The 72089-nt window shown below is 29.0% G+C and overlaps 5 protein-coding genes and 1 long non-coding RNA gene across 7 annotated transcripts; 5 read left to right on the top strand and 1 right to left on the bottom strand.

The window, feature by feature from the left end:
* The first annotated feature begins 4738 nt into the window (after positions 1-4738).
* Positions 4739-16224, top strand: LOC105258592 (proto-oncogene tyrosine-protein kinase ROS). The gene is made up of 11 exons (XM_025407639.1): positions 4739-5084; positions 6859-7115; positions 8706-8847; positions 10329-10422; positions 10563-10895; positions 11102-11407; positions 11642-13083; positions 14311-14415; positions 14614-14831; positions 15095-15568; positions 15821-16224. Exons 3-11 carry the CDS (start codon positions 8715-8717, stop codon positions 16166-16168), a joined length of 3453 nt encoding a protein of 1150 aa, XP_025263424.1. The 5' UTR covers positions 4739-5084; positions 6859-7115; positions 8706-8714; the 3' UTR covers positions 16169-16224.
* A 14126-nt stretch (positions 16225-30350) lies between these two features.
* LOC105258503 (protein sevenless) lies at positions 30351-36181 on the top strand. Of its 2 annotated transcripts, XM_025407643.1 has the most exons (5): positions 30351-31730; positions 33370-33453; positions 34578-34792; positions 35063-35536; positions 35758-36181. In XM_025407643.1, exons 1-5 carry the CDS (start codon positions 30416-30418, stop codon positions 36103-36105), a joined length of 2436 nt encoding a protein of 811 aa, XP_025263428.1. In that variant the 5' UTR covers positions 30351-30415; the 3' UTR covers positions 36106-36181. The 2 variants fall into 2 exon arrangements, with proteins under 2 accessions (XP_025263428.1, XP_025263429.1); XM_025407644.1 differs by lacking the exon at positions 33370-33453.
* Positions 36182-41510: 5329 nt separating this feature from the next.
* On the top strand, positions 41511-45015 carry LOC112637595. The gene is made up of 5 exons (XR_003122620.1): positions 41511-43046; positions 43356-43646; positions 43847-44024; positions 44089-44464; positions 44933-45015. It is a non-coding gene; the product is annotated as an uncharacterized LOC112637595 (long non-coding RNA).
* Positions 45016-50458: 5443 nt separating this feature from the next.
* Positions 50459-51019, top strand: LOC112637598. The gene has a single exon (XM_025407648.1). It carries the CDS (start codon positions 50459-50461, stop codon positions 51017-51019), a length of 561 nt encoding a protein of 186 aa, XP_025263433.1.
* Positions 51020-51049: 30 nt separating this feature from the next.
* On the top strand, positions 51050-51611 carry LOC112637597 (WAS/WASL-interacting protein family member 3-like). Its single transcript, XM_025407647.1, has 2 exons — positions 51050-51439; positions 51498-51611. Exons 1-2 carry the CDS (start codon positions 51050-51052, stop codon positions 51609-51611), a joined length of 504 nt encoding a protein of 167 aa, XP_025263432.1.
* Positions 51612-58340: 6729 nt separating this feature from the next.
* LOC112637594 (proto-oncogene tyrosine-protein kinase ROS-like) lies at positions 58341-60175 on the bottom strand. The gene is made up of 4 exons (XM_025407638.1): positions 60080-60175; positions 59735-59946; positions 58998-59468; positions 58341-58763 (listed from the first exon to the last, which is right to left on the bottom strand). Exons 1-4 carry the CDS (start codon positions 60126-60128, stop codon positions 58416-58418), a joined length of 1080 nt encoding a protein of 359 aa, XP_025263423.1. The 5' UTR covers positions 60129-60175; the 3' UTR covers positions 58341-58415.
* Positions 60176-72089: the final 11914 nt, after the last annotated feature.

The following is a 72089-nucleotide window of genomic DNA, read 5'->3' as shown; positions in this document are numbered from 1 at the left end:
GTAAAGCCACCGGCGTTAGAAGTTGACGCAAAAAAAGGAAAATGAATTGTAAACACGTGTTAAATTACTATCATGTTACTAATCACGAAATACATTAATTAAATAATATTTATTACGATACGCAACAAACTTGTATTAAACTTTTATGATAATTATATTATTATTATTTACTTATTACGTATTTTATATATATATATATATATATATATATATATATATATATATAAGTAATATAAGTAAAAGTTTAATATAAGTTTGTTGCGTATCGATATATATATATATATATATATATACATATATATATATATATATATATATATATATATATATCTGTTTAAGTTTTCGAATTTTTAACTTCTTTTTTTTTCTCTTTAAACCTAGTAATGGCTAAATTTCACTTTAAATTTCATTTTATTTAAGATAGAAATCTAATACAATGACAGAATTGCAGCATGTTTTATTTTAATTAAATCTGAACTTCTAAAATTTTCTTTGATTCTTTATACGTGAAACAAAATTTTATTTTATAATAAATAATGCAATAATAATGAAATCTATAATAGTAAATATGTAATGATAAAAACTTAATTAAATCAATAATTTTGACGTATAATATATAGTAATATACCGGATGACAATTAATAAATGATTTAGTAGTACAAAAGTGTAGTTGGCCTAGAAGTGCTAAAAATGCATATATTTTTTTTGCAGAAATATAAATAAATTTTACAAAAAGATGTGAAATCCTTCCAAAAAACCTTACAAAGGTAAAAAAAATACGCCAAGTACATAAAAAATATTCCACCTTGTATGCAACAAAACGTTTAATAAAAAAATACCCTTATAATAAATAATTTATAAAAATTTTCCCTCAAAAAATATATACAATAATTTTCCTAAATATATAATTTTCCTAAAAAAAATCAAAACTAAATATCAAATCAATGATTAATTAGCCAATTACATTGAAGCAATTGATAGGGATTTGTAATTTGAAATATTTGTCACAAATTTAATCTTGCATTTATATATTAGATTCTCGACAAAATAAAAATGATTTTCAAAATAAGTTCCAAGTAAATTTGAAACTAAAAAAATTAACACCAAAACAACTTACAAAAACTTGGCGTGCTCGGGTCGTAATTCACATATTTCTATAATTGAAATTAATTACAGGTATATAATTCACAAACTTTGTAAAATTATATGTATTATAATGTGACCCGAGCACGCCAAGTTTTTGTAAGTTGTTTTGGTGTTAATTTTTTTAGTTCCAAATTTACATGGAACTTACTTATTTTGAAAATTATTTTTATTTTGTCGAGAATCTAATATATAAATACAAGATTGAATTTGTGACAAATATTTCAAATTACAAATCCCTATCAATTGCTTCAATGTACTTAGCTAATTAATCATTGATTTCATATTTAGTTTTGATTTTTTTTAGGAAAATTATATATTTAGGGAAATTATTGTATATATTTTTTGAGGGAAAATTTTTATAAATTATTTATTATAAGGGTATTTTTTTTATTAAACGTTTTGTTGCATACAAGGTGGAATATTTTTTATGTACTTGGCGTATTTTTTTACCTTTGTAAGGTTTTTTTGTATAATATATATAATATAATATATTATATAATTCGGAATTTATTTTGTAATAAAGTATATAAATTTAAATTTACAAAACAAGATCGTAAAACAAAATTATTAGCTCACTGTTTATATTGCCAAGGTAGGATACTATGTTATTGTTAATTCATTATGGAAATATTTTAACATATGAATATATCTTATATATCCAATATATTAACGTATCGTAAGATTAAAAGATTAAATTAATGATATATCGTGATATATAACTATTGTATAATTAACAAGGATTGCCGGTTAAGAAAATTTAAAGCATTGATCGAAATATGTTTAATTATAATATTTTTAAAGAAATATTATTATAATAAGCATCAATGATCAAAAAATCGTAACATAATTAATTCTCTTATCCCCTTTTATGTACTCTCTGTTTCCATTTTTATTCGTAGTAATGAATGATGCGATTCGATAAAGATTTATCGTTGTGGAACATGTTTATGTTGTTTATCAAAAGATAATTAATTTTTAATTATTAATAATTATAGCAAATTATGTTTTGATACTAATCGTAGTCGTGTTTAAATTACAATATACGAGGCGTTTCGCACCACTACTTTATTATTCGAGTGTCACCATGCGAATAATGACAAAGCCCTAACAGAGCGCGCTACTGTTATTTTATATTGCCTAAGTCGAACATCGTATTATCGATAATTCGTTGCCGAGATATTTTTTATATTATAAAATATACACTAACGCGGAATATTAAATTATTAAAATGTTTTAATTTATTAATTAAAATTGATTATTTATTAAATAATTCATCATGGAGCTTTATGCATAAAATATCTAAATAATATATTATTGTAAAGCAGTTTATAAAATATTATTATCTATATAAAAGTATTAATTAATACTAGAATATTTATAGATATTTTAAGTATATTAAAATAAATTCCAGAATATTTTATATGTTATACTAATATAATTTGAAAATTTAAATAATTTAGATAATTTAGAATGAGAGAGAGAGAGAAAGAAAGAGATTCGCAATATAAATAAATGAAATTATTAAATAAATAAAATAAATAATTGCAGACCCGAGATAACGTCACATAAACAGAATCATTGAAACTGAAATTGAAATAGGTGTCACAGTACATCATAAAGTAATTATTGACGACAGCTGTGTTTCATAAAATGTCTCGCCGTCTATTGACGACAACAATTGATGGTAGTTAAAGAATTAACTATCCATTGATTTTAATAATCTGTTGTTGCAATACAGCGAAAATTAAATCAAACTTTAAATCTTTTCTCCAAAATATTTTATTAGAAGTGACATTGATTTATTGAATCCAATAGTTATCAAACTGATATAAATAAATTATAGAGGAATAAATTGTAAACAGATATTAATATTGGAACGTTTGTTCTTTACAATATTTCATTAAACATTCGACATGCATATTTTTGTATCTTATGTAAGATTTGCGCTTTAATGTATTAACTAGTATTAACTATTCTGTAAATTTATAAATATTAACACATACAATTGTAATTTTCTTTCAAGTCTTTTTTACATTATGTTTTGCAGCTTTTCCTATTTCAAATTATATATATAAATTTGTATACGTACTGATATTATTTCTAAAGAGAATAAATTTTTATAAATTTAATTTTTATAAATTTAAATTTATAAATATTTGTGAAAATATATATATTATTGTACATCCATTTAAAGAAAACATTATATAAACACTTGTTGAAATTATTAAAAATATTCTTATGCAGAATGTCTCTTTAATAATACAAAAACATTCTTGGAAATAAAAATGTTATATATTATTTAATATATGAATGAGTCACAAGAAGAGTTCACTGGTTAATATCATATAATTATTTTCAATATTATTTAACAAAATGTGATTAACGTGTTTATCTCAATTTTTTAGAAATAAAGTAATTGATTTATAGCGAGAGAAAGAGAAAATTTAGTTTTAGGTACACTAGTGCATATTATAAATGTTGCCACATATAAAATTACAGTAGTTAATTTAAATAATAAAGTAATTAATATTATAAGTTATTATAATATATTATATTATTTTAATTATAAAGTTGTATAAGTTATTATATAAGATTATTCAGTACAAATAACGATAATAATAGCTCGTAGAATTAATTATTTATTTTATTTTATTTATACAGTTATTTATACAGTTTACGTGCTATAGTACATTTATTGTATATTTATTTATATTAGTGTAAAAACGCTGCCGCGTTACAAATTGCTTGATTCAAAATGCATTATGTGAATGTACAGAAAACGTGTAAATCACTTTTTTTGAGTCCATTATTACTTTTCTTATAATCAGAATATTTTTTTATATAATAAATGTTCTTCTTATGCCAAAAAGAAAGTTACACAAAAATAAATTAATATAAGAAGCTAATAAGATATAAAGTTTAATAAAATTTATTAAATAGTTATATGTATATAACTATATTTATTTATATATAGAATTACTTTTGTTGTTGAAATTTCTTATTTCTTGTGAAATAACGAGTATCTCCGCGGAGAAAAATAAATTAAAACAGATTGGAGTTAATAAGACGTCATGGTAACTGATCGGATTGACCATTCAGTTACTACTGTGATTGCTAGTCAAACGCTACCATGTTATTTATCGCTCGATTCAAACAGCATTATATGAAGATTAGGGAAAATGTGTAATTGTGTATGAATAGTGGATTTTAAAAAGCATAGCACATAATAACATAATCGTACGAACGAATTGTCATAATATTTAATAACAGATATAGCAAATATTGAAGTGAATTCGATTATACGCTATGTGTGTTTGAATATGGCTCAAAATGTTACAAGATCTATAATTCTATAACTTCTTTGATCGTTTGTAATTTGATTGTGGTTATCTTTTTATAGACTGTTTTCTACTATAATATTAATAAAAAAGGAAAGCTAATAATAATTATATTCCTGTATAATATTAATAAAAAAGGAAAGCTAATAATAATTATATTCGCAATACAATCCAATGAATATGTACCACAGAAATTATTTACTTATTAAGAATTCTCTAATTTAATCTTAAGAAATATACTGTGATCGCGACCATAAAGCGAAATCTAAAAACATAATATTAGAAGATAATAACTTGCGATTTGTTAAAACTGAGTTTTAAAGAATTTATCGAAAAAATATGTATATATGTGAATTAATATCAATTCGATTAACACATCAGAATTAGTAGAGTGAGAAAAACAAGTAATTGAGGATTGAACGGAAACTGATTGAGTGCAAACGTTGATCAAAAATGCAAATTATGTTTGGAACAATTTTATGTGTTTTATTGAAAGGTTTAATATTGACAAAGGCAACTATCACGCCGAAGGATGATAACAGTTCAAACATCCTTCAGGAAGAAAGTATTTCCATGTATTCGGATTTAAATTTTACGCAGGTAGGAGATATTTTTTGCTTGATTAAGAAACAATTGAATGTTATTGCAGCTAGTAGTGTGACTAAAAATGAATGAATAAATTATATATTCTATCTATATAATAAAATAAGATAAAATATAACAATTCAATATAAAAGTAAAAAATATATATGATGTTGTAAAAAACAGATGGATAAAATTTCGAAATTTTGTTTACAAATGGATGTTATATAGTATATTAAAATTAATTAGAACGATATTTTAAAATTTGACTATATATTTTCTCTCTCTCTCTCTCTCTCTCTCTCTCTATATATATATATATATATATATATATATATATATATATATATATACAGGGTGCTAAAAAAGTATCGCATACGCTCAGTGCCATCCGATAGAGAATGAGAATTTAAGAAAAAATGTCTAATACTATTTTTCGATCCCATGAATAATTTCGCCGCATTGATTATTGTAAGTCAGTTAATCAGCACGGAGCTACAAGAGGAAGCCAGGGGCGAAGCGCGCAAAGTCTGCGGCGCGACGACTAGCGCGGTAGCCGTCGCGCCAGACTTCGCGCGCTTCGCCCCTGGCTTCCTCTTGTAGCTCCGCGCTGATTAATTGATTACAATAATTAATTGCGGCGAAATTATTCATGGGATCGAAAAATACTATTAGACATTTTTTCTTAAATTCTCCTTCTCTATCGGATGGTACTAAGCGTATGCGATACTTTTTTAACACCCTGTATATATAATTATATATATGATTATTATTTCTAAAAATAACAATTTTTTAATTTAATGAAGTTTTCTGTCTACTATCCGCTACATTAATATATACATACGATGACACTTCAATAAATTTTTATGTTATTTTTCTTCAATTTCTAAAATTTTATTATATTTCTAGATATTTGTGATATTTATAATATTTATTGATATATAATAAGATTTTAGTAGATTTTATTTTAAGAAATTAATTTAAAAAGTTAGCATTACTTCTTTGTGTTAAGATTAATTATATAACAGAACAGAGCTAAAGATCGAGATAGAAAATCTGTCTAATAAAAAAATTGTTTATCAAACATTCTTCAAAATGTATCTATTAACGTTAATATTTCGATCGATAATACATTCAATAACAATTGCTAGAATTTATATTAATTTTCATTGTACATATATCAATTCATATACAATTATATGCACATATTCTTATCAATTTATACTATCGGTTTATATTATCATTTTCAGGATTTGATTGTTAAAAATATAAATATAGGACACTTGAGAAAAAACTTGACAAGGATAAATGAAAGAATATATATAATTTCTACGATTAATATTTAATAATTGTATTTAATAATTGTAAAGAAACAACATTTTTAACCTTTTTATGCTTGAAATACAAACATTGATAGAACTTTAGTAATATCGGCAAATTTTTGAAAAAAATTTAAGTTACGTAAAATTGAGAAGAGTTAACTAACCTATCATGAAAAAGAATCAAATCGTTAGACAAAATTGTTTTAATAATTGCAAAGAGCTACACTTTCGCTTCTACTACTTACTAAAAGCTGTTATGAATCCTCATGATTGACTCTTGTTAACTGTTCGCGAATAAATACGCACTGTGCGGGAGGCGCGATACGAAGACTACAGTTTAAAGATATCACAAGATTGAGAATGATCACAAGCCACGACACGTATATTTTTTTGTATTTTTCATAGAATTTTTATTTTAAACACCACACAAGTAAATAAAAGAGTTTTACACAAAATTACATATATTTCAGATACCGAAATAATAAAGAAGAATCCGAGTGAACAAGCGGTCGTATATTAAGAGCGGTTGAACAAAGCGATTTGAGCGAAGCGGTTTTTTACGGAGAAAGCGGTTTTGTGAAAAGTGCGAGACTGCGACTGTGTGGGATCCACGCGCTGGGCCCATTATATATCGAACTCGATTTTGGGCCCCGTTGCGACGTGGACCAATTAATTTCAGAATTTGGCAGTGATCTCAGGGCGCCGCTCGTAATTGGCCGCCGATGAGGTCAGGAGTTAGATTTTTAAGAGTTGCCATGCGCATGATCCTTTTCGATCAGCTGATTGGCGATCAGCTGATCGTGACGTATGGGCGCGCATGTCCGTCTGTCGCTTAGATTCCGGCAACGGTTGACAATGTTATTATCAACTGTTTATAGTAAACATTTCTTATGTGTCGAAAAAAAACGAGAGAGAACTCGAACGGTCGAGTTTTTGTCGAAAATAGATTTTATGAGAAGTTTCTCGACGCCCGTTAATTTCGAATTTTCGGGTTTTACTATAGAAAATGCGGATTTTATTTTACGCGAATTTTTACATTGAGAAAATGATTATGAATTTCGAACATTAACCTACATTGATTGATTTTCTTTTTAATATGAGTTATGTTTGATATACAAGATGTAAAAAAAAATAAAAAATAGATTATATAAAATAGATTATATAAATTATAAAATTAAACGAAAAGTTACCATTCGTTTTTTATTGGCTTAATAAAATAGATTTTATAATATGAATAAAACTATATTGCATTTAATATACAGGGTGGGGCATTTATCTTGAGACAAGATAATATCTCGATTGGAGTCGATTATTTTGAAAAAAGTTTTAGACAAAAGTTGTATGGTTTCAAGGGGGACATAAGATGGTGTCATTAGTTTGATCTTGAAGAGCCACCTGAAGGACACGCGAAGGACAGCTCCAACTTTTTAAATGGGATACCCTATATGCTTTTGCATATTCTTATAGCCCATCTCAAGAGCTTTCCAAAACACTATAATTAAGTTAGTTTTCATTAAGTACTTTCCAAGTTATGAGGCTTGAATTCATTTTTTAATTTTACATAAACCGTAAAATATCTTGTAAAATATTCATTTTTCGATTATTTTACCTTAATACTTTTATGTACAAAATAATGAGAGGAATCAATTGGTGTAAAGAAAAGACATAGTTATTTTTAAGAAAAAATATGTAATTGTTAATTGCAAATTACATATTTTTTTTCAAAACAACTATGAGTTTTTTTTACACCAATTGATTCTTCTCATTATTTTGTACATAAAAGTATTAAGATAAAATAATCGAAAAATGAATATTTTACAAGATATTTTACGGTTTATGTAAAATTAAAAAATGAATTCAAGCCTCATAACTTGGAAAGTACTTAATGAAAACTAACTTAATTATAGTGTTTTGGAAAGCTCTTGAGATGATCTACAAGAATATGCAAAAGCATATAGGGTATCCCATTTAAAAAGTTGGAGCTGACCTTCGCGTGTCCTTCAGGTGGCTCTTCAAGATCAAACTAATGACACCATCTTATGTCCCCCTTGAAACCATACAACTTTTGTCTAAAACTTTTTTCAAAATAATCGACTTCAATCGAGATATTATCTTGTCTCAAGATAAATGCCCCACCCTGTATATACCATTTAGGAATGATTTATGTCAAACCGGCATTATTAAGCCAATAAAAAACGAATGATAATTTTTCGTTTAATTTTATAATTTATATAATTTATCATTAAAAGCACCACAAACAACCGCTTCAACGATATTCACATTTTATAATTCTTTTCGTATGTTATACTTCATGAAGGATATTTCAATGTTCGAGAAAAATAATCATCATATACTAAATTTCAAATCTGACCGGAGTCATTCTGATAGTATTGTGAGAAATGAGCGAGAAGTCGATGAAGTTACATTTGCAAATATTTCTATCATCCCAGAATCTATCGGTAAGTTACAAAAAAATGCATCAAACATTAATAACATAATCTATGACGAAAAAGTGTAAATATAATTTAAATTTAAGAGAGAGTGGAAATCAACTCTAAAAATATCTTCCAACAGTGAAAAAAATATAAATTCTATTTTGTCCAAAAAAGAAATAAAAAGACATAATACAAACATAACATTGTACATAAAAATTGTCATGATTTAAGGTAAAATCAATTTTAATAATTTGCTATTTGGTTTTAAAGCAATCGCAAATATTATACTTTTGATTTCTTAAGTTACAGGAATTTTTCGAAAAGTACTTCTTATTTTATTGAAAGTTATTTATTCGTTTTTGCCATGAATAACGATTACTTTTCCAAATCTTAAATGAAAAAAATTCTTATATTATTTTTTTAAAGGTCAATATTATGTTAATTTCCATATTTTGTAGTTTGTTTTTTTATTTATTTTTTCTCTTTCCTTTACCCTGGTAGAAATTTTGATCGAGCGTTTGTATGGCACTGGTCAGCGTGCCACACTGCCACTTAAGGAGCTTGTATAACACGCTGGTAAGAGCCATCCTCGAAATCATCATGTTTTGTCCGCTGGCGCCACGTTGAAATGAATTTTATGTGGTACTAACATGGCATTAACATAGTCCTAGTAAGATATTGTCATAGGGCAGATGCGAAATTACTGTAATATAGCATAATATTGCTTTACGAAAAAATACTACTGAACTATTTGACTACTGATAAAAAACAACTTCCTATACAGCACCAAGTCGCCTAAAAATATTACTAAAACTGGAAAAAAAATTCTAAAATCCAACAAGGAAAAAAATTTGGAATCCCACAAAAAATCCATATTATTAAATATTTTTTTAAATTCAGTTTGTCAGAAATTAAACTAAATTAAATTGATAAAGTGATGTTAAGAAGAAAACGTGGTTTACTCGCACACAATCAGAGAGCCATGGTTCTCTAATCGTGTACGTGAGAGCAGCGTCCTTTTTTTGGAGATACTACTCACAAAAGAAAAAAAATATACTTTAGATCTCATGTGTGTACCAGTCCTTTATATACACTTCATAAAAAATTGAATACGAGTTTAGTTAAGTCTGGTGTCGCCGTATTGCGGCAAGTAAAGAAACACGTGTCGTATATTGTATTCCTTTAATGTTATCTTTTTTGATAAAGCGAAAAGATGTCTAAGCATCTGACGTGGCGCAAGTATGGACCGCATCAGAAGCCCAGTCAAATTCCAATCTGCGCCCGTTTAATTTTATAATAATATTACGCCATTTATATATCAGCCGCGACTATAGATCTGGTGTGGATTTTTTCAGTTTTTGAAAATAAGGCTATGACGTTATGGCGCCGGCAAAGCAATTTCTACCAGGGTATTTTCACATTAAATTGTTCTTTCTGATTTACTGAGATAGTCCATTTAATCTTACATATAATTATGTTAACATGTACGATCTTAAAATCTTTAGAAAGCAGTTTAAACAAGCCAACATCTCTCAGAGCATTTGTACAATTCGACAGTCAATTCACAGGAAAAGTAAATGACATTTTTGTGACATTGAGGTAAAGAATCTAAATTTTCAGTTTGTATTCTTTTATTTTTCTCTCTTTTTTTTAAAATTTAACCACATAAATATATCAAAATGTTAATCCTATTATAATTTTACTAAATATAAAAAGACTGAAATGTTATTTTTTCATAGATGGAACCAACCTAAGTTTAGCGGTGAAATAATACAAGGGTATACAGTGCAATGTTTGATTATGGAGGACTTAAAAGAGATTCAAATCTGTGAGGATAAAAATATCACAACTACAGAATTGGAGCACACGATTCATAATCTAACATTTAACACGACATATTATTTTCGAGTACGTGCGCATACTAAAATTGTTGCTGGACCTTATACGGATTTAATCAATGTGTCGACTACACATGAAAATCCAATACCTAAATTATTATTAACAACGTATCTAGGTATCCAAATATGGGACGTGGATTTAAACACTATTACTAATTTTGAAATGTCGCCACAGTACGTATACTGATAAAAAAATAGTTTGAATTATGAAATTGCTTTTGACACTATAAAGTTAATGTTAATATTATTACTACGCACAAGTTTATCATTAACATTATAGCACAAGTTTATTATCATCATTATAGTAATAATAACTATAAAATTAAAAATCTCAACTATAATTTTTTTAATATACTATTATAGTTGGCTCCTTTTTTCAGACCAGAATTAATAGATGTCGTTTATTCGATATCAGAATATAGAATTTATTGGATAACCCGAAGAGACCTAATGACATTGAAGATTAATGAAAATATTATCACAAAAATATATAGCTTTGATCATGATTTACATGATCTCTGCATTGACTGGGTAGCAAGAAATCTATATTTGACCTATCAAGAGTCAGACTACTCTTACATTGTAAAGTTCGACTTAACAATATGGGAAAATGGCATAATTAAATTTGATAAGATTTTCAAAACAAAAATTGTGTTTGTCTATTTAACTGTATTACCGTCTATGGGGTACGTTTACCTAAAAACCGTTCGCCTAAAAAAATAATTTTGCATTAAAGATTTATGCAAATTTGTAATTTTTTTATAATTTTACGTGGTTTTATAATTAAAATCATAAGTAAAAGATAATAATAAGTTATTATATAATTATAAGAATTTCGAGTTTTTACTACATATAAGTTTCTGTTTTTGTTAAAATAATGTTTTATAATGAGTAAAATAATTATAATAATTATTTTTTAGAATTTCATATTTCATATCATACAATTGGATGGCTAAAAGATATGGTATAATAAAATATCATCTCGATAGTAAAAACGAGCAAATTGTTGAGATAAATACTTCCGCTTATCACTTATTTTATTATACAAATGATGATAATAATATGATAATTGATAACATGAATAATGAAGAGCCATTAATTTACTGGTTAAGTGATTGGAGTATAATTATATCAGACATTGATCTTTCTATGTTCACTATAATTTTACGGAGAGACAGTAATAACATCAAATTCCAATCTATGACGATTGACAAAACAAACATTTACATTTTAGCACATGATAATTCAGCATATTATTATTCTCAGTCTGAATATACACTCTACGTTGTGAAAAAGAAATATGCAAGTCTCAAGAGCTTCTCAACAGCAAAATATGTTAAAAAGATACCAATAAGCTCAGATAAAAATATGTTTTATAAAAAAATTTATGCTTTTGATAAATCTTCACAACCATATCCTCCAATGAGATGCCTGACACCTGACGAAAAAGTTTATAATTTTGAGAATGTGACTGCAACGACAGACAGCATCATTGTATATCTTCCAGAGCCAGTTGTAAAGAGTGGATGCAAAAAATATAATTTACCAACTACTATATATACTATCTCCGTAAGCTGTTTAAACAACAATCTTAACAAGTCTGAAAAATTCACTGTGCTGACAGGCGAGCGAAATTACAAGATTCAGAACTTAGCACCATTTACAGAGTACAAGTTGAAGTTTACTTTAAGCAATTTTTACTTTGATCAATTATCAATAAATCCATTCGATTCGAATGTGATACCAATAAAAACTTTGGGTAAACTTAATGCACCAGAAGACATAAGTGTTCTAGCTTTGACGCCTACTATAGCAGTAGTTCATTGGATGCCACCCAAAAAATTGAACTTCATGGTTGTGACCTACGAAGTGCATTGGATGTTAGTGAACGACACGCAACAAGAGAATAAACAATTTATCAATGTGCCGAAACGTATGGCAGACGGCAGATTTTTCACAAAGATTAACTTGTCGCTACCAGTACAAGATTACTTGATATACGTGCGTGTGTATCCAATTAATTTCAGCGATTTTTACAACGAGAGTAAAAGAAAGATCGATTTCATATACTCAGAACCAAACAATATTACTATGAGCGAGGCCAACATAAATAGCATGGACATTTCATGGATCTCAAACATTAATCTGACGATCTTTTTTACACTACAGTACAAAGATATTGCAGCAGAAGAGTGGCAAGCAATTAATTGTATTAAAATAAATTATAACGAAGAAATAATATATCATATCAAAAATTTACAATCGGGAACTTTATACCAGTTTCGCTTGATATTGAGATATCCTGAATATGACGAAACTTTTACATGGCCGGCTGATGAAAGATTTATTTTTTCAACACATGGTAAGCAAATGAAATTACCCATACAGCACAATAAGATTGTAGATGTATTGAAAAATAATTTCATTGAAACATTGCAAATTGATTGCAAAACTTTGCTGAGTCATTGTTATAAAATGTGATAAAGTTAGGATATCCGCATTTTTCAATGAAACATTGTAGCAATATTACAGTTTAATATATTGAAAAGAATGCAATGTTATTACAATCATTTAATAATATTACGTATAAAATATTTTTGTTTTTGATGGATAAATATCTTGAAAACATATAATTAAATTAAAAAGCTCGATATAAATAGAAGTTTGCAATATCTAAGATAATCATATCTAAGATAATATATTGCAAAATTATATTTAAACGTAATCATATAAAATATGTTTTTATATAAAATTATTTGAAACTCTTACTTACGAATCATTTTTTTTTATTTTAAATGTTCTATATACTCTTATAATGGGTACTTTGTATATATATCTCTTTCTCTAATGGTTAATTAATGTTTATACATATAAACATTAGTTATAAAATTAATTAAACATTATTAATCATATTTTTATTTAAAAATTTTAAAAATCCATTATATTTATATTTATTTATATGAGAAAAACATAAAAATACATTGAAAAATAAAATGATAGATATAAAAATATCTATTCTTAATATAATAAAAAGATATCGTATTCGTACATAAAGTAAAAATATATCATAAAATATATTTTAACATTGATATAAAATGTTATCTATTTTAATAAAAAAATAGAAATGCTTATCTTTAGCTTAAAATTGTATTTACTCGACTGATATTATTTCTGTGTCATTAATTCGTTTGACTTCTGCAAAAAAATAAAATTCATCGCATATATATAAATATAAAAATATATATTATTACATTATTTTTATAAATAAATTAAAGAGTGTTATAGTTTCCCAATGGTTTCAAAATATCAATATTACATTGCTAATACCCAATTCATATTTTGTTAATTTATATTTCTACAATGTTTGTGTAATGTTGCATTGCAATTTGTGATATTGTAATATTGTTGCAAAGTAGTTGTAACATTCTGTGCTGCATAGATATTATAATATGATAAACTAATATTTTTAAATGTGAATAGGCCTAAAATTTAAAAAAAATAAATTTTTCTAATAAAGTTACAAGTAAAAATAAATTTTTAAAAACATACACATAGGAAGATATTAAAATTATATTTTTGCTTAATACAGATATTTCGGACACTTCTGGAATAATAACGGAAAATTATTACTTATTATTGATGTTAGGTTATATCGTTATAGTTATTATAATCTGTTTCTGCTACATTTATCGTTGTAAGTATATTTGATATACGTATCGTATACTTGAATTGTAGATTAGAGATGAATTGTAGATGATACATATATATCTGATATAATATCTAAAAATTTACTAAAAATAGTAATTTACTTATATAAACGAATAAATTTACTAACAATCAAAAAATTTTATAATACATATTATTACATAATTAAGTTGAAATTTTATAACAGTGTGTCGTCAACACAGAGGTAATAATGAACAATTTCTGTCTTCAACAATGATCGATACAGAAATGGAGATTCTATATAAAGAATCCTGCCGAAATACTAAATTCGATATGATTTACAGTCCTATGTTACATTATAATCCGGATGAATGTGCGATAACTAAAATCGCACGTAAACAAATTACATTTACAAAACTTATTGGTAGTGGCGCATTCGGACCGGTAAGAATTAATTTTTTCAAGCAATGTTTCAAATTAATTTCTGGATCAACAAAACAGATATGTATTTTCTAATACAGATATATATTACATAAATTTTTACAATAGATTATAAGTAATATAAAATATAGAGACAACAAACATGCACTTTACTATATATTTTTCGTTGAATTATTCAATATAATGTAAAATATAATATTACTTGAATTTACACTATACATATTCCAATAAAGTACGTATGTAAATTTGTGTGAAATATTTCGCAGGTGTTTCAAGGAAAGGTGAAGAACTTAGAAGGATCGGGCACAGAGATATCCGTTGCAATAAAAACGCTTCGGAAAAATGCTTCTTCCCATGAGAAAAAAAAATTGTTAAAGGAAGCCAAGCTTATGAATCATTTTCGACACAAACATATATTAAGATTATTGGCCGTTTGTTTAGATGAAGATTCTCCATTACTAGTGTTCGAATTGATGGAAACTGATGATCTGTTAAAATATTTGAGAGATTGTCGAAATTTAGAAGCGTCAGATTCGCATGCTCTGCGTTTGCAGGATTTGCTCGCCATGTGCGAAGATGTTGCGCGAGGTTGTTGCTACTTGGAAGAGTTGCGCTTCGTGCATAGAGATCTAGCGTGTCGCAATTGTTTAGTATCTTCGAGAAATCGCGAGAATCGTGTCATCAAAATTGGAGATTTTCGACTAGCTAGAGATATTTACAAGGATTGTTATTATAGCATGGTAAATAATTATAATTATAAGTATTTAAAAAAATTAATTATTAATAAAATCAATTCTTTTTTAATGCTTTCCATTTTTTAAATCATAATATGCATTTTTTCTTTGAATAGTAACAAATATAATAAATAAATTGTTATTATTTATATAAAACAAAATATAAATGTTTTTTATTTTGCACATATTGAAAATGGACAACTTCAAAATGAACAACTTCATTCAGAAAATTAAATTTTTGTTAAAATCATGTTTTAGAGAGGAGAAGATTTGTTTCCTGTTCGCTGGATGGCACCCGAATCTTTGATCTTCGAAATATTTTCTTCTCAAAGTGATGTTTGGTCATTTGGTGTTTTAATGTGGGAAATTACATCATTGGGTGAGCAACCTTATATTGCCAAGACTAATGAAGAAGTGATAAATTATGTACGTGCTGGAGGCAGGTTGCCGATAACTCTTAACTGTCCGTCAATATTGTACCAGTTGATGCTACGTTGCTGGAATACAGCGGATACTAGACCAAATTTCGAATTTTGTCTGAACAATATTATAGCATTAAGAGAGAACATTGAAGATGCTTTACTGAAACCAGTCGATACTATTTAGCCGATATTATAATTAAATTAATGTTTATTTTCCAAATGATCTAATAAATCTTACTGAAGGAAAAATATTTCTAGATAATGTGTTTTAAATTTAAATTTTATTAGAAAATCATATTAAAAGATAAAGAAATAATATAAGATAAGAATATAATATATAAGATTAATAATATAAGATTTTAAGATGAAGAAATAATATGATAAATTTTAAATCTATATTTAACATCTGTACATCATATAAAATTTGTATAAAAACTTTTTTTAAAGTTTATATTTTTAATTTGAATAGGATTATAAGAAAACATAATTGAATTTTTTTAGCTATATATATATATATATATATATATATATATATATATATTTTTTTTTTAATATTATATTTGCTGAAATCATGTTACATATTAGAAAAGAGGAAGTCTTTTTCTTATTAAAATATTTATGGAACATTTAATTATATATTTTGAGATTTATAACTTTATATTTATTCCAACATAATTTTGTTTAAATGGCTTGATAACTGTTTCAAAAAGTTAAAAATTAAAAAATTAAAAATTAGAAGGAAAAATTGGAAAGTTAAAAATCTCTCTTATATCTAAAATCGATAGAGATAGTGAAAAATCGATAGAGACGTGATAGAGATAACAATTTTAAATTTACAACTATCATTTACTTGCAACTTTTCTTCACTTTCTTTTTAGATTTTTTGTTTGTATATTATTATAAAAAATTTTTCTGTTTGTAGAGATGTTTTGAAAGATAATATTTATAGGAATATTATATTATATATCTTAAAATATTTTAATCTAATATAATAGAATATATTTTAATTTGTAATATTATAATCTATTTAAATATTTTGCAGAACAGTGTCATTCTTTTTAATAATAATATATGATTCTTTTAATAATAACGTATCTCTTACCTTTGTAATTTGTTCGTAGTAATCCTTAATCCATAAATGGTAGAATATATTTTAATTTGTAATATTATAATCTATTTAAATATTTTGCAGAACAGTGTCATTCTTTTTAATAATAATATATGATTCTTTTAATAATAACGTATCTCTTACCTTTGTAATTTGTTCGTAGTAATCCTTAATCTATAAATGATTTTACAATGTCCATTCAATATCTTTATCAGATAAATGCAACAGAAAGCGGGATATCGTATTAAATTTTCATTTATAATGTATACATTTATTACGTTCTAGTTTACGATTGAAACATATTATCATGCTGTATGTTATCTAAAAAAAACATAAACTAAATTGCAAACAAGAAAATAAAAATAACGTTTGTTATTTTTATTTATTGATTATAAAATATATTATTCTTTATTAATTTAATATATTATTAAGACTTATAATTACGTATTATTTTTGACTTATAATTAAGTGTTATTTATTGATATAAAATGTAATATAAAATATTACTTGGAATTGCCAATAATCGTCATCAAATTTATACGGTGAATGATATTTGTGATATTTTTCTGTGAAAATATTTAACGGATAATTTAGCACGCGCGATACCTTTCTTATATAAAAGTACTTTGCATTATTCCAGTCTTTGTATTACTTAAAATAATAAAAAGATATCCATTATATATATACAGGTATACATAGTTATTTAGATAATTTTTTGATTTTCGAACGTTTTGTATATTCTATTACAGTTTTTGTACAATATTAATTAATTTTTTCATGATTTAATAATCACTCGGTTGGAAGCAGATTGAAAGCATCATCACATTTTTTAACGCATCTTTTCGAAACGTTGCGCGATTTTCAAAAACGAGATCTATATTACAGATTTCCTATTAATTAACAATGTTAATTAAAACTCTGTTAATGATTAAAACTTATAAAATGAAAGAATGCAACTCGGACTATGAAAACTGTAATAGGATATACAAAATGTTCAAAAATCAATAATTAAGTATCTAAATAATTATCACTGTGAAACATTTTGTAAAATATTAAGATATTTACATAAAAATATAAATTAATCTAAAGTCTGAAATAGTCTTTCATTTTACAAAGAGTTTCAATCATTAGCAGCACACATTAAATAATTTTCCTATGATTTTATTTTATTTTTTTATTATCGTTCGGAGGCTGAAAACGCATAATAAAACGAATCGAATAACAAAATCAAATAATTAACGTAACTAAAAGCCTTTTGTTTTTTTATGGAATTAATAAAATAATGCATTCATATGCACTCTCTCTAAAAATGAATCAGTACATTATCATTGAAAACAGTAAACAGAGTTACTGATACAGCAGTTATAAGTTATTATAGCACTGTAAATCAATAATATTTCATTGGAAGAATTAGTAATGTTGGCTGTTTTAATCAGTAATATTAATTTATCTACCTCGTATAAAATTAAAAATTTTATTTATATTTACATGCGTATTAGAACAAGAATGTTAAATAGATGATAGTTATTTTACATCTTTAACATATAATGAACAGTTCATTTTCGTTTATTCACAGGACATTTACTTGTCCGACTTATAAAATCGATTTAATATCTGAAGTTCTTCTATTGAAATTGTATCAGAAATTAAATCGAAGTAATACTTTTAATTTTATCTGTCGCCCTTTGCAAACTTTATATAATTCTCATGACTAAAACTTAAGTACGAGAAAAATAGCGCATCGAAGCGGTATAAACGAACGAACTAGCGATTACTAATTTTACAGTGAAATTTTACTTCTACTGATTATAATTAGTGAGATATAAGATAAAGTAATAAAAAAGAAGCGTTAGAGATCTACTAGAGATTAATGAAATACTGATTCTTGGTGATTTTATTCATATAATTGTAAATAGAAATTAATAATTTTTTCGTAATAATTATATGTATATGTATACATATATATACAGGGTGACCCATTTTAATTTAGGCAGCCAAATAACTCGAAAAATAAGCACACTACGAAAAAATGGTTAGAATCAAAATTTCGTCATTTCGAGGGGGACGTACAATGACGTTAAAATCAGCCCCCCCACCCCTCCCCCTGGGCGGTGAGGGGGGGCAAGTTTGAAATCTTAAATGGGAACCCCTATTTTTTATTGCATATTCCTGTAGCTTATCTCGAGAGCTTTCCAAAACACTATAATTAAGTACCTTTTTATTAAGTACTTTTTGAGTTATAAGGCTTGAAATAATTTCTTAATTTTACATAAACCATAAAATATCTAGTAAACCATTCATTTTTCGATTATCTTACCTTCATACTTTTATGTACAAAATAATGAGAGGAATCAATTGGTGTAAAGAAAACACATAGTTGTTTCTAAGAAAAAATATGTAATTTGCAATTAACAATTCCATATTTTTTCTTAAAAACAACTGTATGTTTTCTTTACACCAATTGATTCCTCTCATTATTTTGTACATAAAAGTATGAAGGTAAGATAATCGAAAAATGAATGGTTTACTAGATATTTTATGGTTTATGTAAAATTAAGAAATTATTTCAAGCCTTATAACTCAAAAAGTACTTAATAAAAAGGTACTTAATTATAGTGTTTTGGAAAGCTCTCGAGATAAGCTACAGGAATATGCAATAAAAAATAGGGGTTCCCATTTAAGATTTCAAACTTGCCCCGCCTCACCGCCCAGGGGGAGGGGTGGGGGGGCTGATTTTAACGTCATTGTACGTCCCCCTCGAAATGACGAAATTTTGATTCTAACCATTTTTTCGTAGTGTGCTTATTTTTCGAGTTATTTGGCTGCCTAAGTTAAAATTAGTCACCCTGTATATATATATGTGTGTGTGTGTGTGTGTGTGTGTGTGTGTGTGTGTGTGTGTGTGTGTGTGTGTGTATGTATATGTATATATGTATATATATTATAATTTGAAATTAATAAAAATTATTTTATTTTGTCTATATATTAAAAACGTGAAAAATATGTTTCTTTAACTATGGTTTTAAATACGTTTTTATAGAAACGTTTCTCATTAATGTTTTATGGTTAAAAAATATTTTAACAATGTTTTATAACACATTGTTGTCATCAACAAATAACTTTAAGATTTTCGTCATCTATTGACAATGCGAAATTAAAGGTTAACTGTCGTTTGATAAAAAGGTTAACTGTCGTTTAATGCTATCTTGTTGCAACGCAGCGGGAATTAAATCAAACTTCAACTTTTGTCTGGAAAATATTATAGTTCTAAAAAGTGACATAGAAGAGATGATATATTGAATCCAATAAATATTGTTATATGTATTATTTAACTGATATAAATAACTTAATTAATGAAGTAAAAATTGTAGATGGATATGCATGTATTAATACTTGAATGTTTATTTTCTTACAATACTTATTAGATATTAAACATGTGTATTTTTGTATTTTATATATTATATAAGATCTGCACTTTTTAATGTAATATTTACTATTTTGTAAATTCATAAATGTTAACACATAATTATAATTTTCTTTTCAAGCTTTTTTTATATTATGTTTTGAAGCTTTTTCCTATTTCAAACTGTATTTATAAATCTTTGTACATACAGATATCATTGCTGTGGAAGGAATAAATTTTGATAAATTTATAAAATATTTGAAAATACGTCTATTATTATGTATGAATTTAAAAAAAGATTATTATATAAATACTTGTTTAATTATTCTTATAATAGAGGTATAAGACTCGAAATATAAAATTAACAAATTAGTTTCAATAGCAATACGAGTTAACGTCAATGTCTGACACATTTATTTATTTATTATACAAAAAAAGACATGAAACAAATAAAAAATAAAAATAAAATTAAACGAAGGAATAGCGAACGTTTCGATCCTATTTTTGGGTCATCTTCAGCGCAAATGTGATGATGTGGTAAAAATATAACAAAGGTGTTACATATCTGAATCGATGAGATAGGATGCGGTCCAAAGTAATACTAAATGTCTCGGTATCTTATTATCTTGACGATGGCTATGTAAAATAAAGGTGAAACAAGATAAATGGATAATATAAACTAATATATAATGAAACGACTAGTCTTTAACAGATAGATGTGACTAATTTATAAACGGTAAAGTGAGTCAAAGGATATATAAAAATGTATACATAAGCAAAGTCGCAGACCTATTTGTTATGATAGAAAATATTTGTTATGATAGAAAACTAAGTTAAATCTTTGACAAGTCGTTCTTTGTCTTTGGAGATGTTGACTTGTTTCCATTTGTCTCCTCGACTCGCCATTATCTTCGATGCCTGGAAGTATGTTTCAATTTCATGGTTTTAACTTCTGATTTCTTTAATTTTTATTTCTTTTTGACTCTATGTTCAGTTTATATTTATTTAAAAAAATTTTTTTAAAAATGGACATTTAACTCTTTGTATCTTTTTAATCTTTTTACGTTAAATTTTAATATTTTTTCCATTATATATTAGTTTACATTATCCATTTATTTGAGCTGAAAATGACCCAAAAATAGGGTCAAAACGTTCGCTATTCCTTCGTTTAATTTTATTTTTATTTTTTATTTTTTATTTGTTTCATGCCTTTTTTTGTATAATAAATAAATAAATGTGTCATAACATCGACGCTCGACTCGTATTGCTATTGAAACTAATTTGTTAATTATTCTTAGATATTCTTAACAGAATTATTCTTAATTATTCTTAGCAGAAGCTTCTTTAACGATATAAAATCGTTTAATATATAAATGGACTGAATAAGTCACAAAAGGAGACTGGAGCATTACAAAAATATTTTCACGTAATTAAAGTGTTTATCATTTTTTTGGAAAGTCACTATATTGACTTACATAACATAATACTCGATGTTCATTGGTCCATATGGTCTCATATTATGTATATGCTATGTAATCTCGTGTGTGAAGACCCTAAGATGTCAAGCAACATATGATCAGATTGATCATTCGAAGTCAGTTACTACTGTGATCGCTAGCCAAAAGCACTATCGCGTTACTTGTTGCTTGATTCAAACGGCATTATATGAATATCACAGGACGTGTAATTGTGTATGAATAGTGGATTTTAAAAAACATAGCACGTAGTAACACAATTGTACGAACGAATTGGCATAACTACATTTTTAATAAAATCAAAAATATAGCATATATTTAAGTGAATTCGATTACAAGCTGTGTGCTTCAATATGGATGAAAATGTTACAAGATCTATAATTCTATAACTTTTTTGATCGTTTGTAATTTGATTGCTATTATCTTTTTATTGACTGCTTTTCTATAATATTAATAAAAAAGGAAAGCTGATAATAATTATATTCCTGTGTTCGCGATACAATCAAATAAATGTGTATCATTTTGCATTGTCATTTGTTCTTTTAAAAAAATAGAAATAATTTATTTGCTAGGAATTCTCTAATTCAAGTGAAATAACGAGTATCTCTGCGGAGAAAAATAAATTAAAACGGATTGGAGTTAATAAGACGTCATGGTAACAGATCGGATTGACCATTCAGTTACTACTGTGATCGCTAGCCAAACGCTACCACGTTATTTATCGCTCGATTCAAACAGCATTATATGAAGATTAGGGAAAACATGTAATTGTGTATGAATAGTGGATTTTAAAAAGCATAGCATATAGTAACATAATCGTACGAACGAATTGTCATAATATTTAATAACAGATATAGCAAATATTGAAGTGAATTCGATTATATGCTGTGTGCTTGAATATGGCTCAAAATGTTACAAGATCTATAATTCTATAACTTCTTTGATCGTTTGTAATTTGATTGTAGTTATCTTTTTATAGACTGTTTTCTACTATAATATTAATAAAAAAGGAAAGCTAATAATAATTATATTCCTGTATAATATTAATAAAAAAGGAAAGCTAATAATTATATTCGCAATACAATCCAATGAATATGTATCACAGAAATTATTTACTTATTAAGAATTCTCTAATTTAATCTTAAGAAATATACTGTAATCGCGATCATAAAGTAAAATCCATAAACATAATATTAGAAGATAATAACTTGCGATTTGTTAAAACTGAATTTTAAAGAATTTATCGAAAAAATATGTATATATGTGAATTAATATCAATTCGATTAACACATCAGAATTGGTAGAGTGAGAAAAACAAGTAATTGAGGGTTGAACGGAAACCGATTGAGTGCAAACGTTGATCAAAAATGCAAATTATGTTTGGAACAATTTTATGTGTTTTATTGAAAGGTTTGATATTGACAAAGGCAACTATCACGCCGAAGGATGATAACAGTTCAAACATCCTTCAGGAAGAAAATATTTCCATGTATCCGGATTTAAATTTCACGCAGGTAGGAGATATTTTTTGCTTGATTAAAAAACAATTGAATGTTATTGCAGCTAGTAGTGTGATTAAAAATGAATGAATAAATTATATATTCTATCTATATAATAAAATAAGATAAAATATAACAATTCAATATAAAAGTAAAAATATATATGAAGTTGTAAAAAACAGATGGATGGAAAGTTTCGAAATTTTGTTTATAAACGAATGTTATATAGTATATTGAATTTAATTAAAACGATATTTTAAAATTTGACTATGTATTTTCTCTCTATCTCTTTCTCTCTCTGGATATATATATATATAGATAATTACATATACAATAATTATTTCCAAAAATAACAATTTTTAAATTTAATGAAGTTTTCTGTCTATTATCCGCTACATTAATATATAAATACTATGACACTTCAACAGATTTTTATGTTATTTTTTTCAGTTCCTAAAATTTCTTTATCTTTCTAGATATTTATAATATTTATAATATTTATTGATATATAGTAAGATTTAAGTAGATTTTATTTTAAAAAATTTATTTAAAAAGTTAGCATCACTTTTTTGTGTTAAGAATAATTATGTAACGAAACAGAGCTAAATATCGAGATAGAAAATCTGTCTAATAAAAAAATTGGTCATCAAACATTCTTCAAATTGTATCTAACGTTAATATCTAACGTTAATATTTCGATCGACGATATCAATTGCTAGCTATTCGATAACAATTGCTAGAATTTATATTAATTTTCATTGTACATAAATCCATTCATATACAATTACATGCACATATTCGTATCGAGGCATCGGTTTATACTATCGGTTTATATTATCATTTTCAGAATTTGATTGTTAAAAATATAACGACACTCGAGAAAAATTTTGACAAGGATATAAATAAAAGAATATATATAATTTCTATAACTAATATTTAATAACTGTAAAGAAACTGTAAAGAAACAATATTTTTAACCTTTTTATGCTTGAAGTACATTAATAGAATTTTAGTAATAGTGGCAAATTTTTGAAAAGAATTTTAAGAAATTTATGGTAAAATTGAGAAAAGTTAACTAACGTATCATAAGAAAGAATCAAATCGTTAGACAAAATTGTTTTAATAATATCAAAGAACTACACTTTCGCTTCTACTACTTGCTAAAAGCTGTTATGAATCGTCATTGACTCTTGCTAACCTATATTGAATGATTTTCTTTTTGATATGATGAATTATGTTTGATATACAATACGTTTTAAAGAAAAAATAAAAAATAAAGTTTACAATGTAAATAAAATTACATCGCATTGAATATATATCATTTATGAATGGTTTATATCAAACTAGTATTATTAAACAAAAAACGAATAATAATTTTTCGTTCAATTTTATAATTTATATAATTTATCATTAAAAGCACCAGAAACAACCGCTTCAACGATATTCATTTTATAATTCTTTTCGTATGTTACACCTTATGAAGGATATTTCAATGTTCGAGAAAAATAATCATCATATAGTAAATTTTAAATCTGACCGGAGTCATTCTGATAATACTGTGAGAAATGAGCGAGAAGTCGATGAAGTACCATTTGCAAATATTTCGATCATCCCAGAATCTATCGGTAAGTTACAAAAAAATGCATCAAACATTAATAACATAATCTATGACGAAAAAGTGTAAATATAATTTAAATTTAAGAAAGAGTGAAAATCAAATCTAAAAACATCTTCCAGCAGTGAAAAAAATATAAATTCTATTTTGTCCAAAAAAGAAATAAAAGGGCATAATACAAACATAACATAAAAATTGTCATGATTTAAGATAAAGTCAATTTTATTAATTTGCTAATTGGTTTTAAAGCAATCGCAAATATTATACTTTTGATTTCTTAAGTTATAGGAATTTTTCGAAAAGTACTTCTTATTTTATTGAAAGTTATTTATTCGTTTTTACCATGAATTAACAATTACTTTTCCAAATCTTAAATGACGCAAAAAATTCTTATATTATTTTTTTAAAGATTAATATTGTGTTAATTTCCATATTTTGTAGTTTGTTTATTTATTTATTTTTTTCTCTTTCCTTTACCCTGGTAGAAATTTTGATCGAGCGTTTGTATGGCACTGGCCAGCGTGCCACACTGTCATTTAAGGAGCTGGCATAACACGTAGCTGGTAAGAGCCATCCTTGAAATCGTCACGTTTTGCCCACTGGCGCCACGTTGAAATGAATTTTGTGTGATACTAACATGGCATTAACATAGTCCTAGTAAGATATTGTCATAGAGCAGATGCGGAATTACTGTAGTATAGCATATAATATTGCTTTACGGAAAAATACTACTGAACTATTTGACAATTGTTAAAAAACTTCCTACATAGCACCAAGTCGCTTAAAAATACTAAAACTACTAAAACTGGCAAAAAAATTCTCACATCCAACAAGGAAAAAAATTTAGACTTTCACAAAAAATCCACATTATTAAATATTTTTTTTTTAATTTAGTTTGTCAGAAATTAAACTAAATTAAATTGATAAAGTGATGTTAAGAAGAAAACGTGGTTTACTCGCACACAATCAGAGAGCCATGGCTCTCTGATCGTGTACGTGAGAGCACCTTTTTTTGGCGATACTACTCACAAAAAAAAAAAAATATACTTTAGATCTTATGTGTGTACCAGTCCTTTATATACACTTCATACAAAATTGAATACGAGTTTAGTCAAATTGTCGCCGCATTGCGGCAAGTAAAGAAACACGTGTCGTATATTGTGTTCTTTTAATGTTATCTTTTTTGATAAAGCGAAAAGATGTTTGAGCATCTGACGTGGCGCAAGTATGGACCGTATCAGAAGCCCAGTCAAATTCCAATCTGCCCCCATTTAACTTTATAATAAAAAAAAAAAAAGAAAAAAAAGTGGTCAATTAGGCGTAGAGAGCTAGAGATCAAAATAATGGTGTAGGTTAATTAGTCAAAATATATATTCATAATTTAAAATACAATATCAAAATCAAAATCGATGTAATATATATAACAAAATTATAAGAAAATTAAAGTTGCGGACGTTTCAACTTACTTTTAAGTCATCTTCAGCGCAAATATTGAAAAGAAGTTAGAGCATCTATAAAACGGTTCGCAGAGGTAGAAAACGGAAATTAAAAGTAGAAAAAATATATAGACAAACATTAATCAGAAAGAAGATCAACTCCAAATGCCAACGGTTGTGCATAGTAAATCGTAGACAGCTTACAAATCTTAGAGGAGATGCAACTCCAGACGCAACGGTTGTTCATGGTTTGTTTTGAACGGCTTCCAAATATTTTCAATGAGTGAAACAACTCTCATTTGGGTTAATTGGCTCAAAGTTGAGTATGGTTCAGAGAATCTATAAGACAGTGTGAAAATAAAAATAAAAGTAAATAAACAATAGGAAAATTATTTAACAATGTAAGTATTTATAGAGAGTCAAAAAACTATTAAAAAATAATAATTGGTTTAAAAAGAAAACAAAAAAACTAGCTGGGAAATAAATAAATACAGAATAAGAAACACGCAAGTCAAAAGTATAAAACAATGTTAGTCATTAGCATAAAAATCGAAGAAAACGAAAAAATATATATGCGGTTCAATAATATATTAGATGATTAAAGTAAGAAAATGATAATAAAAAATAAAAAATAATTTTTATATAATAAACCATGAGCGGAATTTAACAATTTATCAGGACATAAAAATCAATAAGATAAAAAAGATAAAAATAACTTACATTGCTATACGGAACAAAGTTGAATATGATTAAACGTTAAAAGAATCATCAGGTGAACAAGTATGTTAACATTTCCTTATAAAAACCTCTGTAACACTTTCTTATACGAAGGTAGGAATATAAATGACGAAAAATAACGTACATATGGTCGTGTAGATTTCTGTGTATGACCCTTAGATATTCGGAAGTTTATTTATTAAATCGTTGTAAATATCAAGAAAACAATCTGTGTCCGTTTGTAAATTTAAACCGTTTTGTTGTCTTTTAATGCATATCATTTCGGAAATTAGCCTTTTATTATAAAAGGATTCTTTATCTAGTATCTTGACCTCGTCCCATCTGAATTCATGATCAAAATTTAACCTATGTTCGATAATAACAGACTTATTAGTTGTAACTCTATTCATATGTTTCCTATGTTCGTTTATTCTTGTGATTAACCTTCTGCTTGTCTGTCCGACATAGGATGCGTCGCAATTCCCGCATTCAATTTTGTAAACAACATTCTTGTTCGAATCTTTCGGGATTACGTCTTTATGAGCCTTAATAATCATGTTAAGTTTATTAAGGCTGTAATATGACAACGTTGTATTCGTGTCTTTCAGGATGTATCTTAAATTATCCGTTAATGAAGGTAGAAATGGAACCGTGAAATAAGAAGAAGCTTCTTTTTTGATCATGGAGTCAAATGTAGATGTACGTGTCAGAAAGTGAATTCTATGGTTGATCGTGTCGAATATAAATTTTAGTGGGTAACCATTGTTAAGTAGGATCTCAATAATGAGCATAATGTTCTTTCGATGATGCGACAACATAAAGGCTCTATCAATTTTTTATCTTTCTTATCTTATTGATTTTTATGTCCTGATAAATTGTTAAATTCCGTTCATGGTTTATTATATAAAAATTATTTTTTATTTTTTATTATTATTTTCTTACTTTAATCATGTAATATTATTGAACCGCATATATATTTTTTCGTTTTCTTCGATTTTTATGCTAATGACTAACATTGTTTTATACTTTTGACTTGCGTGTTTCTTATTCTTTATTTATTTATTTCCCAGCTAGTTTTTTTGTTTTCTTTTTAAACTAATTATTATTTTTTAATAGTTTTTTGACTCTCTATAAATACTTACATTGCTAAATAATTTTCCTATTGTTTATTTATTTTTATTTTTATTTTCACACGGTCTTACAGATTCTCTGATGAACCATACTCAACTTTGGGCCAATTAACCCAAATGAGAGTTGTTTCACTCATTGAAAATATTTGGAAGCCATTCAAAACAAACCATGAACAACCGTTGCGTCTAGAGTTGCATCTCCTCTAAGATTTGTAAGCTGTCTACGATTTACTATGCACAACCGTTGGCATTCGGAGTTGATCTTCTTTCTGATTAACGTTTGTTTATATATTTTTTCTACTTTTAATTTCCGTTTTCTACCTTTGCGAACCGTTTTATAGATGCTCTAACTTCTTTTCAATATTTGCGCTGAAGATGACTTAAAAGTAAATCGAAACGTCCGCACTCAACTTTAACTTTCTTATAATTTTTTTATATGTATTACATCGATTTTGATTTTGATATTGTATTTTAAATTATGAATATATATTTTGACTAATTAACCTACACCATTATTTTGATCTCTAGCTCTCTACGCCTAATTGACCTTTTATTTTTGAATTTACAGAGAGCTTTATCACTTTTTGTTTATAATAATATTACGCCATTTATATATCGGCCGCGACCATAGTTCTGGTGTAAATCTTTTCAGTTTTTGAAAATAAGGCTGTGACGTAACAAACTTCCATTGCGTTGACAAGTTATGGCGCCGGCAAGGCAATTTCTGCCAGGGTATTTTCACATTAAATATTTCTTTTTGATTTACTGAGATAATCCATTTAATTTTACATATAATTATGTTAATATATACGATCTTAAAATCTTTAGAAAGCAGTTTAAACAAGCCAACATCTCTCAGAGCATTTGTACAATTTGATAGTCAATTCACAGAAAAAGTAAACGACATTTTTATGACATTGAGGTAAGGAATCTAAATTCTCAGTTTGTATTCTTTTATTTTTTTTCCTTTTTCTTAAATTCAACTACATATCTATATCAAAATGTTAATCCTGTTATAATTTTGTTAATTATAAAAAGGCTAAAATTTTATTTTTTTTACAGATGGGATCAACCTAAATTTACCGATGAAATAATACAAGGGTACACAGTGCATTGTTTTTTTATCGATGACTTAAAAGAGATTCAAATCTGCGACGATAAAAATATCACAACTACAACATTGGAGCACACGGTGCACAATCTTAAATCTAATACGACATATTATTTCCGAGTACGTGCACATACTAAAATTGTTGCTGGTCCTTACACGGATATAATCAATGTGTCGACTACACATGAAAATCCAATACCTAAATTATTATTATTAACATATGCTGGAATCGACATATTGGACTTAGATTCAGATACTGTTAATAATCTCGTTAAACAATTGCCCATACAAAGTGTCGCTTACTGGGCCCAAGAACATAAAATTTATTGGATATTCAAAAATCATCTAATGACATTGAAGATTACTGAAAATAATATCACAAAAATAACTAGCTTTGATCATTATCTACATGATCTTTGCATTGACTGGGTAGCAAGAAATCTATATTTTATCTATGAAGAGTCAGACTATTCTTTCATTGTAAAGTTCGACTTAACAATGTGGGAAAATGGCATAATTAAATTTGATAAGATTTTAAAATCAGGAACTTATATTCACTATTTAAATGTATCACCGTCTATGGGGTACGTTTATTAAATTTCATCATTATTTTCAAAAAATAATTTTCTATTAAAGATTTATGCAAATTTGTAATTTTTCTATAATTTTAAGTGGTTTTATAATTAAGATCATAAGTAAAAAAAAATAATAAGTTATTATATAATTATAAGAATTTCGAATTTTCTATTACATACAAGTTTCTGTTTTTATTAAAATAATGTTTTATGATGAGTAAAATAATTATATATTTTTTAGAATTTTATATCGCATATCATACAATTGGATAAATGAAAAATATGATATTATAAAATATCATCTCGATAGAAAAAACGAGCAAATTGTTGAGATAAATTCCACTTATCGCTTATCTCATTATATGGATGATAATAATATGATAATTGATAACATGAATAATGAAGAGCCATTAATTTACTGGTTAAGTGATTGGCTTATAATTATATCAGACATTGATCTTACTATATTCAATATAATTTTACGGAGAGACAGTGATGACATCAAATTCCAATCTATGACGATTGACAAAACAAACATTTACATTTTAGCACATGATAATTCAGCATATTATTATTCTCAGTCTGAATATACACTCTACGTTGTGAAAAAGAAATATGCAAGTCTCAAGAGCTTCTCAACAGCAAAATATGTTAAAAAGATACCAATAAGCTCAGATAAAAATGTGTTTTATAAAAAAATTTATGCTTTTGATAAATCTTCACAACCATATCCTCCAATGAGATGCCTGACACCTGACGAAAAAGTTTATAATTTTGAGAATGTGACTGCAACGACAGACAGCATCATTGTATATCTTCCAGAGCCAGTTGTAAAGAATGGATGCAAAAAATATAATTTACCAACTACTATATATACTATCTCCGTAAGCTGTTTAAACAACAATCTTAACAAGTCTGAAAAATTCACTGTGCTGACAGGCGAGCGAAATTACAAGATTCAGAACTTAGCACCATTTACAGAGTACAAGTTGAAGTTTACTTTAAGCAATTTTTACTTTGATCAATTATCAATAAATCCATTCGATTCGAATGTGATACCAATAAAAACTTTGGGTAAACTTAATGCACCAGAAGACATAAGTGTTCTAGCTTTGACGCCTACTATAGCAGTAGTTCATTGGATGCCACCCCAAAAATTGAACTTCATGGTTGTGACCTACGAAGTGCATTGGATGTTAGTGAACGACACGCAACAAGAGAATAAACAATTTATCAATGTGCCGAAACGTATGGCAGACGGCAGATTTTTCACAAAGATTAACTTGTCGCTACCAGTACAAGATTACTTGATATACGTGCGTGTGTATCCAATTAATTTCAGCGATTTCTACAACGAGAGTTTAAGCAAGATCAATCACATGTACTCAGAATCAAACAATATTACTTTGAGCGAGGTTAACACAAATAGCATGGACATTTCATGGATCTCAAACATCAATCTGACGATCTTTTCTGCACTAGAGTATAAAGACGTTTCAACAGAAAAGTGGCAAACAACGAATGATATTAGAACGAATTATAACAAAAAAGTAATATACCATATCAAAAATTTACAATCGGGAACTTTATACCAGTTTCGCTTGATATTGAAATACCTCGAATATGAGGAAACTTTTATATGGCCGGCTAATGAAGGATTTATTTTTTCAACACTTGGTAAGCAAACGAAGATACCCATACAGCACAATAAGGTTGCAGACGTATCAAAGAATAATTTAATTGAAACAATGCAATATTGCAAATCAATTGCGAAACTTTGCTGAGTCATTGTGTAAGATTGAAATGAAGTTAAGATGTCCGCTTTTTGCAATGAAATATTGTACCAACATTGTAGTGTAATATATTTGAAAGAATGTAATGTTATTATAATCCATCTAATAATATTACGTATAAAATATTTTTGTTTTTGATGGATAAATATCTTAAAAATTTATAATTAAATTAAAAAGCTCGATACAAATAGAAATTTCCAATATCTAAGATAGTCATATCTAAAATAATACATTGCAAAATTATATATAAACATAATCATATAACATAGCATATTATATTTTTATACCAAATTACTTTAAACTCTTACTTACCAATCACATTTTTTATTTTAAATGTTCTGTATACTCTTATAATATTATATATTATGGGTACTTTGTACACATTTAAATATTAGTTATAGATTTAATTAAACATTGCTAATTATATTTTTATTTAAAAATTTTAAAAATCTGTTATAATTATATATATTTGCATGTAAAAGATACGTAAAAATGCATAGAAAAATATAATAATAGATATAATAGTATCTATTCTTAATATACTAAGAAGATATGTTATTTTTGAAGATTAATATCGTATTCGTGCATGAAGTGAAAATATATTATAAAATATATTGTAACCATGATATAAAATATTATCTATATTTTAATGAAAAAATAGCAATGCTGATCTTTAGTTTAGAATTATATTTACTCGACTGATATTATTTCAGTATCATTAATTCTTTTGCAAAAAAGTAAAATTTATCGCATACAGGATGTTTCAGACCATCCGTACCACCCATTTAAAGACTAGAGAAGTGATTATTTCAAAAAAGTAAAAACGTTTTCTTTATAAATCGGGTGCGCTCTATCGAATGTTGATATTTTCAACTTCTGGTTCTGGCCGGAAATAGAAGATTCAGACTGGAAGTGTATTTTTTTAAATGGAATCCTCTATTTTTCATTACATATTCTTGTAGCTTACCTCGAGAGCTTTCCAAAACACTATAATAAATTATTTTTCCATGAAATATTTTTCGAGTTATGAGGCTTGAAATAATTTCTTAATTTTACATAAACCATAAAATATCTTGTAAAATATTCATAAAATATTCATTTTTCGATTATGTTACCTTAATACTTTTATGTACAAAATAATGAGAGGAATCATTTGGTGTAAAGAAAACACATAGTTGTTTCTAAGAAAAAATATGTAATTTGCAATTAACAATTCCATATTTTTTCTTAAAAACAACTGTATGTTTTCTTTACACCAATTGATTCTTCTCATTATTTTGTATATAAAAGTATTAAGATAAGATAATCGAAAAATTAATATTGTTGCAAAGTAGTTGTAACACTCTATGCTGAATGAGATATTATAATATTATGTGATGATATTTTTAGATATGAATAGGTCTAAAATTTAAAAAATTAAATATTTATAATAAAGTTATAAGTAGAATTAAATTTTTAAAGACACACACACATGAAGATATTAAAATTATATTTTTACGTAATATAGATAATATTTTGAACAGGATCACCAGAGATAGATCCCCTAACATTGACTTTAAGTATTATTAGTGGTATAGTTACTATAATCTGCGTCTGCCTTTATAGATGTAAGTATATTTGATATACGTATTGGCTTGAATTGTAGACATTTATATAGAGTGTTTCATTTTAATCGATCACCCTGAATAACTTTTTTAATTTTGATTGTAGAAAAAATGTTTCAGACAAAAGTGGTATGGTTTTAGGGGGCACATAAGACGGTGCCATTAGTTTGACCTTGAAGAGTCACCTGAAGGTCACCTCCAACTTTTTAAATAGGACACCCTACATGCATTTACATATTCTTGTATCTTGTCTCGAGAGCTTTCCAAAACACTATAATAAAGTATTTTTCCATTGAGTGCTTTCCGAGTTGGCTGAGGCTTGAAATCATTTCTTAATTTTACATAAACCATAAAATATCTAGTAAAATATTCATTTTTCGATTATCTTATTTTAATACTTTTATGTACAAAATAATAAGAGTAATCAATTGGTGTAAAGAAAACATACAGTTGTTTTCAAGAAAAAATATGGAATTGTTAATTGCCAATTACATAATTTTTCTTAAAAACGACTATGTTTTAACTTAAAAGAAAGTATTATACTTAAAAAGTACTTAATAGAAACTAACTTAATTATAGTGTTTTGGAAAGTTTTTGAGATGAGCTGCAAGAATATGTAATAAAAAAATAAGTGATTTCATATAAAAAATTGAAGATGACTTTCACGTGACCTTCAAACGACTTTTCAAAGTAAACCCAATGATACCATTTTATGACTCTCTTAAAATCATATAACTTTTGCTTAAAATATTTTCACCGAAACTGCCATAGTTTCGAGATATTCGAGTGTAAATGTTAAAATGGGATCCTGTATATATATAATAGTCTGATAGTATAAGTAAATTTATTTGTTTTATATAAATTAAACTTTTATATAAATAAATTACTATTTTTAGTAAATCTCTAGATATTATAATATATCAGATATACATGTATATATAAATTATATATATATATAAAATTTATATATACATGTATATCTGATATATTATAATACCTATAAATTTACTAAAAATAGTAATTTATTTATATAAAAGTTTAATTTATATAAAACTAATAAATTTACTAAAAAATGAAAAATTTTATAATACATATTATTGCATAATTAAGTCGAAACTTTATAACAGTGTATCGTCAACGCGGAAATAATAATGTACAATTGTCTTCAACAACAAGCGGTATAGAATTGAATATTCTAAATGAAGCACATTGCCAACACACTCAATTCGAAAGGCCTTGCAGTCCTACGTTAAGTTATAATCCGGAATGTACGAAAATAACTAAGATCGCACGTAAACAAATTATATTTACAAAATTTATTGGTAGCGGCGCATTCGGAATGGTAAGAATTAATTTTTTCAAGCAATGTTTCAAATTAATTTCTGGATCAACAAAATAGATATGTTTATTTTCTAATAAAGATATAAATTACATAAATTTTTATAATAGATTATAAGTAATATAAAATTTAGATGAGACAACAAACATGCACTTTATTATATACTTTTCGTTGAATTATTTAATATAAAGTAAAATATAATATTATTTGACTTTACACTATACATTTTCTAATGAAGAAAGCATGTAAATTTGTGTGAAATATTTTGTGTAGGTATATCAAGGAAAGGTGAAGAACTTAGAAGGATCGGGCACAGATATATCTGTTGCAATAAAAACGCTTCCAAAAGATGCTGGTTCCCATGAGGGAAAGAAATTGTTAGAGGAAGCCGAGCTTATGTATCATTTTCGACACGAACATATATTAAGATTGTTGGGCGTTTGTTTAGATGGGATTTCTCCGTTTCTAGTGTTGGAATTAATGGAAACTGGTGATCTGTTAAAATATTTGAGAAATTGTCGAAAATTGAAAGCGTCAGATTCGCATGTTCTGCGTTTACAAGATTTGTTCGTCATGTGTGAAGATGTTGCACGAGGTTGTTGTTACTTGGAAGAGTTGCGTTTCGTACATAGAGATCTAGCGTGTCGCAATTGTTTAGTATCTTCGAGAAATCGCGAGAATCGTGTCATCAAAATTGGAGATTTTGGACTAGCTAGAAATATCTATAAGGATGATTATTATATCATGGTAAATACAATTATTAAAAAAAATTAAAAAATGAATTCGTTTGAAAATATTTTCCATTTTATCATAATAGTATCGTGCGTTGTTTTTTGAAGTAATATAGAATATAAATAGTTTTTATTTATATATAGCAAGAAATAAATAAACATTTTTCATTTTGCACATATTGTGAAAATGAACAACTTAAACCAGAAAATTAAATTTTTGTTGAAATCATGTTTTAGGAAGGAGAACGTCACCTTCCTATTCGCTGGATGGCACCCGAATCTTTGAGGATGAATAGATTTACTTCTCAAAGCGATGTTTGGTCATTTGGGGTATTAATGTGGGAAATTACATCGTTGGGTGAGAAACCTTATGTTGCCAAGACCATTGAAGAAGTGAAAAATTATGTACATCATGGAGGAAGGTTGCCGATAACTCCTAACTGTCCGTCACCATTGTATCAGTTGATGGAACGTTGCTGGAGTGGAGCAGCGGATGTTAGACCAAATTTCGAAAGTTGTCTGAACAATATTATAGAATTAAAAGAGAACATAGAAGATGCCTTACTGAATCCGGTCGATATTTAGCCGATATAATTAAATTAATGTTTCTCTTCTTTTCCGATTCGATCTTAACGATTCGATCTTTAACGATTCGATCTTAATGTAGAAAAAAATATTTCTAGAATATCTTTGAATTTCTGTTATTTTCAAGTTTAATTTTAATATTAGATTTATCAATGAAAATAAAAGAAATGTTTTAATCTTACTTTCCATAAAATCTTGATTAAGAAAAAATATCACATCTGTTTTCATGATTGTACAACGTAATATAATGACATTTAATTTGTGTTTTTGAGTAATCGGTGCGAAACCTAATGATTGCGATTATATATATATATATATACATATATATATATATATATATATATATATATATATATATATATATGTGTGTGTGTGTGTATAAACAATATTTTTTTCAACATGGAAATATAATTAATTTTTGATATCATGTATGACCGATAATTACAAACTAATTGTAAAATTTATGAGCGAAAGAGGAAACGCGAATAAAATCCTTTATAATTGGTTGTGAATATATAATATAATAAACAAAAAATTTCTAGCTAGTTTTGGCCGATTATATTATTTTCAACGATCCTTTGATTAATTGATTAGCGATATTAAGATAATTTATGTTAAATATAATAATATAATTATTTTTGAATTTTTAAATTTATAACAGTTATCATGTATAAATTTTTGCATCATTCGGGATAAGCATATACATATATTTTATCTTTATATTTAATGACTTACTATATATTCAAATTATATTGATGATTACAAAAGTATGCAGTTGTAAAAATGAACTACATTTATTGTTCTATCTCCACTATCTAATAAAGCTAATGATGTATAATATTTACACACAAGTACGGTCTATTATTTCGAAAAAATTCTTGTACATATATATCTTTGTTGGTGAAAAAGTTTTTATAAATTTATAAAATGTTTTAAAATACATCTATTATTATGCACAAATTTAGAAAGAGACTGTTATATTAATGTTTAAATTATTAAAAATGTTCTTATACAGAATCTCTTTAATAATATAAAAATTTTTAAAATAACAATGTATATCATTTAATATATGAATGGACTAAATAAGTCACCAAAGGAGAACAAAGCTACACAGAATTATTTTCAATTATATTTCACGTAAATAAAGTGTTTATAACATTTTTTTGGAAATAAAGTATTTGATATATAGCAGGAGAAAGATGGAATTTAATTAAATGCACTAATGTACACTGCTGTATAATAAAGACTGTCGTACATAGAATTACAATAGTAGAATTAAAATAATAAAGTAATTAATATTACTTCCAAAAAAAACCTTACAAAGGTAAAAAAAATACGCCAAGTACATAAAAAATATTCCACCTTGTATGCAATAAAATGTTTAATAAAAAAATACCTTTATAATAAATAATTTATAAAAATTTTCCTCAATTATAAATATAAACTTATTTTTACTTGTTAGAAATGTCGGACTTATACATGCAATAACACTTTGAGCAAATATTTGTTTTACGTTTCCTTCTGATCTTTTTTTACATAGATTACAATTCGAAAAAAAGATATTTAGTGTTATTTAATTGTATATCCTACATTAAATTTTATTGTTTAAATTTATTGTATTATTTAATGCTTTATATTTTTCTTGGCGAAATATTGTGCTTCTCTGTTTTAATAAATATTGCTTGAGGTGATCAGTTAAGATTATCTTAGCACACATTTACAGAGTCATTTAAAATACTATGCAGCATTATCACATACATTTCTCAGTGTGTATTATTATTTTATATCAAACTTCGATTTTTAGAATGTGATTTCGCGGTTTATAACCGATTTCAGGATTCAATAATTATAAAGACGGTATATTTACCGATTAGAAAAATTTGTGCCTTATTATTTATATATAGTAATAAACGACAAAATGAAATGATAGGATTTGCTAATAGAGTATCAGTTCTTATTGTAAAATATCTAATTAATAAATTAATTAATAAAGGATTTTTTTATTAAAGATTTTACTAAATTTGCTAAGGTTTTACCAATTTGACCGTTGCAGAAACCAATTTACGAGTGTCACAATGAATAAGCATTGAAGAAAGAGTGTTTCTTATCGAGTGCTTCTACAGTAAAGGCAAAATCTGTACTGAGACGTGAGTTATGTAGTAAATATGAATCTAAAAAGTTTTTCAAGTGAAACTGTATTCAGAGGATGTTTTCTCCCTGAAATCGTATCATAATTTAATCTATCCTACACATGCTGCTAATATCTGAGATTTTATTCGTTTTTCAATATTTTTCGATTATTGATAATTTTCGAATGTATGGCACTTTAAATGATCGAGATATGATTTATCCAATCAATTTTGTACCGTTACAATAAACAAAACAATTGATGACGTCAGAAAATATTTCAAATAAAATCCAAATTCCTCGATTTGTAAAGCTGCTCAAGTGTTGAAATTAAAGTGAAAAATTCTCCTAAAGATTATAAAAAACGTCATCAAATTGCATCCTTATAAAATTCTTACACATCAATTACTAACAAAAGCCATTGAAAAACAAATCAATTCAATTTCGTAACTTGATGTTTAAAAATAAGAAATTCAATAAGAAATAGATCATTTTTACAGATAAAGCTCCAGGAAAGATGTGGGAGGAGGTCGGACGTATCTATATGCCCATTTGATCAGCCACAGAATCCATCTGAATCAGTCTGAATTTTTGGTTCCATAATAATTACAAGAATTATTTCAAATAGTCTTGAATAAGTTCTTGCATAATCTTGTTACGTCCAGTCGAGTTACTCCACGATTTCTTCCTTTCACGAAGTTGCGACAACGATCGTTCGATTAATGATAAGCAAAATCATTAATAAAGAACCTCTTGTAGCTCATAATAATCTATATTTGTTATCTAATATCTATGAATAATCATGAAAAAACACGCAAGAAATGCTAACAATGAAGCAACACCGATCCCTTTAACAAATAATTATCTGAAGATAAAGAAAAACATAGACAGGAAAATAAAGAAATATATTGATAATAGAACAACATAGATCTCCCTCTGTAAATAGAAATAGTAACATTTCGAAACTTATCAGACAGGAAAATAATAAATTGATGACGAATTTAGCCGACTTAAACCGACAAACCTAATCAACAATAGCTAGATAGAAATCTTACAAAAATTCGAAACCTTAGACACCTGAACAAATATTGTGAATCTAAAATCTAATCGATGGGTAAGATACATATCGGAAAAGTAAATCGAATCGAGTATAAAAAGAGAAGCTCTTAAGAAATATCAATCACTTCAGTTAATTACTTCAGTCAGTTACTTCAGCCGGTTACTTTAGTCAGTCACTTCAGTCAGTCACTTCACATCAATCAGTTCAATAAGACAGATCAGTTAGTCTTTAACAGTCTATCCTCAGTTTGCGTGATATGGACACACACTTTCGGTCATCGAACAAGCTCCATAAGCATCTCATCCTCGATGCTAAAGACCAGGAATTCACTGAGAGTCGCAACTCAATCATCACTAACATCTTTTATTGCAAAATTGTAAGTCTATCTGATCTTTAAAATTTATTTTTTTCCTTTTTCCTTGCTTATCATTTTTACTCTCAAAAAACCTTACAAAAGTAAAAAAAAATATGCCAAGTATATAAAAAAATATTCTATTCTTCCTTGTATGCAAGTTTAATAATAAAAATTCCTTAAAAATAATTTACAGTAATTTTTCCTCAAAAATCATTTTTCTTAAAGAACTCGCGTACGTTTTTTCAAAGTATTAACATTTGGCAGACGAGGCAAGGGAACGGCATCGCGTAATCAAACACAGATTAAAAATTTAATTACATAATGTCTAAGATTTTACATTTTAGTGGGAATATATTTTTTTATAATGTAAACGATCCGGGCACGTCAAGTTTTCATAACTTACTTCGATTTAAAACTTGCGCAAAATATTTTTTTTTTAAATTATATACATTATATAAAAAATGTTTTAAGAATTAAAAAAATCCTAATTTTCATTTATTATTGATTTTAAATATTTTAAAAGTCAAATTAATTTCTTAGGAAGAATTTATGTATAATATTTCTACAATAAAATTGATATTTCATGACAAATATTATATCAAATTTACAAATCTCTTAAGTACTTGGCTAGTAGTAATTATTGACTTTCTATTTAGTTTTGATATTTTATTTTTCAATATTTTTTTATAAAAATTAATTGTTGAGGTTTTATTCTTTAGAAAAATGATTTTGAGGGAAAATTACTATAAATTATTTTGAAGGAATTTTTTTATTTAACATTCCAGATAGAATATTATATACTTGGTGTATTTCCTTTACCTTTGTAGGTCTTTTTAGAGAGATATCACATCTTTCTAAAATTTTATAAAATTTTATATCCTTTTTGCAAATTATTTTTAAGGATATTTTTTTATTTTTGAAAATTGTTACTGTACAGTAAATTAGTCTTTCTATAAGTTCTATCTAACGACACATGTTTTATATTCTGTGGTATATCATTTCTGAAAACATTAGATTTCATCTCCAAGAGATGGTTTTTAAAAATTGTTATTATACTGTAAATTAGTCTTTTTACAAGTCTTATCTAACAGCATAGATTTTATATTTTTATGATACTCCGTTTTTAAAATATTAGATTTCACTCCTAAAAGAGAGGTCGGATTTTCCACTAGGGGTAGTTTTATTCCACTAAACCAAAGGATAGTTTTTAAAAATTATACGGTAAATTAATCTTTTTACAAGTCTTAACTGCAAAAAATTCAACTTAGATGTTCGACATAGAACTCGTTGAAACTGTTGGAACTTTCCGTTTCATGGAATCAAGTAGTCGGAATTACCAGAACATGGCATTGAATAAACAAATTAATTTAATGCCAAAATCATTATTTTTAAAGAAATTTAAAAACAAAGCTAAAATACTCATGATCAATAGGATCTATAATTAACATAAAAATGAATACTCAAGTTTCAAAATATTAAAATTAGAAAGTAGCTATATAAATATATATATATATATATATATATATATATATATATATATTAAATATATATATATATATATATATCTATATCAAATATATATATATATATATATATATATATATATTAAATATATATATATATATATATCTATATCAAATATATATATATATATATATATATATATATATATCAATATATATATACATTATCAACATATTTTATTATATCTTAGTATAATTTATGTAATTTATTGCGTGAAATCCAAAAATAAATCTCAATTTAGGAAAATTTATAAAGAAAACTATTTAATCCAGAAATTTACTATATTATGTATTTTTTGGATATACTAGTACACAACATTGCGCGCGCTTTGCGCGCGTCATTTATTTCCTTCTACTTTATCATATAATTAAAAAAATGTATATATAATTATATATTAAAATAAAATAAACAGTGTTAAAGGTCCTCTAAATTAACAAATCAAAGTGAGTAGTGAAAGGCAGTAAAGAGCCAACACAATTGTAGGGCGTAGATAAAATAATTTCCAAGACAGCAATTCAATTTTAATTTTAACGATCCTTTCGCTTTATTCTATACGTTTCGGACTCAATTCGAGCCTTCTTCAGTAATTCTGATAAAAACAAAGAAAAAAAATATATCAAATAAGAATACAGTAAAAACGCAATATCAGTAAAATACAAGAGAGAGAAGAAAGCATAGTCACATGCATGCATGGTCTGTAGGAGCGACGCGACTTCGTCAGAGCTGATCCATCCGAGAAAGCCCGATACAAGAAGCCCTCTCAGCGGCACAAAGCTCGAAAAGCGATGCACTAACAAAATAAATATAAGATACAAAATCTAGTCACAAGACTTAAAAATAGAAATTCATTAACGTTAGTCAAAAGCCATTCACTCGGACAAGAGACAGACCAGCAGAAACGACACGAATAATCAACACGCTAACAGTCGAATAGGCCTATAATTCAAATGGCAACGGTAATGATGTCATAATGTGGTCGGCAATAACAAACTATATACAAAGAGGACAAAGCCAGTCAAATAGAAAACAACCCGTTAAATCTTAGGCATGTTTTCAATTATCGACAGACACGAAGTATTCAATTTTAAAGTATCGCTTTGGAGGTTCAACGCATTCTTTTGGCGCTTAATATAAATCATTTCAGATATTAGTCTTTTTCCTAAAAACATTTCCTCGTCCAAAACTCAACATCATCGAAATCAAAAGTGTGATTAAACGCTCTATGTTCGGCAATGACGGACGTAAGATTCCTTCTATGACTGATGGCAGAAGAAGGGCACGATTATTGGTTTAATAGATAAAGTTTTCTGGCTTTCTCATCCTAAATTTCACAAAGAAAATCTCGAATTTATTGTTAACATTCTTCTGAACAATGGATATCCGTTCTCTCTTTTCTTCCACACAATTGCCGATCGGCTTAATATCCTATTTCATAGATTTAATAACAAACATGATAACGTTTTGAATGATGATGAGAGTGTGATTGATGATGAGAGAGATGGAAGTAAGATTGCATATTTTAATGTTCCATATATGAGGAACATATCAGAACGCTTCCGATACTGCGTCAGAGATCTTGATGTTAGGCTTTCTTACACCGGAATAAACAATTTGCACAGATTTATTAAAGTTGGTAAGGACGGTTTACAGAAGGATTTGCGTAGCAATATAGTGTATAAAATTAATTGCACGGATTGCGACGCCTCTTACGTAGGACAAACAGGTCGCTTGTTAAGGACAAGGATTAAAGAACATAGGCTGATGGCAGAGAACTAGACGTGAGCGCTTACGTCTGTCGTAGTCGTGGAAGTAAGACAGAGACAAACCGTATATCGTAAAGACCATTGTGAATGCGGAAAGTGTATCGTGAACGAGGTAAGTAATATTAATATATAAATATACTGAAATATATATTTCTGAATATTTTATATGTAAGTAAATATACTAAAAAGGAATAAAATAAAAATAACTTTATTTAAAGTGATTTGTCTTCATTTCGTTTATCGAAAAAGTAATTGTCAAAATAGAAATTGTTATTTTAGGTTAATTAATATTTTTTTTGCTATTTCAAAATACATTGATGGAAAAAATTTTCTTAACAAATTTTCTTAATTAATTTTCTTAACAAATTTTCTTTCTATTTTTTAAAATTTGTATCTAATTTTTAATTTGTTTCTTCAACAGAAAATTTACCTTTTTCACAACCGCTATTAAGAGTAATATAAAAAAATGTCTGATCATTTAAATTACTGCAATACTATTGCTGATTTGCCTGATAAAATCAGTACAGATGACTGGGATAATGGTTGTGAATCTGCATCTATTGATATTGACGAAAAGAGTGCGATGAGTTTCTCATTGAATTATATAGAGAACGTCCATTTTTATATAATAAAAGTAATACCAATTTTAAGGATAGTTTGATGAAGCAAAATGCTTGGGATGAAATATCCAAAATAATGACTAAAACTAATGGTGAAAAATAAATTTGAAAATTTATATAATAAATCATATAATTACAAAATAATGTTAATACATAGTCACACACACACACACACACACACACACACACACACACACACACACACACACACACACACACACACACACACACACACACACCACACACACCACACACACACATAAATTTTTTTAATCTTATACTTTCTGTTTAGGTGACATGTACACTCCTTCATATTGTTAAAAAAGATGCATCTCCTTAAGAGACCAATACAACAGAGAAAAAAGGAAAGCTGAAATGGAATGTAAAAGTGGAAGTGCTGTGGCTAAAGCTACTCGATTTCCTTTTTTTTCACAATTAGTATTCCTAGATCACGTCATTAAAAGACGAAGGTAAAATAATTTATTGGATTAATTCTTTAAATATATTTGCACATGACATATATTTTATTTCCAGAAGCTACACTAATTGTGTAAAATCTCATTTAAGTATAGTTGATGAAAATAGTATTTGTGAATCACAAAGTGCTACAAATGAATCAAGCAATGAAGAAAATGAAAATGTATATAAGCACTTATAATATTAAAAATTTTAAGAAAGAAAATGAGCCATCAAAAATAGAAAAACGAAAAGTTAATGAAACAAAGGAATTAGAACAAACATTAGTGCAAATGAGTCATAGAATTTCAAATTATATGGAAACGAAGGTTTCAACAGCTGATGATGCTTTCATGAAATTTATAAAAGTGCAATTTAACAATATTCCAGAACAGGAAAAAAATATAAGAAGAAAAATGATTATGAATGCCCTGATTATACCATTATCAGAAAAGTAATAGTTTCTTTTGTTAAAAGAAATCATATTTTTATTTTATATTATAATATAGACATAGATTCTTTTCTTTTTTTCTGTGATAAGTTTGTTTGATCTCAGAGGAATTAAATTAGATAAAATTTAACATACCAAAGTAATTTCTAGTTTGTAAAAGATCATATAAAAATATTTTGTATATTATTTTTGGTATTATATAATATATATACATATATATATAATTTAATATATATAATATATATATAATATATATAATATATATAATATATATAATATATATAATATATATAATATATATATAATATAATATATAATTAAATAGTTTGATAAGAAGAAGTTTGTGATATTGTTTATGCATATTTGTTTCATTTGATGTTACAAGTAACGTTTAATGTAATAGATATTTGTAATACATTTATAGTTCATATAATAAATTTCTATTAATTTTACAATAATTTTATTTCACAGACTCCATCAAAATGGTTGTAAATGCAATGCTCTTTTCAAGAAATTGCTAATAAGGATATTTTCACATTAAATAATAAATCCACGTAAATAATTATTAAAAAAATGGAAATTTATTCATATTGATTGTGTTCAAATTATACGTTTTGTATATTGTATTAGTAGTGTGAGAGAAAGTATCAATAAATACTAAAACTTTAATTAAGACAAAACAAACTTCTTTTACCACTTCTCTTACAGTAGATTCCCCAATTCGAAATGCCAAAGCTATGCTACATGGTAGGTCACTTGTCGCAAGATATCTAAAAAAATATAATATATATATAATTATAATACATTTATATTAACTATCTAGACATTTAGGCATGAAATATGTACTTAAATAAATACCTTAAAGTTATTAAAAGTCGTAACTCTGGAATTAAAGCACGAGAACTCTTTTTTACCAAGTATGGATTTATCATGTAATAATTGCTGAAAATGTACCAACGTCATTCTGGTATAGCGATAAAATAATTCAGAATCATTTTTTATTTCTTGAAATAAATTGTTATTATCTCCATATTGAAGTCTCTTTTCATTAATCGGACTCACAAGCCATCGCCTATTTAATCATCTGATTTACCTTTTTTTACGTCTCATCAATAGAAAACACAAGTTTATCCAGTACATCACCAAAATAAAAAAATTCATCCTTTTTCATTTTCATTAAAAAGTGCTGTTATATATAAATGTATACTGAAAAAAATAATATATAAAATTTGTTAATAATTTATTTATTTTATTGATAGTAAATAAATCATAATTAATTCATAATATGATGTACATCATATTTTTAAAGATATTATTAGATTTTGTAACGATGCACCCCGTGCACCCCCTAAGACGCATCGTTATTCCCGGCATGCGATCGCCGGAAGCTACCGCCCGGCAGAACACCCGCCGGGCAAGGGCAGGGGCGCGGTGCGCCCACATTTTTGAACAATTCAAAAAACTCGAAACGGCGTTAGGCCGTTAATTGCCGAGCCGGAAAAATCGGAGATTGCCGAGGAATCCCGAACCGTCGACCGGCGAAAACCCGCGTTCGGCGCGACACCCGAATCCCTCCGAACGGGCCCGACCGTACCGTTTACCTGAAACCCGTTCGGAAGGGGTAAATCCGCCGCGCGCCGACGCGCGGGTAATTAGCCGGTATAAAAAGGGCATACTCGGCAATCTAATCACCTTTTTCGATTCCGCTCGCACCAGTGAGACGACTCGAGATCCTAAACCGCTCCTAGCAAACGCCGAATATAGAACCAGAGGTAGAGAGCACTCTTCCTCTATCGAGACGCTCTCGATCATTATACGGCTAGTCTATCCAGCCACTTTTCCCGACCGCCAAACGAACCTGAGCGCACTCCGGTTCATCCGAGAGATCTCGGAGAAAACGGTCCAACATCCAACCGCCTTACGTTGTGCATCATACCTCGGGGCAGAGAGGAGAGCTGCCTCGGGCGAGCGATTCTCGCCGGCACAACGCTTCCAGGAAACGTTCCTGCCACACCGGGAATTACACCTACGATTCAGCGAAAGACGCGTACGCCGAGTTAAACTCGTAATTCGCAGAAACGACCGCCAAAGAAATACGCGAAGAAATACGCACGTTTGTAAAAACGCGGCTAGAAAAAGCGCCACGCACACCGATTCACCGCGCTCAAACATAAACACGCGCTCCGTACCGAATTAATATAATTAACGCTTATTGCTCACGCGCACACACACACACACACACACACACACACACACACCCACACACACACACACACATTTATACACACCTACACGAACACACATTCTGTAATACATCTGCTTGAATAAACATTTTTGTTGCACATACAGGCTCTCGCTCTTATTACGTCAAAACGAATCCTGATTCCGACTCCGACTATCCGACGGCGATTCGCGCGGAATACGCCCGTGACATTGGCGCCCGAACAGTTCAAAAAAAAAAAAAAAAAACCGACACGTAGAGAGCGTGCAAGCGTGAAAAATGAAGGCGTGGTTGTACAGATTAAATAAAGATCAATTAATCGCAATGGCTAAAGCTCTGAACGTCGAAGACGCGGGTACATTGGAGGAACTCCGCAGACGAATAAACCGGTTCGCGGAAGAACATCCCGAACAAATAGACGCATTAGAGACATACTCGGGGGAAGTAAGCGCACAGGGGGCGATACCCCGCTTAACAGTTCCGATGCCGACGAATTTAGAATTTAGAACACCCACTGCAACAGATATGGCATTCCAATACGATGGGAAAATCATTGATCAAATACGGAAATGGGGGTGTCATTTCGACGGCCGGGACCCCGTCGCATTCCTCGAAAGGGTGGGGGAATTAAGAGACGCATACGGGTTCTCACCGACACAGCTATTGAAAGGGCTTCCGGAATTATTAAAGGGAGATAGTCTATTATGGTGTAGGAATTACCGAGGTTCTTGGGAAACTTGGGATGATTTTGAACGGGATTTTCGGGGGCAATTCCTACCGCGACGTTACACGGCCTCACTACGTCGAGAGATTATGGGGCGACATCAACAGTCAACAGAAAAATTTGCACAGTACGTCACGGTAATGATGACACGGATGCGTCGGGCCGGAGGGTACTCGCGAGACGAGCAGCTCGATATGATCTATGAAAATATGAACCCAGCATATAAGCACTATGTAAGAATCGATGACGTGCGGAGCATTGCGGAACTACAATCGCGAGCCGCGGAGTTTGAGGACATTCTTCAGGAGCAAAAAGAAGCAGCGAAACGGGAAAAAGACATCGCGGTACCGTCAATATCAGCGGTATATAATAAAAAAGATTGCTGCTGGCGGTGCAAGCAAAGAGGGCACACGCGCGCGCAGTGCCGGAGACAGGCTAAGAAATTTTGCTCACAATGTGGTAAGGATGGCGTCCTGACGAAGGAGTGTCACCCGAGGGCGGGAAAAGCCTCCGGGGCCGGGGAAGAGGCGGCCGCGAATACAACCCCGGGCCCCGTATAACCTTCACATCGCGACCGCACATAGAGATATACATTCAAGGACGAAGTTACAACGCCTTGTTAGATGGAGGATCGGAGATCTCTTTAATTAACGAAGACACGGCCAAGGTCATGAGTACAGAGGGATTCGAAATAAAGGGAAGAAGAGGGGCGGTATACCTGGCAAACGGCAGCACGGGAGAGACGTTCGGATACATAACCTTACCACTACGAATGGGCAACCGGACAATTACGCATAACTTTTTTATCCTCCCACATATGGAGGATAAAATAATCATAGGAATCGACTTGCAATACCGACTTCGTCTGGGAATTCCACCACCACCAAAATACATCAAAAAATGGCTTCCAAGATGCAGTACAATTGGAGGACTGGCCATGCAGACCCCAGACGAAGAGAAGCAACTGCAGGAGTTTCTAAAACAAGAATTACAGCAATTCGAAAATATTCACGGACCAATCAGCAAAATGGAGCATCGTATATATCTAGAGGATGATACGCCCATCAAACAAAGATACCGACCACGCAATCCGGCCATGCAAGCAGTTATTAATAAAGAGGTGGACGAAATGCTCGAACAAGGCGTAATTGAGCCATCACACAGTCCATGGAGCTCGCCCATCGTGATAGTTAAGAAAAAGGATGGCAAACATAGATTCTGCATTGATTTCCGGCGATTAAACGACATCACTCGGAAGGACGCATATCCCTTACCACAAATCACCGCGACTCTAGATAAATTAAGGGAAGCACGTTACCTATCGACGCTCGATCTAAAAAGTGGATATTGGCAAGTTCCGCTCGCACGGGAAAGCCGACCATTGACCGCGTTTACAATCCCAGGGAAAGGACTGTATCAGTTTACAGTTATGCCGTTCGGATTACATTCGGCACCAGCTACATTTCAAAGATTATTAGATACAATCCTCGGGCCGGACTTAGAACCGCACGTGTTCGTCTATTTAGATGACATTATCATAATTAGCAAAACGTTTCACGAACATCTCGAGTTGCTCGCCGAGACTTTCCGCCGCCTTCGAAGCGCTAAATTACGGCTGAACCCTGACAAGTGCAAATTCTGCGTGGATAAGTTGAGATACTTGGGGCACATCATCGACAGGGAAGGGATCCGGACAGACCCCGAGAAGGTTAGCGCAGTGGCTAACTGGCCAGAACCGCGGACAGTCAAACAGATCCGACAGTTTATCGGGATGGCTTCTTGGTACCGGCGGTTTATCGCAGGTTTCTCCGAAATAGCCGCGCCGCTAACACGACTGACGAAAAAGAACGCGCGCTGGGCATGGGATAAAGAGCAGGTAAAAGCCTTCCGCTCATTAAAAGAGAAGCTGGTCTCCGCTCCAGTATTAGCCTGTCCGGACTTTAAAAAACGTTTCGTATTGCAAACCGACGCAAGCACCTCCGGTCTTGGCGCAGTGCTGACGCAGCAGCATGATGACGGAGAAAGAGTTATAACCTATGCGAGCCGAACACTAAACGCGGCGGAACGAAACTACACGGCAACAGAACTCGAATGCCTAGCGATCGTCTGGGGAATCCGGCGGATGAAAAGCTATCTAGAAGGCTATGCCTTTACCGTAATAACCGATCATCAGGCCTTGAAATGGCTGCAAAAGTTAGAATCACCGACCGGACGACTCGGACGCTGGGTATTCGAATTACAGCAATATGAATTCGATATTAAATACCGCCGGGGGGTTCAGAATCGTGTGGCAGATGCGCTATCACGCTGCCCGGAAATCAGCGCCGTAAAACAAGATAGGAGATGCAGTTGGTACGACAGAATACGGAGGGAGGTACGTCAGGATCCAGCCGCCAGACCAGACTACAAAATCAAGGATGGGAGACTATATCGGCACATCCTCCATTCCTTAAACTTCAAGGATGTAAGCAGCGACGCCCAGTGGAAGGTGTGCATCCCGACACCGATTCGTCAACAAGTACTCCGGAAATACCATGACGAACCAACAGCCGGACACCTGGGCATCGCGAAAACCATAGCAAGAATTGCCGAAGGGTACTACTGGCCAGGGATGTTTCGCGACATCACAAAATACGTCCGAAATTGCAAGAACTGCCAGAGCCACAAGGCGTCTCAGGAAAAGCCGGCGGGAAAACTGCACGCAACAGAGGTCAAGAGACCCTGGCAGCAAGTTTGCATCGACCTTATCGGTCCAATGCCTAGATCAAAAAAAGGGCATACATGGCTTTTAGTCATGCAAGACCGATTCACGAAATGGACCGAACTAGTGCCTCTACGTCGAGCCACAGCTGATGCTGTGACACAGGCCGTGACAAATAATGTAATTCTAAGACACGGAAAACCAGAAAGTATCTTATCAGATAACGGCACCCAGCTACGGTCAAAACAACTAGAACAAAGACTAAAAGAATGCAACGTGAAGCACGTAACAACACCCGCATACGCACCGCACTGCAATCCAGTGGAAAGGACCAACCGATCCATAAAAACGATGGTCAGCCAATATATTGGAAAAGATCAGAAAACCTGGGACGAAAAACTAAAAGCGATCCAATTCGCATACAATACGGCCGTACACGACGCCACAAGGTACACGCCAGCATTTCTGAACTACGGCCGCGAATTAAATTCACCGGTGGACGACAACCCGTCAGACAAACAAGCACTCGCTCCAGAAACAATCCAGAGACAGCTACAAGAAGCAAACGAGCTGGTAAAAATCAACCTCGCACGAGCCTTTGAAAAGCAAAAGCATTTCTACGACCTAAGAAGAAGAACCTGGAGGCCGCAGGTAGGAGACTGGGTATGGAGGAAAGGTCATCATCTCTCGAATAAAGCGTGTAGCTTCAATGCAAAGCTGGCGCCGAAATACGACGGCCCATTCGAAATACGTCGGGTAATCTCGCCGGTAATCGTGGATCTCCGGAGCAAGCGAGGAAAGTGGTTGCGGCATATACACGTTCAAGATTTAAAATCAGCGAAAAACGACACTGAGATCAAAGATGACAACAATAACAACAACAGTAACGAGAGCGAGGACGAGAGCGAATAACGGGAGCAACGCAAGTCACTTCTTGTCGACATGTCGAGCAACGAGGACATATTGAAAGCGATAAGCGACTACCTCGGAGAGGCAATCGAGGGGGAAGCGCAGTCCGCGCCACCGGCTCCTCCACCTGAGCCGCACCAGCAGCCGCCACCGCCGCGACCGCCGAGGGTCGGAACAATCGTACAGAGGTCCGACCGGGTCAACGAGCAGAAGCGGCAAATGCTCTTGGCCCAACCACCGCCACCACCTGGGCGTAGGCCAATCCGGCCGTACGAGAAGCCGCCAACACCGCTGCAAAAACCGGCAGCCGAGACGCTACCGAGGGAGGAAATCCTGCGTCCAATGGGGCCGATGACCGCACCACTCATCAAGGTGGAAATAGAGCCCGGCCTCATCGTGGAGGTACCGCATTTCGCGGTGCATGTAAGCCGCCGTTACAAGCCCCGGACACCTCAAGGGCGATGGATCCTGCGTTTTTCAGGGGACGGGAAGCTCCGCTACAAGCGGAAAATCAGCTAGAACCGTTCATCCCGAGGAGGATCCACCTGTCCGACCGACCAGCAGTCCGACCGTCCGCTCCGAACACCGAGCTTAACAGATGCCACAAGTTCAGGCACAATTCTAAGGGGGGGGTGATGTAACGATGCACCCCGTGCACCCCCTAAGACGCATCGTTATTCCCGGCATGCGATCGCCGGAAGCTACCGCCCGGCAGAACACCCGCCGGGCAAGGGCAGGGGCGCGGTGCGCCCACATTTTTGAACAATTCAAAAAACTCGAAACGGCGTTAGGCCGTTAATTGCCGAGCCGGAAAAATCGGAGATTGCCGAGGAATCCCGAACCGTCGACCGGCGAAAACCCGCGTTCGGCGCGACACCCGAATCCCTCCGAACGGGCCCGACCGTACCGTTTACCTGAAACCCGTTCGGAAGGGGTAAATCCGCCGCGCGCCGACGCGCGGGTAATTAGCCGGTATAAAAAGGGCATACTCGGCAATCTAATCACCTTTTTCGATTCCGCTCGCACCAGTGAGACGACTCGAGATCCTAAACCGCTCCTAGCAAACGCCGAATATAGAACCAGAGGTAGAGAGCACTCTTCCTCTATCGAGACGCTCTCGATCATTATACGGCTAGTCTATCCAGCCACTTTTCCCGACCGCCAAACGAACCTGAGCGCACTCCGGTTCATCCGAGAGATCTCGGAGAAAACGGTCCAACATCCAACCGCCTTACGTTGTGCATCATACCTCGGGGCAGAGAGGAGAGCTGCCTCGGGCGAGCGATTCTCGCCGGCACAACGCTTCCAGGAAACGTTCCTGCCACACCGGGAATTACACCTACGATTCAGCGAAAGACGCGTACGCCGAGTTAAACTCGTAATTCGCAGAAACGACCGCCAAAGAAATACGCGAAGAAATACGCACGTTTGTAAAAACGCGGCTAGAAAAAGCGCCACGCACACCGATTCACCGCGCTCAAACATAAACACGCGCTCCGTACCGAATTAATATAATTAACGCTTATTGCTCACGCGCACACACACACACACACACACACACACACACACCCACACACACACACACACATTTATACACACCTACACGAACACACATTCTGTAATACATCTGCTTGAATAAACATTTTTGTTGCACATACAGGCTCTCGCTCTTATTACGTCAAAACAAATCCTGATTCCGACTCCGACTATCCGACGGCGATTCGCGCGGAATACGCCCGTGACAATTTTAAAATATTTTCCTCAATGTGAAATATACTTTGAAAAAATAAAGGAAAATACAGGTTAACCTAAAAATAGTTACTATTTTGACTATTTAGTAAAATAAAATGAAGACAATAAATCATTATCTTTGTTTTTATATTGTCTGTATTATTTTTAATTTATTTTAGTATATTTACTTATATATCAAATATTCAGTAATATGTATTCCAGTATATTTATATATTAATATTACTTACTTCATTCACGATACACTTTCCGCATTCACAACGGTCTTTACGACATACGGTTTTTCTCTGTCTTACTTTACGTCCATGACTACGACAGACGTAAGCGTTCACGTCTAGTTCTCTGCCATCAGCCTAAGACCCCTATTCTGTAAGCCTTAACGATGTTGTTATGTAACGATTGTCATTAACGAATGACTTTTCTTATTCTGTAAATAGTAACTGTTGTTAATTAATGATAAAATGGCGACGAAATTGTCGTAAACTTAACAACAGCCAGAGAGATGTTGTTAAATGAAATGATGTCGTTATAAGATACATTTTAATCTATAATATTGAGATCTTGCCATTACTATGGTACACCCGCATGACAAGTCGAAATTTTATTTGTGCGAATTAATAATACATCGGTCTTCAATAAAAAAAAGGAGTTGATTTCAAATAGCGTAAGTCCGCTGTATTTAATACTGCTGTAAGTAATTAATTTTGAAATTATTGTTCAACTATAGACATATAAAATTATTTTTTGTAAAATCAAACTTGTTTAAAATAACTTGTTTAAAATAATTTACAATTTGCAACAGAATTTGAGATAAAAACCAATTCATAACTTTATTAATGAGAAACGTTATTATTAATGTACAATTACCTTTTTTCTCTTTTCAACAATTAAAGAAATGTGATATATATAAATTACATATCACACGCATACACAAATAAAAAAAATTATTTTTTAAAATTATAATAAAAGGATGAATCGAATATTAATTATATATTGTCTGTGATCTATTGTATATTATCTATTGTATATTATCTTATCTATTATATATTGTCTGTGATCTATTGTATATTATCTATTGTATGTGATACAGTTCATATTGTCTTCGTGTAGTTTTGGCAGCACGTTTTTTCTTTTCTTCCTTATCCATTCTGTAAAAAAACAATCATTAACAAATATACACATCAACAAACACACATATATTGTAAGGCATATAAGCATTTTAGTAAAAGTTTCTGAAATGCATTTCTAACCTGAATTTCAAATCTGGATAATTAATTGGATGGATAAAATATAACAGTTTCAACACAAACTACCTGTAAAAACAATAAAAAATACAAACAGTTACACATGACAAAATACTGTAGAGGTTAGAGTAAAATCTGATATTATTTCTATATAATACAATGAAATTATTAAACGATTCAACTTACGTTAATGCTTTGGGAGATTTCTTCTTTTTCTTCTGAATTTTCAAAAATTAATCAGAAAAAATGCAAAATTAAATATTATAGAATTTGAATTCGAAAAAGCGCGATAAAATAATCGAATAAATTCAAATAATTAGCTCCGTGATGAAATATTTAATAAATAATCAATTTTAATCAATAAATTAAAATACTTCTATAATTTAATATTTCGCTCGTGTATATTTTATAGTATATAAAATATTTCGGGAACGAATTATCAATAATATTATGTTCGATTTTAACGACGTAAACAATAGCGTGCTATTGTTTGTACATTATGATATTGCTATCATTTGCTTGATGACATTCGAGCAGTAAAGTTTAAATATTTTCCAATATCTGAGGGCGTAAAGTAATATTCTCTATCTAGGGGTAGTTTAGGTTTATTTATATTGCGATATTTTGCAATATTTTGCGATATTTATGGGCGCAGTGTAATATTAATTATCTACGAGTAGTATAGATTTAATTACAATGCAATATTTTACAATATTTTGTGATATCTTGAGGCATAGAATATTATTCTGTATCTAAGGGTAGTTTAGGTTTATTTATATTGCGATATTTTGCGATATTTGGGGGCGCAGTGTAATATTAAATATCTAGGGGTAGTTTAGATATATTTATATTGCGATATTTTGCGATATTTTGCGATATCTGGGGGCGTAGACTATTATTCTGCATTTAGGGATAATTTAGATTTGTTTATATTGCAATATTTTGCGATATTTTGTGGTGTAGTTTTATTTTCTCTAAAGAAAATATATAAAATAATGATGTAAAATGCTTCGTATGTTAATTAAATGTATAATAACTAATTATTCAATTAATCTATAAATTGGAAAACTACAATTCTACAATTTAATATTTTCATACTTATTATATGTTACGGCTTCGTTATCATTCACACGGTGATACTCGAGCAATAAAGTAATGGTCCGAAACGCTTCGCATATTGTCGAATATTTTTTCTAAATACGATTGAAATTAGTATTGAAACACTATTTGATATAACTATTAATAATTATAATTTAATTATCTTATGATAAAGGACATAAAACTGTATTGCAACGATATATCTTTACCAAATCGCAGTCATTAAATACTATGAATTAAAATTGAAACAAGGGATATATAAAAGAATTAATTTTGTTATGATCTTTCGATTATTGATGCTTATTATAATAATTTACATAACGATATTATTGGAATTAAATAAATTTCGATCAATGTTTTAAATTTTCTTAATCGGCAATCACTCACAGAATATTTCAACAAGAAATTATAACAATAAGTATAAATCGATCTTAGCGATATAAACATTATGGTTATAAATATTGTGGTTTTTGACTTGTGATCATTCGCACAGGAACTTTGAGCAGTAAAGTAGTGGTGTGAGACGTTTCATATATTTTCAAATTCTTTTCTTTCTTGGTCGACGTTGCGATATAAACAGTATCGCGGTAATGTTATTGACTTACAATCATTCGCATAGTGGCTGAAGGTAAATATCTATTATTTGTATCTTAAGTGTTATAAATCGTTAACTTATTATAAACGAACAATAATTCAATCTTATTATTTAAATGAATTAAAAAGAAAGATTTATAAAACTCATAAAATTTTCTATTTAAAAAACAGTTTCAAATATTTACAAAATTTACAAAATTTTTCCATACGTGTTTATCTGCTTATTATTTTACACATCGGATATCAAATCCCGCGCGATAAAATTTTTTGAAATATTAATTGTATTTGGTGAGCATTATTATAAATGAATTTTATATTTGTGTGTTGCAGGCAACTAGCTTCGATAATAACAACTCCGCTGTTGAGCACGCGACTAAAATATATATACATGATTAGGTGAAATGATGATTAGAGATAGATTCTTAAAATCTCGAATAATTTTAGTTAATCAGAAAATAGGATTGTTAAGGCTATTAAGAAAACTCATTAGAATCCTTCTATTAATGTTAGAAATGTTAGGGCTTTTAAGATCATTAGAATTTTGTAATAGTAAGATTGCTGGGCTATTAAAATTATTCGAATTCTTTAATAGTAGGATTGTTAGGGGGCTATTAAAAAAGATTCGTTCTTTCTTTCATATTTAATATTCTAATAATTCTAGGAGTAAATTAAAATTATTTTAATTAAGTTAAATTTATTTTTAAAAACGTTGTGAAAATAAATATAACATGTTTTAAAAATAAAAATGTTTTAAAGTGTTTAAAAGTGAAATTTAAATTATCAAAATTATCTTCAGAAATATTAAAGAAATTGCATAATTATTAACGTTTGAGAAATCTTGAAACATGTTGCATTTTATTTTAAAACTTAAAAATATATGTGCATTAAATCAAATACAATATAATATTTAATCCAAATGTTAATGCTATCAATATCAAATTATTATATCGATTATCTCTTATTAAATATTTGAATAAATGGAATATTATTATTTGATATTGATAGGATCGTAAATTGTAAATTGTAAATTATAAATAGTTATAAATGTATTTTATAATCTAACATTGATATTTTAATTGTAAAATACAATACAGTTATGACTATAATTATATTATATGAAATTGTATTTATGATTGTTAATTCTTATGTAAATCACATGAAAAATTATACGAAAATATACGTATAATGATTACATAATAGTAATTAACATAACAGTAATTTATTAAAATAAATTATTTTGTATTTTATTATTTATAATATTATTTATAAATCTTTCGTAATCATATTTCTATAAAAAATTGTTATATCCACTTAATTTTTAATAAAGAAATATATTTCTTAATAATGAAAGAACATGTTTTCTGACGTGAATATCAATTTCGTGAATTGAAAATAATGACGAGGGATAATTGTCGTTGATTTATTATTGAAATCATTGCTATTGGGAATAGTCCGGGAGATCCGGGTTTCGTTTACTCCTACAGTAAAGTTCCCGATGTTCAATGGATCACTTAATTTTTCTTCATAGATTGATCTTGCGAAATCTGATATAGAAACAAGATCTTAATCTTTCTCCAGGTTTAAAATCGTTCCTCTTTTTATTACCGATTTGTCGTATTTGATGGCTTCGATTATTATATTATAAAAATTATACGCAATATGAATATTATCGATTTATTCGTCGCGTTTTCTCGCGAATTTTAAATCGCGATTTATTTTGTAATTTAATTGTTGATTTACATCGAAGCTCATTTTATTTTTTCGCGTTTTGAATATTTTCTTTGATAATCTACACAAAAGGCGCCAGTAATGAAAATACTTTCTTCTACAATCGAAGAAATGAACAATAATTTTATTAATAACTCTTTTAATCACGATTATTTATGTTATATAAAACTTATTATATTCTAACAAATTAATAAATAGATAAAAAATTAGGCTCTTATTATATTCTATTATTCTATTATTCTACTTATTATATTCTATTATTGCATATTGATTATTAATGATAAATGTCGCGTAATTAATCATCGCTTATCAGGCTTGTCTAAACTATATAAAAATGTTTACTAAATTTCGTATTATACGTATATTTTGGACATTTTCACATAATAAATTATATGTTAATTAATTAATGTATTATATTAATTACATTAATATTTTGAATAAAATAAAAGAAAAAGAGATAGTAATCGAGAAAACAGATAAAAGGCAATTACAGTGATTTGAATATATCTTAAACGTGAGTGATTTAAATATTCCGAAGAACTTCACAGAAAGGAATAAACATGACAAGTGATGATAATCTTTTCTGATGTTAAAGGAAAAAACAAAGGAATACAATAAACCATAATAACAATCCAAGAACTCGAAGGAGAAAATATATTGGATAGAAATGCGATTGGAAATGATTAGAGACTAAAAGACTGTGTGCATACAACCTATTTATTAATAATAATACTATTTTGTAATTATATTAAATTTTATAATTTAATTATATATAGCACATTAAGCTTAAAAATATTATACTGATATCGAAATTATAATAAAAATATATAAATAAGGGCTATAATAGAATGGTACATATAAATTCTTTGTACTTTATATAAAAGAAGAGACATTTACAATATTTTGCAACATCTATATATTTTTCCTACATTAAGATTTATCGAATCATTCGGAAAAGAAGATAAACATTAATTTAATTATATCGGCTAAAGAATATCGACTGGACTCAGTAAGGCATCTTCTATGTTCTTTCTTAATGTTATAATATTTTTCAGAAAAAATTCGAAATTTGGCCTAGCATCCGCTGCAGTCCAGCAACGTAGCATTAACTGGTACAATGCGGACGGACAGTTAAGAGGCATCGGCAACCTGTCTCCAGCAAGTACATAAATTATCACTTCCGCATTAGTCTTGTCAACATAAGGTTGTTCACCCAACGATGTAATTTCCCACATTAAAACGCCAAATGACCAAACATCGCTTTGAGAAGTAAATATTCTGATCATCAAAGATTCGGGTGCCATCCAGCGAACAGGAAGCAAATCTTCTCCTCTCTAAAACATGATTTTAACCAAATTAAAACATTAAAACATTTAATTTTCTGGTTCAAGTTGTTCATTTTTACAATATGTGCAAAAAGGAAAACGTTATCTCTTGCTATATATAAATAAAAACTATTTATATTCCATATTACTTGAAGAAACAATTCACGATACTATTATGATAAAAAAATGGAAAGTATTTTCAAAGGAATTCATTTTTTAATTTTTTTAAATAATTGTATTTACCATGCGATAATAATCATGGTAGATATTTCTAGCTAATCCAAAATCTCCAATTTTGACAATACGATTCTCGCGATTTCTCGAAGATACTAAACAATTGCGACACGCTAGATCTCTATGTACGAAACGCAATTCTTCCAAGTAGCAACAACCTCGCGCAACATCTTCGCACATGGCGAACAAATCTTGCAAACGTAGAGCGTGCGAATCTGACGCTTCCAAATTTCGACAATCTCTCAAATATCTTGACAGGTCACCAGTTTCCATTAATTCCAACACTAGAAACGGATAAATCCCATCTAAACAAACACCCAACAATCTTAATATATGTTTGTGTCGAAAACGATTCATAAGCTCGGCTTCCTTTAACAATTTCTTTTTCTCATGGGAAGAAGCATCTTTCCGAAGCGTTTTTATTGCAACGGATATCTCTGTGCCCGAACTTTCTAAGTTTTTCACATTTCCTTGATACACCTGCAAAATATTTCACACAAATTTACATGCGTACTTTATTAGAAAATGTATAGTTTAATGTCAAGTAGTATTATATTTCACTTTATATTAAATAATTTAACGAAAAATATATAATAAAGTGAATGTTTGTTGTCTCATCCAAATTTTATATTACTTATACTCTATTATAAAAATTTATATAATTTGTATCTTTATTAGAAAATACATATCTGTTTTGTTGATTCAGAAATTAATTTGAAACATTGCTTGAAAACATAAATTTTTACCATTCCGAATACGCCGCTACCAATAATTTTTCCAAATATAATCTGTTTACGTGCAATTTTAGTTATCGCACATTCATCCGGATTATAATGTAACATAGGACTGTAAATCGTATTCAATTGAGTGTATTCGCAACGTACTTCATGTGGAATCCCCAATTCTATATCGGTCATTGTAGTCAAATCATTATTACTTTTGCGTTGACGATATATTGCTATAAAATTTCGACTTAATTATGTAATAATATAAGATTTTTCGTTTTTTAGTAAATTTTTAGATATTATATCAGATATATACGTATAATTAACAATTCAAGTTGATACCAACATCAAATGTACAATACTTACAACAATAAAAGTAGCAGGGGCAGATTATAATAACTATAAAACCTAACATCAATAATAAGTAATATTTTTCCGCTATTATTCCAGTAGTATCCAAAATATCTGTATTAAGCAAAAATATAATTTTAATATCTTCGTGTGTGTCTGTTTTTAAAAATTTATTTTTACTTGTAACTTTATTACAAAAATTTAATTTTTTTTAATTTTAGGCCTATTCACATCTAAAAATATTAGTATATCATATTATAATATCTATGCAGCACAGAATGTTACAACTACTTTGCAACAATATTGCAATATCACAAATTGCAATGCAACATTACACAAACATTGTAGAAATATAAATTAACAAAATATAAATTGGGTATTAGCAATGTAATATTCATATTTTGAAATCATTGAGAAACTATCAACACTCTTTAATTTATCTATAAAAATAATGTAATAATATATACTTTTATATTTATATATATGCGATGAATTTTACTTTTTTACAGAAGTCAAACGAATTAATGACACAGAAATAATATCAGTCGAGTAAATACAATTCTAAGTTAAAGTTAAGCATTTCTATTCTTTTATTAAAATATAAATAACATTTTATATCAATGTTAAAATATATTTTATGATATATTTTTATTTTATGTACAAATACGATATCTTTTTATTATATTAAGAATAGATATTTTTATATCTATCATTTTATTTTTCAATGTATTTTTATGCTTTTCTCATACAAATAAATAACGGATTTTTAAAATTTTTAAATAAAAATATAATTAGTAATGTTTAATTAATTCTATAACTAATGTTTATATATGTATAAACATTAATTAACCATTAGAGAAAGAGACATATATATAAGTACCTATTATAAGAGTATATAGAACATTTAAAATAAAAAGAAATGATTTGTAAGTAAAAGTTTAAAGTAATTTTGTATAAAAACATATTTTATATGATTACGTTTAAATATAATTTTGCAATATATTATCTTAGATATGATTATCTTATATATTGCAAACTTCTATTTATATCAAGCTTTTTAATTTAATTATATGTTTTCAAGATATTTATCCATCAAAAACAAAAATATTTTATACATAATATTATTAAATGATTGTAATAACATTGCATTCTTTTCAATATATTAAACCGTAATATTGCTACAATATTTCATTGCAAAAAGCGGATATCCTAACTTTATCACATTTTATAACAATGACTCAGCAAAGTTTCGCAATCAATTTGCAATGTTTCAATGAAATTATTTTTCAATACATCTACAATCTTATTGTGCTGTATGGGTAATTTCATTTGCTTACCATGTGTTGAAAAAATAAATCTTTCATCAGCCGGCCATGTAAGTTTCGTCATATTCAGGATATCTCAATATCAAGCGAAACTGGTATAAAGTTCCCGATTGTAAATTTTCGATATGATATATTACTTCCTTGTTATAATTCATTTTAAAATTATTCGTTGTTTGCCACTTTTCTGTTGCAATCTCTTTGTACTCTAGTATAGGAAAGACCATAAGATTAACGTTTGAGATCCATAAAATGTCCATGCTATTTGTGTTGACCTCGCTCAAAATAATATTGTTTGGTTCTGAGTATATGTGATTGATCTTGCTTAAACTCTCGTTGTAGAAATTGCTGAAATTACTTGGATATACACGTACGTATATCAAGTAATCTTGTACTGGTAGCGACAAGTTAATCTTTGTGAAAAATCTGCCGTCTGCCACACGTTTCGGCACATTGATAAATTGTTTGCTCTTTTGCTGCGTGCTGTTCACTAACTTCCAATGCACTTCGTAAGTCACAACCACGCAATTCATTTTCTTGGGTGGCATCCAATAAACTACTGCTATAGTAGGCGTCAAAGCTAAAACACTTATGTTTTCTGGTACATTAAGTTTGCCCAAATTAGTTTTTATTCGTTTCACGTTCGAATGCAATGGATTTATTGATAATTGATCAAAGTAAAAATTGCTTAAAGTAAACTTCAACTTGTACTCTGCAAATGGTGTTAATTTTTGAATCTCGTAATATCTCTCGAACGTCTGCACATTGAATTCTTCAGACTTGATGAGGTTGTTGTCTAAACAATGGTTTACAAAGATAGTATATATAGTAGTTGGTAAATTATATTTTTTGCATCCACACTTTACAACCGGCTCTGGTAAATTTACAATGATGCTGTTTGCCGTTGCAGTCACATTCTCAAAATTATAAACTTTTTCGTCAGGTGTCAGACATCTTATTGGAGGATATGGTTGTGAAGATTTATCAAAAGCGTACATTTTGTAAAACCTATTTTTATCTGAGCTTGTTAGTATCTTTTTAACATATTTGTATGCATTTGAGACGCTCTTGAGACTTGGTTGCAAAGATTTATCCAAAACGTACATATCAAAAAAGTTATTTTCATATGTGCCTGTCACTTTCTTTTCAACATATTCGTTTGTAATTACGCTGAGACTTGCATATTTCTTTTTCAAAACGTAGATATATTTAAAATTTAGATCATATTTAAATGCTGAAATGTACATGTGTGTTTTGTCAAACGTCGTATATAGGAAATTGATGTTATCACTTAAGTTTATGTTGTGTAAAATCATAGTGCACATAGAACAGTTAAGATTTGACACAATTATGCGATTATTAACTATCCAGAAAACTAACGGCTCCTCATTATTCATTTGAATAAAACTAAGTGAATAATGAAAAGATTCCTTTAACAGATCAAATATGCAAGAGTATAATTTTGTGTGAACAATTTGTTCATTTTTTCCATCAAGATCATATTGCACCAAATCAAGATATTGCATAGAATATCCATTCATATCCAATGTCTTAGGATTGTAATAGAAAATTCTAAAAAATATATAATTATTTTACTTATTATAAAACATTATTTTAATAAAAACCAAAACTTGTATGTAGTGAAAATTCGAAATCCTTGTAATTATATAATAAAATATTATTTCTTTTTACTTTTGATCTGAATGATAAAACCTCTTAAAATTATAGAAAAATTACAAATTTGCTTAAATCTTTAATGGAAAATTATTTTTTCAGACGAACAATAGTAAACGTACCCTATAGACGGTAATACATTTATTTTTATATTGACATTAGGTATTTTTAAAATCTTATCAAATTTAATTATGCCATTTTCCCACATTGTTAAGTCGAACTTTACAATGTAATATATGTCCTCAAATGACACTTCAGTGACCCAATATAGATTTCTTGCTACCCAGTCAATTTGGAGATTATATAGAATATAATCAAATGTAACTATCTTTGTGACATTATTTTCATTAATCTTCAGTGTCAATAGAACGTTTTCAATACTCCAATAAATTCTATGTTCTTGTATCGAATAAGCGATTTCTTCTGGATTTGATCTGAAAAAAGGAGTCAACTTTAATTGTATAGTAAAAAAATTATAGTTGAGATTTCTAATTTTATAGTTATTACTGCTATAATGTTAATAAAAATAAATTTGCATATTAATAATAACTTTAACTTTATAGTTAATGTTAAAAATAACTTATTATAACTATTTTTTTTTATCAATATACGTACTCTGTTAAGAAATTAGTAATATTTAAATCCACGTCCCATATTTGGATACCTAGATTCGTTGTTAGTAATAATTTAGGTATTGGATTTTCATGTTTAGTCGATACATTGATTAAATCCGTGTAAGATCCAGCAACAATTTTAGTATGCGCACGTACTCGAAAATAATATATCATGTTAAATGTTAGATTGTGAACCGTGTGCTCCAATTCTGTAGTTGTGATATTTTTGTCCTCGCAGATTTGAATCTCTTTTAAATCCTCGATGAAAATACACTGCACCGTGTACCCTTGTATTATTTCATCCCTAATTTTAGGTTGGTTCCATCTGAAAGAATAACATTTCAGTCTTTTTATATTTAGCAAAATTATAACAGAATTAACATTTTCATATATATATATATATATATATATATATATATATATATATATGTCGTTAAATTTAGTAAAAGAGAGAAAAATAAAAGAATACAAACTGAGAGTTTAGATTCTTTACCTTAATGTCACAAAAATGTCGTTTACTTTTTCTGTGAATTGACTGTCGAATTGTACAAATGCTCTGAGAGATGTTGGCTTGCTCAAACTGCTTTCTAAAGATTTTAAGATCGTACATATTAACATAATTATATGTAAGATTAAATAAATTATCTCAGTAAATCAGAAAGAACAATTTAATGTGAAAATATCCTGGCAGAAATTGCCTTGTCGGCACCATAACACTTGTCAGCGCAATGGAAGTTTGTTACGTCACAGTCTTATTTTCAAAAACTGAAAAGATCCACACCAGAACTATGGAACTATGGTACGGAACTATGGAACTATGGTCACGGTCGATATATAAATGGCTTAATATTATTATAAAATTAAACGGGCGTAAATTGGAACTTGACTGGGCTTCTGATGCGGTACATACTTGCGCCACGTCAGATGCTCAGACATCTTTTCGCTTTATCAAAAAAGATAACATTAAAAGAACACAATATACGACACGTGTTTCTTTACTTGCCGCAATGCGGCGACACCAGACTTAACTAAACTCGTATACAATTTTTTATGAAATGTATATAAAGGACTGGTACACACATGAGATCTAAAGTATATTTTTTTTCTTTCGTGAGTAGTATCGCCAAAAAAACGACGCTGCTCTCATGTACACGATCAGAGAGCCATACCTCTCTGATTGTGTACGAGTAAACCACGTTTTCTTCTTAACATTACTTTATCAATTTAATTTAGTTTAATTTCTGACTAACTGAATTTAAAAAAAAATATTTAATAATGTGGATTTTTTGTAGCATTCCAAATTTTTTTCCTTGTTGGATTTCAGAATTTTTTTTCCAGTTTTAGTAATACTTTTAGGCGACTTGGTGCTGTGTGGGAAGTTTTCTATCAATAGTCAAATAGTTCAGTAGTATATTTTTTCTTAAAGCAATATTATGCTATACTACAGTAATTCCGCATCTGCTCTATGACAATATCTTACTAGGACTATGTTAATGCTATGTTAATACAACACAAAATTCAATTCAACGTGGCGCCAGCGGGCAAAACGTGACGATTTCGTGGATGGCTCTTACCAGCGTGTTATGCCAGCCTCTTAAGTGGCAATGTGGCACGCTGGCCAGTGCCATACAAACGCTCTATCAAAATTTCTACCAGGGTAAAGAAAAGAGAAAAAATAAATAAAAAAGCAAACTACAAAATATGGAAATTAACACAATATTGACCTTTAAAAAAATAATATAAGAATTTTTTTCATTTAAGATTTGGAAAAGTAATCGTTAATTCGTGGCAAAAACGAATAACTTTGAAAAAGTAAGAAGTACTTTTCGAAAAATTCCTGTAACTTAAGAAATCAAAAGTATAATATTTGCGATTGCTTTAAAACCAATTAACAAATTAATAAAATTGACTTTGCCTTAAATCATGACAATTTTTATGTACAATGTTATGTTTGTATTATGCCTTTTTATTTCTTTTTTCGACAAAATAGAATTTATGTTCTTTTCACTGCTGAAAGATATTTTTAGATTTGATTTCCTCTCTCTTAAATTTAAATTATATTTACACTTTTTCGTCATAGATTATGTTATTAATGTTTGAGTCGCATTTTTTTGTAACTTACCGATAGATTCTGGGATGATAGAAATATTTGCAAGTGTTACTTCATCGACTTCTCGCTCATTTCTCACAGCACTATCAGAATGACTCCGATCAGATTTGAAATTTAGCATATGATGATTATTTTTCTCAGACATTGAAATATTCTTCATGAAGTGTAACATACGAAAAGAATTAGAAAATGAATATCGTTGAAGCGGTTGTTTCTGATACTTTTCATGATAAATTATATAAATTATAAAATTAAACGAAAAATTACCATTTGTTTTTTGTTTGCTTAATAATACCGGTTTGATATAAACCATTCCTATATGATATATATTCAATGCGATGTAGTTTTATTCATATTGTAAACTCTATTTTTTATTTTTTTTTTAATTATCTTGTATATCAAACATAACTCATCATATCAAAAAGAAAATCAATCAATTAGGTTAACAAGAGTCAATGAGGATTCATAACAGCTTTTAGCAAGTAGTAGAAGCGAAAGTGTAGTTCTTTGCAATTATTCAAACAATTTTGTCTAACGATTTGATTCTTTCTCATGATAGGTTAGTTAATTTTTCTCAATTTTACTGTAATTTAAATTTCTTTTCAAAAATTTGCCGATATTACTAAAGTTTTAATGTTTGTACTTCAAGCATAAAAAGGTTAAAAATATTGTTTCTGTACAGTTATTAAATATTAGTCATAGAAATTATATATTTTCTTTTATTTATATTCTTGTCAAGTTTTTTCTCGAGTGTCGTATATTTATATTTTTAACAATTAAATCCTGAAAATGATAATATAAACCGATAGTACAAATTGATAAGAATATGTGCATATAATTGTATGTGAATGGATATATGTACAATGAAAATTAATATAAATTCTAGCAATTGTTATTGAATGTATTGTCGATCGAAATATTAACGTTAATAGATACAATTTGATAAATGTTTGATGGACGATTTTTTTATTAGACAGATTTTCTATCTCGATCTTTAGCTCTGTCCCGTTATACAGCGTGTGTCAAAAGTTCCGGGACGGCTGGATAATTTGAAAAATACGCATCACAGAGGAAAATGACCTAGACAAAAGTTGTAGAATTTTTCCCGGGCAATCTGACGGTGACCTTAGATTTGACCTTGGATAGTCATTTGAAGGTCACATAAAGATTACCTTCAATTTCTTAAATGGAACCCCCTATTTTTCATTGCATATTCTTGTAGCTTATCTCGAGAGCTTTCCAAAACACTATAATTAAGTACCTTTTTATTAAGTACTTTTTGAGTTATAAGGCTTGAAATAATTTTTTAATTTTACATAAACCATAAAATATCTAGTAAACCATTCATTTTTCGATTATCTTACCTTCATACTTTTATGTACAAAATAATGAGAGGAATCAATTGGTGTAAAGAAAACACATAGTTGTTTCTAAGAAAAAATATGTAATTTGCAATTAACAATTCCATATTTTTTCTTAAAAACAACTGTATGTTTTCTTTACATCAATTGATTCCTCTCATTATTTTGTACATAAAAGTATGAAGGTAAGATAATCGAAAAATGAATGGTTTACTAGATATTTTATGGTTTATGTAAAATTAAAAAATTATTTCAAGCCTTATAACTCAAAAAGTACTTAATAAAAAGGTACTTAATTATAGTGTTTTGGAAAGCTCTCGAGATAAGCTACAAGAATATGCAATGAAAAATAGGGGGTTCCATTTAAGAAATTGAAGGTAATCTTTATGTGACCTTCAAATGACTATCCAAGGTCAAATCTAAGGTCACCGTCAGATTGCCCGGGAAAAATTCTACAACTTTTGTCTAGGTCATTTTCCTCTGTGATGCGTATTTTTCAAATTATCCAGCCGTCCCGGAACTTTTGACACACGCTGTATAATTATTCTTAACACAAAGAAGTGATGCTAACTTTTTAAATTAATATCTTAAAATAAAATCTACTTAAATCTTACTATATCAATAAATATTATAAATATTATAAATATCCAGAAAGATAAAGAAATTTTAGAAACTGAAGATTAATAACATAAAAATCTATTGAAGTGTCATCGTATGTATATATTAATGTAGCAGATAGTAGACAGAAAACTTTATTAAATTTAAAAATTGTTATTTTTAGAAATAATTATTACATATATATGATTATATATATATATATATATATATATATATATATATATATATATACTAGGTGCGCAACTAAGTTTCCGGGTTTCACACATGATTGGCACCAACGACAGATGTAGTCGACATTACATGTCTGAAGTTGTTTATTTTTATAGCTCTGACATCTGTCAACAATTACCAGTCATAATACCAATACGTGTCGCAACGCAAAAATATTTTTTCTAACAATGGAGATGTCGAGTTTTGTGCCAAATAAACAGCATTTGCGGGAAGCTCTGCTTTTTTGCTTCAACTTGAAAAAAAATGCAGCTGAAGCACGTCGTTTGCTTGAAGAGACTTACGGCGAACATGCACCATCGAAAACAACTTGTGAAGATTGGTTTAAACGCTTCAGAAGTGGTGATTTTGACACTAAGGACAAGGAGCGCTCCGGAAGACCGAAAACAATTGAGGACGCCGATCTGCAAGCGTTATTGGATGAAGATGATACGCAAACACAAGATCAACTCGTGGAGGCATTAAACATGACTCGTCAAGGTGTTTGCATGCCATGGGAAAAATTCAAAAGGAAGGAAAATGGGTGCCGCATGAATTGACTGAGAGGCAGATGGAAAATCGAAAAGCCACTTCAGAAATTTTGCTTTTGCGGTATGAAAGAAAGAGTTTCCTGCATCGAATTGTTACTAGCGATGAGAAGTGAGTGTATTTCGAGAATCCCAAACGCAAAAAATCGTGGCTTTCACTTGGCGAAGCATCAACATCGACGGCGCGGCCAAATCGCTTCGGAAAGAAGACGATGCTCTGCGTTTTGGTTGCGAGCTGTTGAAACTAGGCGAAACTGTTAACGGGGAACACTACCGACAACAACTAATCAATTTGAGTCATGCGTTGCTCGAAAAACAGCCAGAATGGGACACGAGACACGAACGAGTGATATTGCAGCACGACAACGCTCCGTGCCATCGCACTTCCATCGTCCAGGACACCATCAAAACGCTGAAATGGGATCTGCTACCACACCCGCTATATTCACTAGACATGGCCCCTTCTGATTATCACTTGTTCCGGCCAATGGCGCATGGCTTGGCTGGGTTACACTTGACTAGTTTCGAAGAAGTGCGGAATTGGATAGATGAATGGTTTCGGTCCAAAGACGCGTCGTTCTATCGTCGCGGTATTCATGTATTGCCAAAGAGATGGCAAAAATGTGTAGCTAGCGAGGGACGATACTTTGAATAAACCGCTTTTTGTTTCTTTCTTGAAATTTTGCATTTTTCATTGATCAAAAAAACCCGGAAACTTAGTTGCGCACCTAATATATATATATATATATATATATATATATAGAGAGAGAGAGAGAGAGAGAGAGAGAGAGAGATTGTTTTAATTAAATTTAATATACTATATAACATCCATTTGTAAACAAAATTTCGAAACTTTATCCATCTGTGTTTTACATCATCATATATATTTTTTACTTTTATATTGAATTGTTTTATTTTATCTTATCTTATTATATAGATATAATATATAATTTATTCATTCATTTTTAGTCACACTACTAGCTGCAATAACATTCAATTATTTCTTAATCAAGCGAAAAATATCTCTTACCTGCGTGAAATTTAAATCCGTATACATGGAAATACTTTCTTCCTGAAGGATGTTTGAAGTGTTATCATCTTTCGGCGTGATAGTTGCCTTTGTCAATATTAAACCTTTCAATAAAACACATAAAATTGTTCCAAACATAATTTGCATTTTGGGTAAACGTTTGCACTCAACTGGTTTCCGTTCAACCCTCAATTAATTGTTTTTTCACCTTACTAATTCTGATGTGTTAATCGAATTGATATTAATTCATATAGATACATATATTTTCGATAAATTCTTTAAAAGTCACTTTTAACGAATCGCAAGTTATTATCTTTTAATATTATGTTTTTAGATTTCTCTTTATGATCACGATCACAGTATATATCTTAAGATTAAATTAAAGAATTCTTAGTAAGTAAATAACTTCTATGGTACATATTCATTGGATTGTATCGCGAATACAGGAATATAATTATTATTAGCTTTCCTTTTTCATTAATAGAAAAGCAGTCAATAAAAAGATAACCACAATAAAATTACAAACGATCTAAGAAATTATAGAAATATAGATCTTATAACATTTTCAGCCATATTCAAGCACACGCAGCGTATAATCGAATTCACTCAATATTTGCTATTAAATATCTGTTATTAAATATGTAATTATGACAATTCGTTCGTACGATTGTGTTACTACATGCTATGTTTTTAAAATCCACTATTTATACACAATTACACGGTTTCTCTAAACTTCATATAATGCGGTTTGAATTAAGCGATAAATAACCGTGGTAGCGTTTGGTAACCGATCACAGTAGTAACTGACTTCGAATGGTCAATCCGATCTGTTACCATGACATTTTATTAGCTCCATTCCGTTTGTAATTTATTTTTTTCCGCGAAGATACTTGTTATTTCAAAAGAAATTAAGTCCTTAAGAATTGTTTTTCAAAAAATTTATGTATATAAGACAAAGTTATATATATATAAATAAATATATTTATACACATATGACTGTTTAATAAATTTTATTAAACTTTATCTTATTATCTTCTTATATTAATTTATTTTTACGTAACCTTCTCTTTGGCATAAGAAAAACATTTATTATATGAAAAAATATTCTGATTATAAGAAAAGTAATAATGGACTTAAAAATAGAGATTTACACGTTTTCTGTTCACATAATGCATTTTGAATCGAGCAATACGTAACACAGCAGCGTTTTTACACAAATATAAATAAATATACAATAAATATACAATAGCACGTAAACTGTAAAAATAACTAAAATAAATAAAATAATTCTACGAGCTATTATTATCGTTATTTGTACGGAATAATCTATAATACAATAACTTATATAACTTTATAATTAATGTAATATAATATATTATAATAACATATAGTATTAATTAATTTATTATTTAAATTATATTACTGTAATTTTGTATGTGACAACCTTTATAATATGCACTTATAATGTGCATAAAACTAAATTTTCTCTTTTTCTCGCTATAAATCAATTGCTTTATTTCCAAAAAATTGGGATAAACACGTTAATCACACTTTGTTAAATAATATTGAAAATAATTATGTGATATTAACCGGTATCCTCTTGTGACTCATTCAGTCCATTCATATATTAAATGATACATTTTTATTTCCAAAAATGTTTTTGTATTGTTAAACAGACATTCTGCATAAGAATATTTTTAATAATTTTAACAAGTGTGTATATAATGTTTTCTTTAAATTTATACACAATAATATATATATTTTCACAAATATTTATAAATTTATAAATTTATTCTCTTTAGAAATAATATCAGTACGTATAAAAATTTATATATATAATTTGAAATAGAAAAGAGCTCCAAAACATAATGTAAAAAAGACTTGAAAGAAAATTACAATTGTATGTGTTAATATTTATGAATTTACAGAATAGTTAATATTAGTTAATACATTAAATCGCAAATCTTACATAAGATACAAAAATATGCACGTCGAATGTTTAATGAAATATTGAACAAACATTCCAATATTAATATCTATTTACAATTTATTCCTCTATAATTTATTTATATCAGTTTGATAATATCTATTGGATTCAATAAATCATCTTTTCAATGTCACTTCTAATATAATATTTTTGAGAAAAAATTTGAAGTTTAATTTAATTTTCGCTGTATTGCAACAACAGATTATTAAAATCAATGGATAGTTAATTCTTTAACTACCATCAATTGTTGTCGTCAATAAACGGCGAAACATTTTATGAAGCACAGCTGTCGTCAATAATTACTTTATGATGTGTTGTGACGCCTATTTCAATTTCAATATTAATGATTCTGTTTATGTGATGTTATCTCGGGTCTGCAATTATTTATTTTATTCATTCAGTAATTCATTTTATTTATTTATATTACGAATCTCTCTCTCTCTCATTCTAAATTATCTAAATTATTTAAATTTTTAAATTACATTAGTATAACATATAAAATATTCTGGATTTTATTTTAATATACTTAAAATATCTATAAAATGTTCTCGTAT

The sequence above is a fragment of the Camponotus floridanus genome, unplaced genomic scaffold, assembly GCF_003227725.1.
Source record: "Camponotus floridanus strain SB8 unplaced genomic scaffold, Cflo_v7.5 scaffold181, whole genome shotgun sequence".
NCBI classification, from domain to species: Eukaryota; Metazoa; Arthropoda; class Insecta; order Hymenoptera; family Formicidae; genus Camponotus; species Camponotus floridanus.
Note: the sequence above shows the minus strand (reverse complement) of the source record. Positions and strands in the feature narration are given on the sequence as shown.

Bases quoted from the DNA above. Each gene is read 5' to 3' on its own strand.
- LOC105258592 (XM_025407639.1), top strand. From the start codon at position 8,715: ATGTTCGAGAAAAATAATCATCATATACTAAATTTCAAATCTGACCGG. The intron at 14,416-14,613 runs GTAAGTATATTT...ATTTTATAACAG, and splicing joins TTTCTGCTACATTTATCGTT to TGTGTCGTCAACACAGAGGT. The intron at 15,569-15,820 runs GTAAATAATTAT...ATCATGTTTTAG, and splicing joins AGGATTGTTATTATAGCATG to AGAGGAGAAGATTTGTTTCC.
- LOC105258503 (XM_025407643.1), top strand. From the start codon at position 30,416: ATGGATGATAATAATATGATAATTGATAACATGAATAATGAAGAGCCA. The intron at 34,793-35,062 runs GTAAGAATTAAT...TATTTTGTGTAG, and splicing joins GTAGCGGCGCATTCGGAATG to GTATATCAAGGAAAGGTGAA. The intron at 35,537-35,757 runs GTAAATACAATT...ATCATGTTTTAG, and splicing joins AGGATGATTATTATATCATG to GAAGGAGAACGTCACCTTCC.
- LOC112637598 (XM_025407648.1), top strand. From the start codon at position 50,459: ATGGTCAGCCAATATATTGGAAAAGATCAGAAAACCTGGGACGAAAAA.
- LOC112637597 (XM_025407647.1), top strand. From the start codon at position 51,050: ATGTCGAGCAACGAGGACATATTGAAAGCGATAAGCGACTACCTCGGA. The intron at 51,440-51,497 runs GTAAGCCGCCGT...TGCGTTTTTCAG, and splicing joins TACCGCATTTCGCGGTGCAT to GGGACGGGAAGCTCCGCTAC.
- LOC112637594 (XM_025407638.1), bottom strand. From the start codon at position 60,128: ATGTTAGGTTTTATAGTTATTATAATCTGCCCCTGCTACTTTTATTGT. The intron at 59,469-59,734 runs GTAAAAATTTAT...AATATTTTGCAG, and splicing joins GTAGCGGCGTATTCGGAATG to GTGTATCAAGGAAATGTGAA. The intron at 58,764-58,997 runs GTAAATACAATT...ATCATGTTTTAG, and splicing joins ACCATGATTATTATCGCATG to AGAGGAGAAGATTTGCTTCC.